Source organism: Amblyomma maculatum, chromosome 11 (assembly GCF_055883805.1).
Source record: "Amblyomma maculatum isolate TAMU_Amacu chromosome 11, ASM5588380v1, whole genome shotgun sequence".
Classification (NCBI taxonomy): domain Eukaryota; kingdom Metazoa; phylum Arthropoda; class Arachnida; order Ixodida; family Ixodidae; genus Amblyomma; species Amblyomma maculatum.
In genome coordinates, this window is record NC_139354.1 from 51,463,934 (window position 1) to 51,536,022 (window position 72,089).

Sequence of the window (72,089 nt, forward strand, 5' to 3'; positions counted from 1 at the left end):
TCGGTGATGGCAGGACCCTAAGAGTAAAGATGATGATGCTGTTCAATGGCTGCGATACTCATTCCTTAATCCCTACTACAATCTAATTATACTCTATACTTAGTGCAGCAAACCGGGAGTATCGCCCTTTTCTGTGTAAGCGTTTGGGATGTAGTGTGGCCGTTAGTAGTTTTGAAAAAACACGGGCCGCTGCTATGTAGTACTTTGGTTTGCTTGCAGATCCGTGCTCTTGCAGCTCCACAACAGCCAGCGGGAATAAGAAAGAAATAACAGGTCTTGCGCCCGTATTGAAAGCATATGTTAACCAAAACATATTTCGGCTAAATACTGCGTGTCTAACAATTATATGGAAACCAGCTTGTTCATTTGCGTGGGCTAAGCGCCTCATGTAATTATCCCCTGAACGCGAACATTGCTCTATCAAGGAAGTAAAGCATTGCACATAGTTTTTAATCGTTTCTTCTTTCACAACAATAGCAATGAGCAGTACGAAAAATTCGTGTGACCAGTGGCTTCATTTGAAAAAGAAATCAACAATTCTTAGATTTCATCCACCATGAGAAAATCGAAATAAAGCAGTGTCATCCCCTTTTTGTAACCTGAGCTTCTCTCAGCCACTCGATCAATTAGAGGCCCCCACAAATGTCCGCTGATAGCGCCGAAATACGACAACCAACCAAAAGTCAGAAGGTCAGTAGACATTACAGGTACATGCAATTTAAAGCCACTACAGATGACTCCGTTTGTACCCTCCGCTAAAATGCCGATCTGGCCAGTTTTCTATACAAGCCTCCCTCTAGTTTTAGCTCTTAGGTTGTGCTGGCAAATAAACTTCGGAGTGAAAAATATATGTGATGCTATCGAGGGCAGTGGCACTGCATTATGGGCTCCTGTGGGGTAGACGCGCATCTTTAGGAATTTTCAACTAGCCAGCGAACTCCAGACGCTTTCTCACGTACCTCACATTTTGATTATGTGTAGACATCCTGCACATTGTCCGATAAATTGCGCTTTTGGTGCCGATTATGATGTCTTAACAGCTATGCCACACGCACGATCGCACCGGACACTTACTAACTGCTCTACAGTGGCTGTTCCGATTTTTAACTTATACATTTTTCCAGTGGGCGTAAAGCAGAAAACAATGGAGGGCGTGCGTCACGCATTGCAAGCCACATCTTAAACAGATATTAGCTAAGTGAAAATGTCTCTCACGGAAGCGTGTACAATGACACAACCGTATCCCGTATCTGCGTGCTATAGCTTCAGCGCTCAATTGCATTCAGGTAAAATGCGCTGAGAAATGATGCGTGTACCTACGTTGCTGTACCACATAAATAGCGCCCACAGACCGTTAACATTTGCTTTTATAGAATAAAATTAAAGGTATCATATTTAAAATTAGAGGTATCATATTTAAAATGACACCATAACATAGGTACGCCTTTGCACTGCATGACAAAGAGTAGTCGGCGATCCCATACTGTATTTTCATAGCTGAGCACGCACGTGATTGTGTATATAAGCGCGCAAAAAGAAGGAGGAGGAGTAACTTTAGCCATTCTGACCCGTTCGCAGTCGCAACGGCACAAAGTTCTAGTTTATATAGTTCGAAATGCGAACCAAACGGTCTCACAATCCTTCCTACAAATACAAATAAAAGTCGATGTCGCTCAATTCTCAAGGTTGCAAAACAAAGTACACGGCCATGTGCAAATTTGTGCTGGTAATTTCAGGATAAAATATTGAGCGCATGTTTTTACACCAGACCTTCTTCTCTGTTCTCTTTCTCGCGCTTTTGATGCTCAGATGCTTTTGGTGTTAACCGGGGGTCTGTATTCACATTTAGTCGTTTACTGGCATCTGTCGCAGAAGAGATTTCTTTGGGAGAGGTTAAAACTGTTTCAAGAAGTGATTTTATGCGAACTTGAAAACAATTTCTACGAATTTGCCTATGCCTTAGGAAATATATGTGCTCCAAGATGTCCTATTTAGCTTGAAATAGTATGTATTTCCGATACATGATTCAAAACTAATACACTGCTGCTTTCGTGTCGTAGCTTAAACAATATGGTCACTAAAAGCAACTTGAAAGAATTTGTGTGAATGATTGGCGCAAATAATATGGCTATGATAACTTTCTGTTTACGATCGCTAACGCTAAAATTAGTTTTCTTTGAAAACAGCAAAACTTCCAGACTGCACATTGATGCATATATTTGACTCCGATAATAAAGTATATGAACTCTTGGTGACAATCTTCGCCAGGCTGAGCCAAACAGCTACAATAAAAACCTCACTACTCAAAGCATCTCCCAGCATCGCCCCCCCCCCCCCCCCCGCCCCTGTAAGCAATTCGAATTTTACTTCGTTTGCGGGGAGGCTCGGAAAAATGCTCCTGAATTATAACCTGAGATTCCTATATAACCTTCCTTCTGGTTGTACATGAGAGGGGCGAGATAGCTGTCTTGGGGGCGGCATATATATTTCTGGGACGAATGTCTCAGCATATGTTTGGCCCGATGCTTTTGTTAGGTATTGTAAGTGACGTCAGAGTAAAAAAAACAAGCACTTGCAAATAACAACTTGCTATTGTAGCCACTGTCTAATACTTCGACTATGGAAACTAGTTAGATCATTGATGAATATCAGGCCAGCTTTTAAGTACTTCAAAGTCTATTTCGGGAGTATATTCCTACTGTATTAAATAAGAATTTTATTGCGGCCTTACAAGCTCTACATTTGTGTTATACTGACATCGATGACGCCAACCGACAGGAAATTAAGGCACAATATTTAATAGGAAGTGTTCAGAACAGCTTCTAAGGAACACCACTCACTACTTCCCCCTTCTCTGGCCGTCTTCCTATTATCAATAAATATGCAATCTAATCCTAATTCTCGCTTTGTTGTAATCTACGAGCAGTTTTAGCAGAGCGTGGCTATCGGCCGGTTGGTGGGACATCGCAAAATTAACACCGCGGAAAAAACAGGACAAAAGCAAGAAGAATCGGGGAGATGTCCTTACAGCAATCCTAATTCTCGCTTTGTTGCAATCTACGAGCAGTCTTAGCAGAGTGTGGCTGTCGGCCAGTTGGTGGGACATCGCAAAATTAAAACCGCGGAAGACAGGACAAAAGCAAGAAGAATCGGGGAGGTGTCTTTACAGCACTCTATTGTCACCTTGCCTCCTTCCTATCGTTTCTGCGGTTTTAATTTTACGAACAGACTATGCTCACCATCTTCATTCACGTACCAAATATTCTACCCCCGGCCACCGCTTCATCACATCTAAATTACCACAGCTCTTGAAGGCTGCTATGGATATCTCGGCCTCCAGTAAATGTAGCTTTCACAACCACCACCGCCGGAGCACTGGTGGCGCAATACTTTAGCTTTTCAATAAAACCAACACAAGTAGAACAAACGGGGCAAATAAATCCCCAACATTATCCGATGATTTAGGCTCCAGGAGCAAAAATGTAATTATTTAAAGTGAGAGTTAACATAGCAGCGAAAAACGTTTTACCGATTTCGGTCTTCTTTCACTCCATCCTTCTACTTTTCTGCATGCGCTCCCAACCTAATTGAAGTATCCCCAGAGAAGGAGCGAAAGTGCGCCTCTTTTTGCTCTCTGTCCGACGTTTTTGGATTGGAAAACATTTATTGTCAGCAATGAGAGGTTTGTGGGCGCTACACTTAGATGGCCTCAAGACCGTTGCTCTCGGAGACCTTTTGAGCCCACTCAGTAGCCCGAACTTGCGTTAACGGGTCTGAGCTGGCCAGTATAGCTTCCCACCGCTCAAAAGAAGGGACTGGTAGTAGGCCCGCTCGTGGCGGCGCTTTTTTGCAGCTCCATAATATGTGATCATATCCTGCTATTTCGCCGCAGTGTTTACAATTTGGATTGTATTGTACTGGATACATGTGTGCTAATTTAGAAGTGCTGAAGGAGGCACGCGTCTGGAGCCGACGCCAGATTACGTCTTGCCTTTTGTCTAGTTTCTTGTCTGGTAGAGGACATATCCGCCTTTCTAGTTTAAAGTGATTAGTGTAGTCATGAAATGAGATTAGTGCATCTCTCGAGAAATTGGGGGAGTCAACCTGGCTCACTGCTCGGCTGACATAACCTCGAGCTATACTGTGAGCCAACTCGTTTCCTTTGTTCCCCGAGTGTGCTGGCACCTATATTAATTCCGCCACTTTTTGGTTCCAGTCTTTATATCTTAAAATTCGCTCTGTCTCTTTGGAGATCATGCTCCTCGCAAAATTGTTTATAGCACATTTGGAGTCGCTAATTATGGTAACCGCTTTGGTGCTGATCATCGCCATGGCGATAGCCGCCTCCTCCGCTGTCCCTGAGTAGTTTGTTTTTATTGAACCTGCCATTAATGTTTTACCCGAGTCGTTCACGCCCACGATAGCAAACGAGTTGCCTCCTTTGTATTCCGCCGCGTCTACATAAACAGTGTATTTAGAGCCTTCTAACTTGGCCTCAAGGGCCTTTGCTCTTGCTTTTCTCCTGCCTTCATGAAAAGCAGGATGCATGTTTTTTGGTAGCGGTTTAATAGCAAGTGCGTTCCTGACTTCAGTCGGCAGTTTTACTTGTGCATTTCTCTCCGGGAGTCTATCCTGTAGTCCTAATTTACCCAGGATTTTCCATCCCGTGGATGTGGTGGCGAGCCTCTTTAGCTGTGTTATTATATGTACCTCGCATAGTTCCATGGTGTTATTGTAGACCCCCAGTTTAAGAAGTATTTCCGTATGGGTGCAGTGGGATAGCCCCAGTGCTGCTTTATATGCCTGCCTTATGATCGTTGCAATTTTGTTCTTTTCTGCCACCCCTAGCTTGAGGTAGGGGATGGTATACACTAATCTGCTTATCACAAAAGCCTAAACAATTCGGCACAAATCTTTCTCTTTGACCCCGCGTCTTTTGTTGGCTATTCGCCTTATCAACCTGGTTGTCATGTTAATTGTTGACTTAAGTCGATTTATTATTTCTGTGTTCTTTCCTTTTTCTTGTATCATCAGTCCTAAGACCCTGATTTTGTCCACTCTTGTTATCGGTGTGCCATTTAATTCCACCAAAATGTCTTCAGCGTTGATATTGCGTTTTTTTTGTTCCTCGGATTACCAGAAGTTCCGATTTGCTTGGTGAGCATTTCAGCCCTGCCCATTCCGCATATTCTTCAAAAATGTCGATTGCTTGTTGAAGATTTTCTTCTATTTCCCCATCGTTGCCTGTGCATGTCCATAACGTGACATCATCAGCATATAGCGTATGTTTCACCCCTTTCACAGTTGTTAGTAATGGTGGGAGGTTCTTTAACGCTAGGTTGAAGAAGAAAGGGGAAAGAACTGAGCCCTGAGGGGTGCCCTTGTCTCCTAGCTTAATTGTTTCAGACCTGATGTCTCCAAGGCTCATTTCTGCTGTCTTTACGGTTGGAAACTCCCTGACGTAATCATAAATCCTCTTGGCAGGGGCCATTTCCTCCAGATTATTTAATATGGCTTCGTGTTTGACATTATCGAAGGCTTTCTGTAGATCAAGGCCAAGTACAGCTTTTGTGCCCGCTTTATTGGGCGCGTCAATTATATCTGCTTTGAGTTGAATCATTACATCCTGCGTGGACAGCTTGCTCCTGAAACGTAGCATTGTTTCGGAAAATACCTCCCTTTCCTCTGCATACGCCTGAAGTCGGTTAATATTACATGTTTCATCAGCTTCCCTAGGCACGATGTTAGCGATATCGGCCTGAGGTTGCCTACTTCAAGTTTCTTGCAAGGCTTCGGAATGAAGACTACTTTAGCATGTTTCCACTCTGAAGGCATTCTACCTCGTTTCCATACCCCATTAAGAAAGTCTGTGAATGCTGTGACTGATACTAAATCTAGGTTTCTCAGCATTTTATTGCTGACCCCATCTGCTCCCGCTGCTGATGTGGTTCTTAGCTGACTCAATGCTCTCCATACCTCCGCTATTGATATGTCTCTATCTAGCTCTGTGTTCTCTGGTCCTCGATATGGTGCAGATGAACCCCCTTGGCACTTATTAAGGTATCTGCTCTTCAATTTCTCTATGAGACCTTCAGCCGTGCCCTGGTATTTAAGAACCAATCTTTTCAGCTGTCCTTGAGCGGCGGTCTTAGTTTGTCCTGGATCTAGCAAGTGGCGAAGAAGTTGCCACGTGGTTTTACACCCACGTTTCCCTTTCAATTCATCGCAAATCTGCCCCCAGTGTTGACTTTGAAGTTCGTTCGCGTATTCTTCTATCTGTCGTTCAAGTGTAGATATTCGCTTCTTTAGCCTTCTATTGCGCCTCTGCTTTTTCCATCTTTTCGTAAGGCTCTCGTGGGCTTCCCACATGTGGCCAACCTCGAATCTGTAATATCATTTCTGACTTAAAACGCCAAATGAATCTTGGCCGGCTTTATGCCTGATCGAAGGCTCGCTCCGCTTGGAAGTTGCCATAGCAACCTGTATCTAACGCTTGCGGCTCCCCTCCCTTCCGTATACAGAGCGCCAAGTATTTTAGCTTTGCACTCGCTATGGTAATTGTTTACTTATTATACAGCTGCCGTTTTATCCAATATATCGCGTGTGCCATGAAATAAGACCTTCCAGTGTAAACTACAAACCCGTAAACGCTTTGTGAATATATGTCTCATTTTGCCACAAAGTTTGATTCTAAATTTATTTTTAGTTGCAATAAGGCTGGTCTCGGTTTGACCTCTGCAGGTGCACATAATATTCATGATAAATGATTGGTGATGATGATAACAATAGACGTTTTAGCTCATGCGTCTCACATGCAGCTAGGGGCTGTACGAGGATCTTATTCTGACAGTTGTAGTTTCTGGCAGTCGCTTGATGATATTTGTTGAATTTTGACTATTTCAGTCGCTCTCATTACCTTAGCTTCAGCACTTTGATACTGGATCGGTTCTGGGTCCTCTTATTTTTCTAATATACATTAACGATCTTCGTCAATTATTAGGCTTTTTGCAGACGACTGCGTCATCTATCACAAAATATCTGCCCAGACTAATTCTATTTATCTTTAAAATGATCTCACAAGCATATTCAACTGGTGTGATAAATGGCTTATGCGACTAAACGTTAATAAATGTAAAAATATGCATGTATCCCGTCGCACTAGCATCACTGATAACAAGCGTTCTCCACGACATTCACCTTGAACCTGTTAACTCTTACAAATACCTAGGTGTTCATATCTCACGTAACTTATCATGGCATAGACACGTCGAACATGTGACCAATAACGCCAACAGGACTCTTGGATACTTGCGGCGAAATTTCTCTACCGCGCCTCTGTCAATAAAACTAACCCCTTACAAAACATTAGTACGACCAAAGTTTGGGATCCTAATATAATCACACCAATAAACACACTAGAATCCATTCAAAATCGTGCGGTACGCTTCATCTTATCTAACTACTCCCGTTACTCTAGCATTACTTTAATGACAAACAATCTTGCCTTACCGGACCTTTCTTCGCGCCGAAAGTGTTTTAGACTGTATTTTCCACCGTATGTATCCTCATAACCATCTGTTAAAAAATCATCTCTTTGGGAGCCCTTCATACGTTTCATCGTGTTGCCATTATACATTTGTAGTTGGTGTTCCATTTTCGAGAACAAAATGTGTTATGATTCTTTTATTCCTAAAACCAGCGTTGACTGGAACGACCTTCCTCTCTCCATCGCTGTCATTACAGATGTTGAAAATTTCATGAAAACTGTATTTTCTTCCTTCATTTAACTTCAGTATTGTATAACTATGCACTGTATAGTTATTTTTTTTTGTATGCCACTCCTTTCTGTAATGCCTTCGTGCCCGGAAAGTATTTGAAATAAATGAATAAATAAATAAATAAATAAATGGTACATTTTTAAGGAATAACAGCGCGGAGATGAAGAAAGGGTGAAGGTACTGTCTCCTTCCTTCTTCCTCGTTCTTCACCTCCGCGCTGTTATTCCTTAAATATCTTATTTGGGCCCCAACAAAGCTATACACATTATATTTATTTAACACTGAAAATTTAAAATGCTGTTCATAGTATTAAAACTTACCACACGAAATACAGCACAGGAACAGAAAAACACCATCAAGCTCATCACAAGAATTATCGCGTGGTGGTAAAAATGCTGTAGGCAGCAAACGAAGAGACAGGTGTAGCACTGTAATGATCTCTATGTTGGATTGACTTGCATCCGTAAACAAAGCTTCACGGAAGCGGTGATAGCAGCAAATGTTCTGGTTCGTCGTCGAACATAGAATCTTCGTTGTATTCGGTAGTGCTCAGTTTAAAGTAGCCGCAGATGCGAAATTATACGGAAACAGTTGTGCTCGTCTGTGACAATTACAGATTAACCAGGGCGATTTTCATGCTACAAAGAAAGGCATAAAGCCGCGTTACGTGATACCGAACATGAATAAACAAAAAAGCAACTTCGGACCGTGCACTAGAGTCACGGTGATATTGCCTAATACACGCGGCTCATGTGAACAACAAAAAATTCGCGCATTTCTGCTTCCAGAAAGAATGTTGCCTCGATGTTCCAAAAAACAAAGGGAAATTTAAACATAAATATCAGTAATTTTAAACACTACAGATCGTTAAACGCGCGTAATGCGGCTTAGGACGTACTACACGCACAATTTCTGGGCTTGCAAGTCAGCTTTGAGAGGCTGTCATATCGTCTCGAATGACTTCCTTGCCAAATTGTCCGGACATCCACTGTCAGGACATCCAACACCTTGCGGCACGCGTTCTGAAGTCCATACGTATTTACCGGCTTCCACGGGCCCTACTACATTCTCAAACTATGCATATTTAGCGTCCCGTTTCATTTCCCCAGGGCCATCATTGCCTCGACACCCGAACTTCCACATTACACTCCTCCCATCAGAACAGGAATGCTTCCAGCTCTCGCTGTACACAACCTCTTATCCCTCCGTGAGTGGCACCACTTCCCGTACAGTCACCCTTGAAGAGGAATTTGGGCTACGGAAAATCCGTGTCGGGATTTCTTTCTCGTCACTGGTCGTGCGGAGAAAGGAATCTCGAGCTTTTTTCGCCTCACTAGTTGCCTCTCAACAAATTAATCGATGATTCCGGCCTCGACGAGTTTTGGAACGCAATCTTAATGTAAGACACACCCACAGGAGGCGGGAAATGATTACAGTAAAGGTAATAGCATTGCGCGGGCTTTGTATCACCCCAACACTTGATGTCGCCTACTGGCTCTGTTGGCGGCTGGTTTAACGTGACTTCATAATAAAACAAACATTAAGAATTGCGACCTAAAAAACAACATAAACTAGATAATATATGCGAGCATATAATTTTACAGAAAAACACCGTCAAGCGCATCCCAATAATTATTATCGCGTGGTGGTAAAAAGTAATGACATTTGTGCACCTATTTATGAACAAACGTTTATCTGCACCAAAAATGTTGTCTCTGTGCTTTTTTATATATAAACCCCCCCCCCCCCCCCCCTATTGGCATAAATAAAAATCATTCTTTAATTCGGCCACCATAGAGGCTGCGTGGAATTCACGATATAAGAATTTTACAGTACAGAATGGTTTTGTTATAATAAACAGGTGTGAAGCTGTGTATTTTTATGCGTTTGCGCTAGAGGCGCTAGCATGCGGCCTTATCACTTCGTTCAGACACGCGTGGCAGTCAGCTGATTGCACCCAAGCTGAGAGGGTTGAAATCTATTTTGGTTTCGGTTGTCCATTTTTGAATTTCATCCTGAATTTTGTTTGCTTCATACTTGGCGCAGTAAACAGTGTAGGAATTTGTTCTTCGCCAATCATCAAACACAATTTGGTCAGTTCATTGTGATAGCGAGTCAAATCATGTATTTATAGTTGATACTATGACCAATCTGACGGTAACGCGGCAACATGGTTCGATGGCATTCCACATGTCGCCAGAGCTGCCTTCTATGCGGTTTCGTTTTGATTCAATCAGATGCAACTTCAGCTTAACGATTATATTTTACGATGGAGCAGCTGGTGACCTCAACCTGCAGGCTAATGATGTCTGAACATCAAAGTCTGAACATCAAAATCGCGTGCCCGGCTATGTTTCCTGGAGTACAAGCACACGCTCACTAAACCATAAGACGAGTGTACGTACAGACATTCAATGCAGGCCTTTCGCAGCAAAATTCAGCACAGGTTGTACAATGAGCGCTGTGGCGCGAGCTTGGACACAAGATGGTCAACCCACAAAGACATCCATGCACGCGGTCTTAGACACTCCCTCGTTGGCTGACTCAAGTTACAGCCAGTGGTTGTTTGATATGCATTCAGCACATTACAAAAAGGATATAGAACATCGAACTTGGGCGACATTACGGGGAATACAGCACTGTTCTAAAAGCGTCCTGTGGGGGCTAAACTCTGAGTTATAACTAAGGCGACGTACCGGGTGCTGCATATTTCGCAAATCAAAATTTATTGGAGACGCGCAGAGAATACGCTATAGTTTCGTCTGTCCAGGGCTGTCCTGCCTGCCGACATCTCTTTCATGTAAGAAATAAAAAAAATTATAGATGGCATTCAAAGAGAAGATGCTCACTCTGGGTTTTAAAGCATCATTAAGCATCCAACCTAGAGATCATCAACATTGTAGTATAAACCCAGTATAAAATCCGCAATTGGACAATGTTTTCATTGTGCGCCAGAAGCCCATATGTTGCCGAAACTTTATGAGTCCGTGGTTTGTTCATCAAGTATTTCATCCCAGAAGAGGCGAGCACCAGGCCGGTGGAAAGTCTGTATCCATTGAAAAAGCAGTAGGCATTCGGTGGTACCAGTGAAATGTATTGGTTCTCGAATGCGAGGCTAAACTCTATCACAAGGCTGCCAATTGAACCGGAAGGCCTTCTAAATATATAAGGTTAAGCGATTCGCGTCACATTAGAAAAAACCCGCTTCAAAGCTTAGGAGCTCGCGCCGCTGTGTACAAATATGGGATGCTTCCAAAAGTGTAGGTTCCCCCTTCGATATTTGTAAGCACTGTGCTCACTATAAACATTTATAAGGCGCTCTCACTTTAATGTATAAGAGCGCCAACTGCTAAGAATAATGTTACATTAAAATATTAACAAAAATACCTTCCGCTACCACGTAAATGGTCTCTTTTTTTGTCGTGAAATGTAAGCGCACTTATTATAGCATTTCAGCTTTAAGGGGTTTTTAAAGGACGCCCTTCTTATAAAACGTTAAGAAACACAAAAGTGCCTTCAATTCCCTCACATTTGTTTTATATTTCACTCCTGTTCTGACTCTCTTCTTTTTATTTACAGATTTCTCCCTCCTTCGTCTACCCTTTGCTTGCATTGGAGACTGGCACACGAAAGCGGATGCATTCATTAGAACAATTAATACTGATACATATTCAAGCCCTTTTATTGAATCACATCGAACTTTAGTGAGCAGGTTTTCATAATTAGAAATTTATTAAAACTTATGACGTGTATATATATATATATATATATATATATATATATATATATATATATATATATATATATATATATATATAGAGAGAGAGAGAGAGAGAGAGAGAGAGTAAGAGAGAATTCCTGGCCAAATATCATAACATACCAAGACCTCAACACAGTTTCAGAAACGAATGACCTGCAAATCCGAGATCGGTTATAGCAGAATGAGTTCACCAAAACAATTAACAATGATAAATTATAGGCGCTATATTTATAACTGTCTCACAAAGTTATAACAAGATTCCGCACAACAGACTAATTAAGAAATTGAGTGAAATAAAAAACCATTTACAAATAAATTACAGGATTGCATCACAATTGCAGAAACGGAAGAACCTACTTACTCTTTTTATTGAATGTCATTCACAAAGACTCATTAGATGCGCTGGCCTCCCAGAATAATGATGTCTTGGTCGTTTTCTACTCATTTTATTTATTAATGTTCTGCTGTGAGGTATTTGTGTTATTACTACGGTTTGTGATGACAATGATGTGTTTTATTTTTAAATGGACAACAATATTCACAGGAGTTCTGTAGATATGCTCTCCTAGTTTTTGCTAAATAATAAGTTTCCAGATTCGACTAGGTTGGAAAAGTCGCTTCGGTTCGTTACACAATAGAAGCATAAATTAATGATTCTATGGGCTATTAATATTATATGCGCTTTCCGTACTAACACACTGGATTTCGCATTCCCGATCACCGTTTATCTTAGATGCAACGAGATTGCGTGATAGGTAGTCATTATCGCAAGTTATTCTTTTTAAGGAAAGCATTAAAACTTTCTGCTCAATTTGTCCACTTACTCGAATATAAATTTGTAATTTTTTTACATTAGTCTATTCATGTTTTTCAAGCCCTTGCACTAAAGATATAATTAACAAGCAGAAATGGAGTCTTAAACATTGGGCCACTTCGTTGACAATTGTTTCCGACGCAGTTTATTGACAGAGGCCTTGAAAAGAATCTAGTCTGCAACTACTAGAAAAAGGAAGCCAGGTGCCACGCCTTAATTATGGTTTCGAACGAGTAATTGCAACTAAATATATGTCTTACGGAATAATTTATTTTTCTTCTCGTTGTACTACTTGACAGCGATATAGTCGCAAAGTTACCCCTTCCACTACACGTGTTAACTTCGAATCTTGTTTTCCAAGAAGTGGTCTTCTAAGGGGTGTTCAAGCAGAATTAAGAACTCATTGTCTGCGTTTTTTTACTACTACTTCTTAATAATTACTGGACCCACTTCAACACCGCTATTAAAGATATGACGCAAAAGTGCAGGCTATCGGCCAACGTATCAAGATAAATAATTATTAAGCTGTTAAGTATTAACGTACCTGTGTTGCCTAGAAGTAACGCGTCGGACTCAAAATTCAACGGTCCTGGCAAGCTCGTCTGAGGTCACTCTGCCATATGAGAGCAGAGACGCGAGTTAGGAGCTGGTGCTAAACATGGCATCATGACACGGCACGTCGAATCAATGCGCGGGCTTTTTAGCTGCCAGCTACATCCTGGAAGCGTCGTTTTCGTGACATTTTTCGCATAGCCAATGCTGACGACTACGCAGTATTTACTCGTGAATGGACCTTTAACGCTGTCGCGTTAAAGCTTTTCTTTACTTACCCACTGCAAACATGGAGCACCATGTATACAATTTTAATCATGTTCTCCACCTGTGTCATTGTAATCTTTAAACATGTACTTTTTCCCAGCTCGCAACAATAATGTGTGCGATTTGCAGTATAGGTAACTAGCAAAAGTTTCTGTAATAAGCGGAAAATTGTTTCGCTGACATCTTAAGGTTGCCATCCATAGGGATGGCCCTCCGGGTCCAGCAACGGATGAACAAAATTTAAATATGTGCCACTAGCTTTGAGACTGACAGTGAGACGCCCCCTGCCATGTTTTGGTGTTTCACGGTATTTCAAAGACTAACTTTTTTCAGTTCACATTGTTCTTGAATATGGTGTAGTCTCCAACATTTTGCAGATCAGTTTGACCCTCCAAGAACATATCCTGCCATCTAGTCATGGCAGAGTATAGTCTGCACTGTGATTTTTTCGAACTTTATGTCACGAGTGTTCGCTCTGTAGAATATTAGTAACAGCATATGGCTGCTTCTTGGCTGCAAATCGTCATATGCTGCTTATAAGAGTAATAAATTTCTCTCGTGAAAGGGAGGCAGATTTACTAAATGTTTAGCCAACGTCTGCGTGAATACCTTTAAGAGTGCGCCTTATGAGCAAGCGAAAGCCCTGCAGTAGGAAGAAAAAAATCGGGGGTGCACTTTATTTCTTTATTTCTTTATTTATTTATTTATACCCGAAAGGCCCTCCGGGGAGGGTATTACATAGGGGGAACACACAAAGCACTTTGATAACACTTAGTTCAAAAAAATGACGAGAGAAACAAAATACAAACACCATTTAAGAAGTACAGTAGAATGACAATAGATCGCAAATGGGAAAGAGTAAAAATTCAAACAGTTGGGAATAATGATGCAAAGACAAAAAAAAAAAAACACCATACACAGCAGATTCAGAATAAAAAAAAACATCTGAAAGAAGGTACTGGAGTTCGAGGGAGCATAAAAGAAGGAATATTTACTCTATGTAATATAAAACAGAGGTGCACAGGGATGTCACATTCTTATGTGAGTATGTAACATTTTGTGAAATTTGTCTGGATGAATCTCGGTGGAAATACTTTATGGTAGGTTATTCCAGTCACTTATGGTTTTAGATATGAATAATTGTGCGTAAAAAGATAAATGGCACACCGGGCTATTGACTTTGTAGTAATGATCACAGCGAGAGAAAATATGAGGCCAGGGGGCTGAAATAAGTCGTCATGCAAAACGTCGTGGTGATAGAGCTTATGAAACAGAGATAAGCGAGCGTGTTTTCGTCGTCGTGATAGCGGATCTATTTTGGCTCGATTTTTTAAAGATGTAACACTGGTGTACGCGGAATAGTCCCAACAAATGAATCGAACTGCACTGCTTTACAGGGATGCAATGTTTTGAATGTTGTAATCCTGGCTCGGGTCTCAGAGTGCACATGCATATTCAATTTTAGGGCTGATTAAGGTGGTGTATGAGAGTTGTTTCAGTGTGAGGGTGCTTGCTTTAGTCTGTTTCATGATTTCGAGTGAGCAATTAGCATGATGCCATGTTAGATCCGTTTGAAAATTTACTCCTACGCATTTGTTTATTGTAGTAGGCTCGAAAATATTGTTATCTATAATTTATGATGTTGGAATGCTGGAGGAGGAACGTGTGAATGGCATGCACTTAGATTTGGTAAGATTTGGGGTCATTTGTCAGACTGCAATGCTTGTCGGTCAGTTTCAGTAGTAATTTTGAGGTAAATAATGCAGTCATCGGCAAACAGTTTTACACGGAACGAGATGCAGTTAGACAACTCATTGATATATATTAAAAAAGCAATGAACCAAGCAAGCTTCCTTCTGGAATGCCGGACGGGACTGGAATAAAAGAGGAATTACAGTGGTTTATATTTGTGAGTGGGTTCGGAATGACAAAAAATATTTTATCTATAAAATAACTTGTGTGTCAATGTTAAGATGTTTTATTTTAGTTGTAGCATGTGGCGAGAAACGCGAGCAAAAGCTTTAGAAAAATCCAGGAATGTAGCATCCACCGGGTTACCTACGTCAATTCAGGATAGCAAGTCATTAGTACATCCCGCTAATAGTACATCGCATGAATATCCCTTGCGAAAGCCGTGCTGGTATTTGAAAATTATGTTATTTTCTTTTAGGTATGGTATGATTTGCGAATGTATGATGTGCCCCATTAGTTTGCTGACGGTACTAGTTAATGGAATGAGTCGGTAGTTAAGAAGAGATGTGCGATCGCCAGCTCCAAAAATTGGTATGACCTTGGCAGTGCGTTAATCATTAGGAATCTGACGGGATGACAATAAATCGGAAAAAAAGTGCGCGTAGGATTCCAGGAATACTTCGTCATGTGCTTTTTAATACATTTTTAAAGACAAAGTCGTCGGATGCAGACGGCAATTTGCGATTACTAAGAAGTGACATGATACCGGACTCGCTGATAGTGATTTGTTGCATGATCATATTGAAAGTGTACCTATGTTTGGGCATGAAGAAACGTCCTCGAGGGTGAATACAGACAAAAAAGCGCTGTTCAGTATCTGTGCGCACTCTGACTCGGGAACAGTGGCCCCTGTGTTATCAGTAAGCGTAACTTCAGGATGCTTTTTCAATTTCAAGAATTTTCGCCCCACGATATACACAGATACACAAGAAAGCAGGAACCACGTACACAGGACAAGCGCGCGTTCCTGCTTTCTTGTGTGTTTATATCGTAGCGCGAAAATTATTGAAATGGTAAACCAACTAGCCCGCATTGCTGCTTTGCTTTCAGGATGATGCTGGGGTTTATTACTTGCCGACATTTTCGAGGGCTGTTAGTCCGCATAGATGGTAAATTATGGTTATAAAAGTGGCAACGAGGAGATTTAAGTAAAGCCTGCTATTCTTTGACGCACTGTTTGTATTTAAGCCACGATAATGTCTGATTGTTCTTGACGGTTTGCTTGTATAACTGCTTTTTTGTTGTTCAAGCGTTGAAGTTGCTTGTTAAACCATGGTGAAGAACGCTGATTGTACTGGTTGGTGTATAATTATCGACAAGGGCGGCGAATGCACCTTTTGAATGTAGTCCAGTTTTGAATACGGCATGACAAGCTAGTAAGAAACGCTTCAGCAAAGAAAGATCATTCAGCATTCATTCCAACAAAGTTAGCGTTGCTATAGGATTTACCTTTTTTATTAGTTGCCTTACTATCTCTCTCTGAACAAACAATGTTTTCAGTAATGACGTCATAATCGGAGGGCCGATCAATATAGTTGATGTTGGGGAAAATGTCAGGAATATTAGTAAGGATTAGATCGAGTATGCTGAAGTAAGCTTATGTGCAATGAAGCAAAAATATTGCGAGTTCTGCAACCGCGCTTGCAGTATTCGTTCGACACTGCGCTAGCGAAATTGGGTCGCACTCGGTCAGATGGATAGTCCGTATGGCTCGTTTACCTAGCCTAAATGAAGGAGTGGCACAATTGGAACTTTACGAAGCCAACGATATTTCCTCCCTAATGCGAAAGTGTACAGTGGTGCGAATTTGAATTAGCCTATGGTGGGCACTGCACAGTGCGCGAGTGTGGTGCAGCTTAACGTGAGTCATGATCATCTGCGGGTATACTGTATTGCGTGAAAGCGCTGAATGCGACTTCCTGTGGTGTGGAGAACCTGGAGCACATAACATTTGTTGCCAAAAGCATGTTGCGGGCCCAGGCTCGACCAAAGATTGATAGCCGACGGAATACATAAGTATGATCATAACGCAGAAAGACAAACTCTCTGTTGAATTGTATTTATTTGACGTAAATACATGCTGTGGAAAGCCTAAAAATTTGGAAATATTATTTGACCATCAAAATTTGAACCTATCTGACGTAACAACTTGTTTAGGCCCATTTTTGCAGTTAGGCTGTGCTTATTGAGCCTGTGTGTGAGGCTTTTAGACGCCCGATTCGTTTCTTTCGCAATTGATAATAATCTGATTATTTGATCGTTCTTGCTAGTTCAATCTTGTGTTCTTGCAACGCCTTAGTGCTTTATATATTATCTGCATTATAGGCGCGGGCACCATCACTGGAGAAAATGGCGCCAGCTCCGGCCTAGTTGAGCGAGCAAGTTGGATCATATGACTGCTCTTACTTCTGCTGTAGCAGACGCTCTATTGAATTTGTGCGTTTTAAAAGCTAATAATTGCGTTCATTTCTGTAGATAGCTGGATAGTGAGTGCTAACGGTGCACGTTTTGACTTTGAATTGTTGCTTACGTTGCTAAAGTGGATTAGGCTGTTGCTACGTTCGGTTATTGCTCTGCACCCGGACGTAAGCGATGAAACCCGGCGCAATCTCTCATTGCTAACCCAAAAAAAGCTCACAGAACCTACCTTAATCAAGATTTGAATGGGAAAAGAAGAGAGTGGTTTTTCTCATGTGTGCAACAGACGTTTCAGCGGGAAAGATTTCGTCCATGGAGTAGGCGCTAACCAGTTCGATGAGCGGCAGAAACAAAGTCGCACGCTTTCCAATTACCACTTATAACTTCTGAAGCTAACGAGCACATATTTCTGGCAGGATGAAGAAGGATCTGCCTCCTTCACAGAGCACTATTCTCCCAGAGCAAGGAAATATTGACGCAAAAGCAAGATCTAAAATTCTTCTCAATGAAGGCACTCACAAGGAAGTTTGACTGAAGTGAGCTACAAGATTCTGCCGTCATGGGAAGCAGTATACGTTATGAGTTTTCGCAGCGAGCATCTGTGTTACTGTTGTAATTTAGTATGGCAGAGTACCTGAATAAACGACAGATAGAGCATCACATCAATGTTATGAGGTGTTGAGGTATGCGTCAACAAAACTACTTTGCGTGCAGAAAACAATTTCCGGCCGGACCAAGAGTGCCAATGGCGGTAGTCATTGCGCAAGAATTGACTTCGTGGAACGTGCTTCTTCACACTTGGTACAAAAATTATTTCACGGCTCCCAGTAGACCAATTTTGGTCTCTACAACTTTCAAGTGAGCGGGCGAACGGTGCCGCTTCCGCCAGCGCTATTCGAAGGCTCTCAGCATCTATCAGGTACCTGACAGCTCCACTGATATTTGTAGAGCGATGTTCTTACCTACATTCATTTACTGCTTACCTGCGACTGGTTGTGTGGAAGCTTGAAGTTTTTTTTTTCCAGAACAGCACCAGCAATGCTGCAGCGGTGTACGTCGTCGTCGCAGGAATTACACCCGCCTACTTCGATAATTCGATTTTGGTGAAATGATGTCTTGCCGAATAAATGGGTCTAGTACCTCCAAATAATCTTATTCCAGTCAAGACCGAGGTTTATTAAGAAAAGAATAAATGAACGTTATATTGAGGCGCAAATAAACTGCCAAGGAAAGCATCCTGCAGCTTCAATTCCACGGGCGTTATCTCACATAGTTTATCACTCGGGCGCACATGACATTTGGCGCCATAGTATGTCTTCGCGCTGAATACACTCATTGCGGAAATAATGACGTGTAATAAATACCACCCACGATAATAAATGCAGTAATAGTAAGTGGACTCAAGCTAAGGCGAGGGAAGCTCTTCTGGTTGTATCGGCGCGGGTTCGAAACGCTGTAGAAGCAATAATTTTTTTTACACTTCATGCGGACATGCTGTGCCTAGTCAACGCCACGCATGTGCAAAATCAATATTTTTGCATTAAAGTGGAAATTATGTGGTTTCGCACACCTCCTTCTTCACCCAAAACGAAAGCAGGTTCCCGAAAAAGATGCAATAAGTCGTTGGTAATTTGAACTGCTCTTTATTTCCTTTTTTAGTCAACCGTCCCAAAGCGAGCGGGTGCTATTACTTGTACATACAGCTGTTTACATTAAGGTCGATGCTGTCTCCACTACATTGCTTTTCATAATATCTTGCGCAGTCCAGGGGAACAATGCCTGTAAACTCTGATGCTTGCATCAGAAGCTCACAACCTGTGAAAAATAAAAATGTATTTATTACCTTGTTGTTCACATTTAAATTTACAACCATTTAAACAATAGTTGACTATCTAGCTTTTAAAAATGCCAGAGCAGTACACCAAAAGAAAGATTCAAATTTTAGCTTGTAAGGTTTGAGATTCTAGAGAATTTGACATTGTCCCGGTTACAAATATGTCTTTGTTGCTTTTAAAAAGCCGACTACGTGCGGATCACACTAACGGTAGTGCACAGAACGATCTTGTATTTTTTGCTTGCTCATTCTGGGTGTCCCAAAACGTGGATTATCAATTTCTTTGTAGCTTGAGATGAGCTGAAATTATTATGAAACAATTGCACGCGAGCAATGAAGTTTCCGCCTTGTGCAAGACATTTCTAGTATCTGTTATCCGGTTTATTTCGATGTTTCTGTGCCGACGGTAAATTGAGCGTTGCCCAATAGAACGGGAATTCGCACTTCGGCGACCAGTGAGCCCTCTTCCTGCTGTCGTCGACCAAGAATTGTGCAGTTCTTTTCCGGGCGCCAGTCAGTACATTAAATAGTTTATTTCAGTGGCAGAGCGGTTGCACAGCTGCATGCAGCCAATGCGATAGTGCCACATATCACAGTTGCGGCTGTCGCGGCAACTTTGGTACGCATGGCCAATTGTCGGCAGCGCGTGCGGACTGAATAGTCACTTGTCGCTATACCTCTCAAATCTTTTGTCATGTACAGCATTCACAACACCACGTGACCAAATTTTGGAATCCTTGATCTCCATTTATTTACAATTATTAAAAGCGTGAGCCAGGAAACACTATACGCATTGAAGTATATATGATATACTTTTATTCAGTGATATACATCTAGGGGCACAGTGTAAGGTACTTGTTTAAATTTTTGTTTGAAGCTAGTTTTCTCACTACAGTCGGTGATCAACTAGACTTGCTTCTTTTTTTCCAATTTTTAAATGAAAACAAAATTGTGCCCAGCAGTTTTTACAAAGGCTGTGCGCGCTAGTTTCCTAAGTTGTTCTACATTCAAAAGTAGCAATTCATTAGGCACTAAGTAAATAATAATATGTGCAGATACCATAATGTACTGAAAAACTGAGTAACATAAAGCGTTTTACGTTTTTCGAACTTCGCAACCCATAGCAAGAATCTAGTCCGAGTTCATTTTTAATGAAGCCGCGGCACGTATTCGTGCATTATTTTCCGTGTTATAAATAGCTGAAAACAACTTTTCTACGAAGGACAGTCGACTTCGCAAGGCTCAGCAACTCCCTCTCATTCAAGAATAACGGTGATGAAAACTAATATATTGTGCCGACTTCCATTTGAGACCTTACAAACTCTGTCTGATCGTTTTCCATTAACAACCAGCAACGCCACTTTGCGCTTTGGATAAAATACTTTTATTTCGCGACCATTAGTATAAGGGTGGAGTTGCAACCTTTCAGCCTATAGCTCAGCAGCAGCAGAGTTCCTAAAGTTTCCGCGATGCCTAGGCCACCACCAAAGCTTTACCTTCGTTTCCATGCGCTGTCATCAGCGCCGTCACAGAGCTAGGGTAGGCACAGTAGACTTAGCGGCACACAAAACAGAGATATGGAAGATTGGGGGACATTTCATGATATGAGTGAAGACACTACCAAGCCAACCAACATCATCTCTTTTTGACGAACGTTGAAAGTATTCGGTGCGTATTGAATGTTGCTAAGAGGAGCAGAAAAATAATACCGGCCAGACCGAAGTCTCCGGTAGTAACCCCGAAATCAAGCTTTACGCAGAAATACACTTTCGCAGTCAAGCTTAGCCAACCAGAGAAAACGTACATTCTTCATGGGGGAAAATTTCAACTTATTCAAACAATTCACCTCTTCCCTGAACAAAGACGTCCAAATAGTCAGTAAAATGGAAGGCAGTTACAATGAGGCCTTTAGGATGCTCGTCGCGAACCGTCGCGAAGAATACCCTAAGGAGTCTCAAAATAATAATCTCGTTTCGCGGCTTCGTAGTGATGCGGAAACAAGGCTTCACTCCGCCGTATGCCTGCTTTATACAAGACCTTATTTGCAGCTTGCATCTTTTACTGGACTGCGCAATGGGGCACCACTACTTGTGCACATGAAGCCATGATTCCGCCGTGAAGAAATCTACCGCCAGTTGTCTTTCATTACAAGTCTTCCCGCCAATTTCTTTCACGTTCTGCGTAATTAAATTTTTAAAATTTATTTTGCCCGGATTCTACACTAAGTCGTCGTCATCATGTAAACCAGAAAACTTTCTTGCGGCGAGATCTCAAATTTCTCGACCTTCCCTCTGACTGGTAATTCGTGACCTGGCTTTTTACTTCTATTTTATTACGTTGCCTACTTAAATCAAGACAGTTTTGAAACCTAACTTTCCTGTGGTCACTTCAACGCGCCTTTCCGCTGACCTCCGCAATCTACGCACTCCATGGATTAGACCACATTAGGAAATACCCTCAAAATGACCCTCCTATTTCTACATACGGCTCTCTCGTTTGCTGAAGAGAGTATTCATATTCAGGCTCAGAGATTCGTACCGGGAACACTTTTCATGCAGCGCGTGAAGTTCTACCTCTATGCCGTCACCCTGAACACCGGAAGTATGTCTGAAGGATTAACCACTATCGATTAACCACTATCGTCATCGATATAATGGCCAAATATATCGCTTTTAATCACTCCACCTGAGACCACAACTTCCTCTTGAGGGCTTATTTTCACAGATGTTCTGCAGAGGCCAAAGGGGATTCTCTCCATAGTTCAATTCGAACGGCATTACAGCATTTTGGACACAATTCGGCGCTACACTTAATTTAAATTTATCAGTTTTACGGAACCTTTTGCGCCACAAAATACGTCAGCGTGGACCGCTCCTGGTTGCCGTGATCAAACTTCGGCATATGGCAAAATGTATAGACCAGTGCCAGCATCGCTCTCATTTTCTGAAAGAAATGCCTGCTGTAAAGTATCTCACTGAGCCATTGACGCCGTCCTCTGATCCCCTCTGACGAGGCTCAAAATCATCTATGCAAATCACTTCAAATCCTAAAGCTAATCATCCACACTTTCATCTGTATAGAGGGTGGCAGGATGGCGTTTTTGGCATCGGGGCTATTTGTGCAGAATACGGCAATATCGTAAGGTCGTAGTGATTGTCCTCTCTCAGCAGCAACCAATATATCACCTGATTTATTGTTCCGTCCGTCTTGTGAGCATTTCTCCCCCCAGGGTAATTGCAGGACTCTGTGAGCAAAGATGGTGATGCTTTTCAATCGCTGCGAGACTGATTCCTTATTCCCTACTAAAATCTCAGTTCAGTCGTTCAGTCGTGTCCGACTCTTCGTGACCCTATGGACCATTTCACGCCACGCTTTCCGGTCTCTCACTATCTTCCTAACATCACATAACTTCATCTGCAGTGCCTCGAGGATGCCATCTAACCATCGCGTTCGCTGCCTACCCCTTCTCCGGCGACCGTCAACCTTTCCCAACATCAAATCTTTCTCCAGCGACTCCTCTCTTCTCATCAGATGACCAAAGTAGCTGAGTTTTAGCTTTAGAATTTGACCCTCCAATGAGCAGTCAGGGTTTATGGTCGACAATATCGACTGATTTGATCTTCTGGCAGTCCAAGGAACTCTCAAGAGTCTTCGCCAGCACCACAATTCAAAAGCGTCAATTCTTCAGCCTTTTTCACAGTCCAACTCTCGCATCCATACATCACAACTGGAAATACCATAGCACGAGTTATACGGATCTTGGTTGGGAGACTATTGTCTCTGCTCTTTACTAGGCGGTCAAGGCTAACCATTGCTCTCTTTCCCAGAAGCAGGCGTCTCCTAATTTCATGGCTGCAGTCTCCTTCCGAGGTAATCTTGGAGCCCAAGAAGAGAAAATCTGTCACAGCTTCCACTTCTTGTCCCTTGATGCTCCAGGACTTGATAGGGCAAGACGTCATGATCTTTGTCTTTTTAATGTTCAGTTTAAGCCCAAACTTCTCACTCTCTTCTTGTACGCGCATCAGAAGTCTCTTGAGTTCCGATTCACTTTCTGCAATAAAAGTGGTATCATCCGCATATCTAAGGTTGTTGATACGTTTTCCAGCAATCTTCACTCCAGCTGAAGACTCGTCCAGACCGGCCTTCCTCATGATGCACTCTGCATATAGGTTAAATAGGCAGGGCGACAGTATGCAGCCTTGCCTCACTCCTTTCTCAATCGGAAACCAATCAGTAAGACCATGCCCAGTTTTGACTGTGGCCTCTTGCCCTTCATACAGGTTCCTGAGGAGACAGATGAGAATCTAATTATACTCTATTCTGTGTGCCGCAAACCGGGAGTATCGCCCTTTTCTGTGTAGACATTTGAGATGCAGTGCGGCCGTTAGTAGTGTAGAAAAAAGACGGACCGCTGTTACTGTATAGTACTTTGGGTTGTTGGCAGATTCGTGCTCGTGCAGCTCCGCAATAGCCACCGGGAATAAGAAAGAAATGGCTGTACCTGCGCCCGGTATGGAAGCATATGTTAACCAAAAAATCTTCAGGCTAAGTAATGCATGTGTAACTGTTCTAGGCAAACCAGCTTGTTCATTTGCATGAGCTAAACGCCCCATGTAAATACCTCCTGAACGCGAAAAAAGCTATATGACGGAAGTAAAGCATTGCACAAAGTTTTTCAATTTTCTTCAATCATAACAATAGTAATGAGCAGTGCGAAAAAGTCGTGTGACCAGTGGCTTCATTCGGAAAACAAATCAACTATTCTTAGCTTTCAGCCGGCATGAGAAAATCAAAATAAAGCAGTGCCATTCCCCTTTCTGTAACATGATCTTCTCACAGCCACTCGATCAATTAAAGACCCCCACAACTTCAAATGTCCGCTAATAGTCAGCAGGTCAGTAGACATTACAGCTACATGCAAGTTAAAGCCACTACAGATGCCTCCGTTTGTGCCTTCCGCTAAAATGTCGATCTGGCCAGTTTTCTATACATGTCTCTCTTTATTTTCAGCTTTTAGGTTGTGCTGGCAAATAAACATCGGAGTGCAAAATTATCATCATCATTATCATCATCATCATCATCACCATCACCCTGACTATACCCAATGCAGAGCGAAGACCTCTCCCATATTTCTCCACTTTACCCGGTTCTGTTCTAGCTGCATCCATTTGCCCCCGCGAAATTCTTAACCTCATCCGCCCACCTAACTTTCTGCCGCCTCCTGCTACGCTTTCCTTCTCTTGGAATCCAGTTTGTTACCCTAAGCGACCATCTGTTATTCTCTCTTCGCACTACATGTCCTGCCCATGCCCATTTCTTCTTCCTAATGTCCACTATAATGTCGGTAACTTGAGTTATTTCACTGACCCACTCTGCACGCTTCCTATCTCTTAATGTTACCCCTACCATTTTTCGTTCCATGGCCCTTTGGGTTGTCCTCAGCCTAAGTAGAACTCGCTTGGTTAACCTCCACGTTTCAGCCCCGTAGGTGAGTACAGGTAAGATGCAACTGTTGTATACTTTCATCTTGAGCGATACCGGTAAGCTGCTAGTAATATTCTGCGAGCGCTTGCCATATGCGCTCCATCCCAATCTTATTCTTCTTGTTATTTCCTTTTCATGGTCCGGATCTGCGGTTACTACCTGTCCTAAGTAGACATAATCGCCTACTACTTCCAGTACTTCGCTACCTAATGTAAACTGCTGTTTCTTCCCGAGGCTGTTGAACATACCTTAGTCTTGTGCATATTGATTTTCAAGCCTACCCTTCTACGTTTCCTGTCTAGGTCATCAATCATTATTTGCAGTTCATCCCCCGAGTTGCTTAGTAATGCATTGTTATCAGCAAATCGCAGATTACTGAGGTATTCTCCGTCTACCCTTATCCCTAACTGCTCCCATTCCAAGTCTCTGAATACCTCCTCTAAGCAAGCTGTCAATAGTACTGGGGAGATTGTCTCTCCTTGCCTAACACCTTTCTTTATGGGAATTTTGTTACTTTCTTTATGCAGAACTATGGTTGCTGTGCAGTCACTATATATATATATCTTCTAGCACTTTCACGTATGGCTCGTCTACCCCCTGATTTCGCAATGCCTGCATCACCGTCGATGTTTCAACTGAGTCAAATGCTTTTTCGTAATCAATGAATGCTATGTATAAGGGATGGTTATATTCTGAGCTTTTTTCTGTCACCTGGTTGATGGTATGGATATGATCAATAGTAGAGTACCGTTCCCGAAACCCTGCTTGATCCTTTGCTTGATTGCAGTCTAAGGTTTTCCTGATTCTATTAGCGATTACCTTAGTAAATACCTTATACGTAACAGACAGTAAGCTGATTGGTCTGTAATTTGTAAGGTCCTTAGAGTCCCCTTTCTTATGAATGAGGATAATGTTTGCATTCTTCCATGGTTCTGGTACCGTCGATGACATCAGGCACTGCGTATACAGAGTGGCCTGTTTTTCTAGCACGATATCCCCCCGTCCTTTAGCAAATCTGTAGTTATCTGATCTTCTCCAGCTGATTTCCCCCTTTTCATAGTTTCTAATGCTTTCTTGACCTCGTCCTTCGTAACTGGTGGGACGTCTGACTGTTTTTCCCTGCCGCCAATCGGGAAAGTGCGATGCAGTGACCACAGGATGGTGAGGTCCCGAATTAGCTTAAATCTGAAGAAGGAACGCTACAGATTAGTATGAAAGAAACCCATCAACGCATTAGCAGTGAGGGGGAGGGCAGAAGAATTCAGTGTCTCGCTACAGAATAGATGTTCAGCTCTCATTGAAGATGGCGACATTACCCTAGAGGCAATGAACAACAATTTCAGAGATGTTATCTCTAAGTGTGCGGTAGAAGTAGGCGGTAGAATAGTTAGAGAGCATACCGGTAAGCTGTCTAAGGAGACGAAATATTTGATTAAGAAACGCCAGAGTATGAAAGCTTCCAATCGAATAGACCAGATTGAATTAGCCGAGATATCCAAGCTAATCAACAAGCGCAAGGTGGCTGATATAAGGAAGTGTAACATGGAGAAAATTGAGCATGCTGTGAAGAACGGGGGAAGCCTTAAAGCGGTAAAGAAAAAGTTGGGCATAGGCAAAAACCAGATGTATGAGATAAGGGACAAGGCAGGCAACGTCATCACGAATATGGACAAGATAGTCAAAGTAGCCGAGGAGTTCTATACAGATCTCTACAGCAGCCAAAGGACCGTAACGAGATTGGCGGCAGGGAGTGAAAAATATATGTGATGTTATCGAGGGCAGTGCATTATGTACTCCTGTGAGGTAGACGCATATGTTTGAGAATCCTCAACTAGCGAGCAAATTCCAGACGCTTTCTCATGTACCTCAGAGTTAATTCATGTGTAAATATCCTACACATTGTCCGATAATTAGCGCTTTTGTTGCTGACTATGCTTTTTTAACAGCTATGCTACAAGCCTGATCGCGCCGGGCACTTACTAACTGCTCTACAGTGGCTGTTCCGATTTTTAACTTATACAGTTTTCCCGTGCGCGTAAAGCAGAAAACAATGAGGGGCACGCGTCACGCATTGAAAGCCAAATCTTAAACAGAGATTAGGTAAGTGAAAATTTCTCTCACGGAAGCGTGTACAATAACACAACCGTATCTCGTATCAGTGTGCTATAACTTCAGCGCTCAAATTCATTAAGGTAAAATGCACTAAGAAATGTTGTGTACACCTGCGTTGCTGGATCACATACATGACGCCCACGGACCGTTAACATTTGCTTTTATTGAATAAATTAGGAGTAATGGCACACTGCTATTATTGCAATATTTATAACTATTCCATAATATAGGTACACGTTTACATTGCATGACAAACAGTAGTCGGCGATCCCATATTATATTATGATAGCTGAGCACACACGCGACTGTGTATATGATCGCGCAAAAAAAAGAAAGAGGAGTAACTTTAGACATTTTGGCACTTTCGCGGTCGCAACGTCCCAAAGTCCAAGTTTGGACAGTTCGAAGGGCGAAGGAAACGGTTCCACCATCCTTCCAACAAATACAAATAAAAGTCGATGTCGCTCAATTCTCAAGGATGCTTAACGAAGTAGACGGCCATAGGCAAATATGTGCGGGTAATGTCAGGACAAAATATTAAGCGCATGTTTTTACACCAGATCTTCCTCTCTGTCCTCTTTCTCGCGCTTCCCATGCTCAAATTACCTGCATATTTAGCTGCGTCAACCGGGGGTCTGTATTCACATTTAGTCGGTTTCTGGCATCTGTCCCAGAAGAGATTTCTTTGGGAGAGGTTAAAACTGTTTCAATATACGACGTTTTGCGAAATTGAAAACAATTTCTGCTGATTTGCCTATGCCTTAGGAAGCATTTGTGCTTCGAAATGTCATATTGAAATTTCAATGGCACATATTTCCGGTCTAATCTATGATTCAAAACAAACAGACCGCTGCTTTAGTGTTGTGGGTTAAAAAATATGGTCATTAAAAGCAGCTTGAAAAAATTTGCTTGAATGGTTGGTTTAAATAACATGGCAACAGTAAATTTCGGTTGAGGATCGCTAGCGCTAAAATTAGTTTTCTTTGAAATCAACAAAAATTCCAGACAGTACAGTTATGCCTATATTTGAGTGAGATAATAAAGTATATGAAATCGGGGTGACAGTCTTCGCCAGCCTGAACCAAAAAGCTACATTAAAAACCTCAATACTCAAAGCATATACCCCCCCCCCCCCCCTTCTGTAGGCGATCCGAATTTTCATTTCGTTTGCGGGAAGTCTCGGCAGACTGTTTCTAAAATATAATCTGAGATTCGTATATATTCTTTCTTCTGGTCGTACATAAGAGGAGCGAGGTAGCTCCCTTGAGGGCGGCATATATATTTCTGTAACGGATTGCTGAGCATTTTTTTCGGCACGATGCTTTTGTTAAGTGTTGCAATTGACGTCAGAGTAACAAAACAAGCATTTGCACATAGCAACTTTCTATTTTAACCACTGTCTAATATCTCAACTTTGGAAACTAGTTAGATCATAGATGGTAATATATCAGGCCAGCGTTTAAGTACTTCACAGTCAATTTCGGGAGTATATTCGCACTGTAATAAATGAGAACTTTATTGCGGAAATACAAGCTCTACATTTGCTTTATACTGACATCGATGATGCCAACCAACAGGAAAGACACATTATTTATTGGAAAGCGTTCAGAACAACCTTTAAGGAACTCCGCACAATACTTCCCTGTTCCATGGCCGTCTTGCTATTATCAATAAATATGCATTCTAATCCTAATTCTCGCTTTGTTGCAATCTACGAGCAGTCATAGCAGAGCGTGGCTGTCAGCCGGTTGGTGGCACATCGCAAAATTAACACCGCGGAAAAGACAGGGCAAAAGCAAGAACAATCCACGAGGTGTCTTTACAGCACTGTATTGTCACCTTCCCTCTTTCTTATCGTTTGCGCGGTTTTAATATTACGAACAGACTATGCTCACCATCTTCATTCACATCCCAAATATTGTACCCCCGGCCACCGCCTCATGGTATCTAAAATACCACAGCTCTTGAAGGCTCCTGTGGATATCTCGGCCTTCAGAAAATGTAGCTTTCACTACCACCACAGCCGGGGCACTGGTGGCGCCATACCTTAGCTTTTCAATGAAACCAACACAAGTAGAACAAATGGCGCAAATAAATCCCCAACATTATCCGATGATCTAATCTCCAGAAGCAAAAAAGGTAATCATCTAAAGAGAGAGTTAACATATCAACAAAAAACATTTTACCGATTTTGGTCTTCTTTCACTGCATCGTTCCACGTTTCTGCATGCGCTCCCAACCTAATTGACGTATCCCCCATAGGAGGAAGGATAGTGCGACTCGTTTTGCTCTTTGTCCGACTTAAAACGCCAAATGAATCTTGGCCGGCTTTCTGCCTGATCGGAGGCTCACACCTCTTGGAAATAGCCATAGCAACCTATATCTAATGCTTGCGGCTTTCCTCTCTTTTGTATGCAGAGCGCCAAGTATTTTAACTCTGCACTAGCTATGACAATTGTTTACTTATTGCACAGCTGCCATTTTATTCAATATATCACTTCTGCCATGAAATAACACTTTTCATTGTAAAATACAAATACGACAATTTCTTGTGCATATGTCGCATTTTGCTACAAACGTTTATTCTAAATTTATTTTTAGTTGCAATAAGGCTGGTCTCGATTTGACCTCTGCAGGTGCACATAATAATCATGATATTTAATAATTGGTGATGGTAATAACAATAGATGTTTCAACACATGCGTCTCACATACAGCTACGTGCTGTACGAGGATCCTATTCTTACAGTTGTGGTTTCTGGCAGTCGCTTGATGATGTTCGTTGAATAAGGTGACATGGAGTCCATCCATGAAATAAACATTGCCCATTTCCGTCGCTCTCATTACCATAGATTCAGCCTTTGCCTGAATTTAAATAAATTACACACATAAAATGTTTCGCCGATGGGGAAGCGTCATTAAAAACACTGAAGAATATAGAAATCTTAGATCAGCTATAAAGCACACATTCAGGGCGCACGTCGTCAAACAAGTAACTATAGTCATGTGTTTAACGTTAATCTTTTTTATATTTTCAGGTAGCAATACTTGTTATGCAATGCCGGAAGTGTTTGTCATTTTTAGATACAGCAAAGGAAAAATACAAAACAGGACAAGACTCTGAGTGAGATATAAAAGATAACCTTCCCTTGCTGCTCATACACGAAGGAAAAATATATTGAAAGGAGAGCTACAGACTTAGCACAAAAACGACATCTCTCTCGACCAAAGCTGTAAAAAATTAACAATTAAAAATGCTAGAGTGGTATAGGTCGCGAAGTGAGTGACGGTAACTGAAGATCAGAGAAATTTAATTTAGAACAAGCGTGGAAGATGGTACGATGAGGTGAACGTTGAAACAATGACAAGAGCTTGAATTGCTGCTATTGCCAACTTTCATGAACTCGACGCCGCGATTAGGGAAACCTGAAACTAGGCTTGGAAGGATATTCAGCTTACAAAAACGTTTGCTTGATTCATTTCGAATCCTTCGTCGCCGAATTCACGCGTTCTCAAGCTATATGTCTATAAAAATGCAACGATTTGCACCCCATCAGCGTCACGCTGCGGCAGCGTCATACAGCCGCGAGATATATCTGGGCTAGCGCGCTGAAGTCGTGTGTTGATACCGCTAGCCTATACGTAGAGTACGTCTTTGTCCCTGGAGCATCGTTGAAACAAAAGTTCAGAAGCAGAATTATTTTATGCATTCATTAAAACGGACATAGATGGCGGTATGATTCTATTTCTTTGCCTTTAGGAGTATCAAAAAAAAAAGAACTTTTGTGTGGAGAAACTGCACAGTTTCAAGAGAGAATGAGCGTCAATGAATCAAAAGCAGCCAGAATTTTAAGACACTATATTAAGAAACTGGTGGCAACCAAAAGCTTTTAAGCTCCAACACGTTTATCACTGTTCTATGAGAGAAATGAGCTAACTCCAGTTTATCATTTAAACGCCCATTTAAAGGCAGCTCTGAAGGATGTCCTCAAACTAGAACTGTATTTTTTACGGGCCAGAAGCGAGGAATTAGCAAAATAAAAGGAAATAAAAATAATAACGCAACATTATTGAAGGTAAACTATGACATCCTATTTCCAGATTAAACCCCGCATTCTTTGCTGACAAAGGAAAACATATCATGCTAGATTTTTGTCGGGAGGACGCCACTTCAGTATGGATCGCTGAAAGCCATTGAAAAGGTACGACAGTTAATAAATACCCTCGTCGCCTATTAATAAAGGATAAATTTACACTTGGAGATGGAAGAGAGGGTACGTCATCCGGACGCTTCCTCACGAAAACGGATAATTTTCGTCAGACTTTCATGCAGACTATGGCGCCAATGCCGTTTTTCATTTCCACAAACTAGCGCGCCGTCTGAGGAAGACGCACTTGTGGTTTGTATAAAAATAACCTGATGTTAAACCGACTCTTGAAGTTGGCCAATGCTTTCAGAAAAAGGACTCTAACACCATTTGGCTAATGGTCTAAATCTCGTAACCCCTTGGGTGGGCTGTTTGATGCTGCTGGTTTCGGCAACTGTTATTTACATTGTCGATTCACCAGTAAACGTAAGCAGTATTCCACTTACCATTATCTCCGTCGCTGTTTTGTACGAAAATGACGAAACATGATTTCTTGTCATCCATGGCCTTAAGCGTGAGTTCCACATTCAGTCCAGCTATAAAGTACAAAATATGCGTTCAGCCATCAACCTTATTGTTAAACTTTCCACAACGTTTTTCCAAAATATTCGATATTTAGTAAACGTCTAACGTTCATTATGGCTACTTGTACCACCGCATATACGACAAGCGGAATCACTATCATTAGCCAAAAATTTTATTTAGTTCACACTTTCATATCCAAACTCAAAAAATTGCCTTCGCAGATTTGTCGAGTATTATTTATTACTATTTGCCTGAACCTTTCCTGGCCATTTATGGGCAGATTCAGGCTTTTTCACTGACATTGCGTTATTTCTTGAATCAGCTATTGCATATGACCCCATATGACCCTTGGGTTTCAGAGTCGTGGTGTTTCGCTGCGCTCCGTAGTCCCTGAAGACTCGGTAGTTTATTTAGGTCTTTCTGAAACTGCAGTGGCGAAAATATATTTTTCTTTGAGCCGTCGAATAAAGATTACATGTTCTAACTTTAGACCGCAAGTATCTGTTTTGCGAACACATCGCTAAATGGCAAAAAATAACATCAATGCCTATACCGCTTCCAAATACCACATCGTTATGAGGAAACGGGGATCAATCAGCCAAGCATGGTATTTCAGACATCTGAAAGCTTGTGGCAACAAATCTATTACTGAACGTTGGAAAAAGGCCTTTGTCCTGGGAACGCCTGTCCCTGAGATTGAAATAAAAATTTCAGTCTTCGAGTTGGCACGTATGCTTTGAAGGAAGAGCTTCATAATTGACTACGCAAAAAAAAAACAAATATCATGGAAGATTCTGCTTTAGGACATCGGCGTAATAATAGCGGCGTGGTAGGTACCTTGGTTAACTTGAGAAACATGTTCAGCCCTGCCAACACGATCTAATATAAATAACGCAAAAAGAAAAAGCAACTGAAACGGAAGGAAAATAAAGGTTGTGGCTGCTTTTTTTTAGTTTACTGACATATATAAACGTATCTGAAATATGGGAAACTTGCACTGCTATTGATTTCCGCAACCACTAAACATAAAACTTTCTAATCATAAGGGAAGGCGTGAACTTGAATTTGCGAAAATAAAGGCCAAGTTGTATTCATGGCAAAGTCCCTAAATGAAAGAATTTGTCACGTTTATTATTAGCAAAATGTAACCTAGCATTCACTCCTTTGAGTTTCTTAACATTTAGTGAAATATTATTGAACATAATCATCAGCCGCACTATACCCACTGTAGGTCGAATGCCTCTCCTATATTCCTCAATTAACCCGGTCCTGAGTTAGGTGCATCAACTTTTTTTTACCCTCAGCGGCCATATGTCATCCTCTCTTTACAATGCACACCCTCTTCATGTCAGTGTCTTCTGATTTCCACTAGAATGCCAGTAACTTGAGTTATTTCTCTGACTCACTATGCGCGCTAGAACTGCTGACTGCTTTTGTGACTGACAATTTCATTATTGTCCTTACTACTTTGGTTACTGTAAAGAAATGTATAGAACAACACGGCTATTTTTCTATTTTGTCCATATTCGTATGTTAAGCAAATGTGACCGTAGCAGCCCTAGAGGCAGCTGTATGAAGACAACGCATATAGATAATACGTGTGGCTCTTCCTTCACATCAAAAATACTGCTTTTAATCACAGGAACCGTCTAATGTGCAACCTGTCTAGGAGCAGTGTCCGCGTAATATACGAAACTTTTCCAGTAACCTTTTCCGGTTCTTTTTGTATTTGGCATACACTGCATAATTTTACTGTTTAGAAAGTTTAGTTTTATAAAAATAAGAAAGAGTTTTTTATTTATGTGCACTTTAGATCGGTATCAGATCACATATCCTCTATATTAAAGAATTCAATGACTTAAACATATTGGATTGAATTTACCAAATCAAATGTTGCTTTTTTGGGGCGCAATATGTTGCAAAGCTAACCAGGTGAACATCCCAAGTGTGCCTAATTTACAACTTTTTCCATGTTGCCCGTGGGGATTCAAATAACGAAAGGAAAATAATATATTGTGCATGATTAAGCTCGTTATAGTTGCATTTACCATATTCTATATTAAACAAATGGCGCCCCTACGCATGATATGGCACTCGAAATCATTCAAATTTTCTTTACTTGCGAAATACGCACATATTATATAAATAGTTCATAGCAGTTCACACTTCAGAATGCATTTAGTGTCGACGTTTTTTACGTAGTCTAAACTTTATGAATATTGCGTTACATTGTTTTCGATTGCCATTTCAGGGAAAGAGAACTACAAAACAAACAAAACCTTAAGATAGGGGCAGAAAAGACGTTCCCAAAAAGAGAAGAAAGAAAGCGTCAATGAGTAGGAGGATTGTTGCTTCGTAGACAAAGGAAGACCCTCGAGCGGAAAATATACAACTTAACACGAACAAGCACTCAAGCAGATGGGCTGACTGGTTAATGCGAGATCAGGGCAGGGTTTTACTGAGTCTGGCGTATGCGGCCGAGAATCAACAACTATGGAAGCTTTCTAAGGGAAGATTTGCTCACAGAAATAAACAGAGAGGATAGCAAGTGTCCAGTGTTGAGAGCGACCGGCTTCTGCTGAAACTTCTGGAGATAAAACTAAGGAAGCAGTAGGAAGAATTTTATTACGTGGTTGCTAGTAATACCAACTGTTTCGGTCTTTGCCTTCAAACCTGTTCGAAAATATTTAAGCTAAAATATTAATGTGTTTGCAGGAACTAGCTCTCCGCCATTGCAGACGAATATGCACCAAACGTACTTTGAATGTTCAACTAATATTCAAAAATACAATACCCATTTAAGTACCATCGTGGTGAAGTTAGTCCGAATAGGGAGTTTAAAGCCGTGAAAAGTTACATACCGCAGCACTTATTGAGGTGAAGACAATCTCGTTTTATAAAGCCCTGAGTGTCGACGAAATGCATGTATTTTTCGTACAATACCGAAAGTGAACGCAATAAACGCGCAGAAAGATTGCTACGGACTCGACGGCTGGCGACTGCGTGTGCACTAAGCAAGACGGTCAGATTGTGTTTTATTTGGCCCTGTGCTGAGGCTGGACGGTCGAATTTACCTTGCACATATATATATATATATATATATATATATATATATAATATATAAAAGCGACACGTACGGTAGCTCAGGACGAACTACGTCCGCCTTCATGGATGAGCGTAGCTATGGTGAACTCTCAAAGTTTGATTACAGGCTACATTGATACTCGAGAAAAGCATGTGATATAACTCCTGTTGCAAAAGCTAATGTTTAGGATAATCGGAGATAAGTTTAGAACACCTTTGATTTGAATACCATCAACGGTGTGTTGGTTTTCTTCTACTTTGTAATCAGTTCATTATATTCTACGATAAAAGGGGTATGCTACTAATTAGTTTCGAAAGCAAAAATAAATACCATTTTCTATAGATTCCTTGAACCCCTCACTGTTGGTTTGTTTCAAATATCTATCCTAAGTGCCCTCATTGGCAGTCTTGCAGCTATAGGTAGCATTAGGGGTTTTCGCACAGTTTTGTCCGCGGATTGTAATCCACCTGCGCGGTTTTGCATTTTCTTCTGTTTTGTATCTTTAAATATCGTTCCATTAAACCAGCTAAACCACACATTTGTGACAAGCCTTACACTTTAAAAATGCATTAACCCCTTTAGCTCTCGTTGGCACAGTAATTTTAGCTTTTTTTGCAAATTCTAACTGCCCTCATCTGCCCTCATTTTTCTGCAGTTTTTGCTGCGATTGCTAAGGGTATAAATTGTCTACTCCTGGTTACTCAAGGGAAAGTTGACTTCCTTATGGATTCGTATCAATTATTAGGTTTTTGTTTAGACAGCAAGTGCATCTTCATTAGGAATGAATGCTAAGACATTATCTGTTGCTTTACAGGCAAGAGGTGGAGAAGAAGGAAGTAAGATGGGGAAGTAAGAATTATGAAATGAGGATGATGATGCACGAATTTAGAGGGGTTTTCATCAAAGATATGGACAATAAGTATTCGCTATCGTATTCGGGCCATGACACCTTGAGCGAGTAGTTACTATCGGACATAATGTTTTTTTGTGTGTTTTGAATAAGTAATTTAGGAATTGGGAGATCGGTAGGACAGAAAACATAAAGTGGTGTCGTGGCGGCCAGTGGAGCAGTAACATCAAAAACAAAGCTGGATTCTCACCAATAACCTTCGCGGGTGCAATGGAAGCCACTCTATCAGACATTAACTTTCTCATTGTGAAATTGGCGCACACTGTTCTGGCAAAGGTTCTTCAAAAATGGGATGCAGGGGAGAGGTTCTAAAGGGAGTGTACGCGATAATTATTTACTAATGGTATTTGGAGAGGATTCTTTGATGGGTCTTTGCGTGGAATTTCATGCTCGCCAATTAAAACATACACAAAGCCCTGCTGTATGAACTCAAATCTTTATGAGATTGAAACCATGATGTGGATTTTAAACAAGAGTTATTATCATCCTACTCTCACTCCCTGTCAACGCCACAGTGATTATTTTCGCACAATATTCTGGCTACTACTGTGGCAATAGTAGTAGTGAGAAAGTATGATGCCCCTTTTTTCCCATGGATAACTACTGAACTCTTAAACTCACTGCGGAAAAGAAGAAAACAAGTGTAAGAAAACTAAATGCTAACCATGTAATCTTCGTCTTAAATTGTGATTCACCAGGTATTTGAGTATACCATCATCTCTTCTAAAAGAAGCTAAACAAAGCTATTATAAAAATGAATTATCCAGAAAGGCTAATAATTCTAAACAAAATTGGCAGCTCCGCAGTCATCCAGTGTTGTTAATTCTATCTTCCAATATGGTGTTCGTTTAACTAATCCTGAAGTAATAGCGAACACATTTTGCAAATATTTTTCCTACTCATATAATTATTCTTCCTTTTCGTCATGCACGTTTTCTCCTGAGCGCTGCCTCCATTCCTTCTTTCTTACCCCCCCTTGCCTTGAAGAAATGCTATCCGTAATTAATAACTGAAAGATGAGCGGTCCCGGCGTTGACAACATCCATGGAAAACACGTGAACGTTTTCCGATCAGTGCTGGCACCAGTTCTCAGCCATATCTGCAATCTTGTTTTTAATGCGGTAGTTATCCCCAGCAGCTCAAGATAGCAAAAATAATACCAGTGTTCAAAAATGGCCATCCCGCTCCGCCAAATAATTACCGACCGATTGCCATTCTTTCTTTTTTTGACAAAATTATTGAAACATAATTGAAATAAGCCTGTCCGAATATATAGAAAAGTATAACATACTGACAGATACTCACGCGGACTATCTACAGATACTGCTATAGCTTCTCTCGTAGATTACGTCAGGCTTGCTATCGGGAAAGGAAAATTTTCAGGCGCAGTTTTCATTGATTCCAGCAAAACATTTGATTCCATCGATCACTCCATCTTGTTTTAGAAACTATAGTCGTAGGGCATAGCAGGACCTCCACTAATGCAATTGACGAGCTTTTATCGTGACCGAAAGCACATAGTTTGTATTATAACCACGCATGTAACGAAGCTCTCGCTAACAAAGGGGTTCCACAGAGTTCTAGTCTAGGCCCTGTATTGTTTATACTCTATATCACTGATCTGCCATCCTGTTGTAGGCATTGTAATAGTATACTATACGCAGATGACTCTACCACGATGACATCGGACTATGATATTTACCAGCTCATATCTATCCCTCAAAATAACATTAATTCTCTTGAGCATTGGTGCCACAATAACTGCTTGTTTGTGAATGTTACTAAGCCTTGCTTTCAGATTTTCCACCCCCCTCAGAAGCCATATATTTTAGTTTCACTGCTATCGCGTCGCAAGAACAATTTTCGTTTCTAGTTGTTGTTATTGACCCTCACCTAAAATTTTACTATCATATAGCGGAAACTTGCAAGAAAACTGCATAAGGGTTACGCGCATTAATCAATGCCCGATCCTATTTCCCAAAACAAACGTTATTTCACTTTACAGCGTATTCGTCCACAACCACTTAAACTACGGCATTTCATCATAGGGAAATGCCCATAATGTTCATCTTTGGCCAATAATAATACTGCAAAAGTAAGTCATACTCCTCATAACCTCCTCCCCTCGAATGTTACCCTTGCATATTTTGTTCATGGATTTAAAGCTGCTACCCCTTTCGGCTCTTTATCTTTATCATATCGGTATTCTATTCTTTAAGATTCTTCACCATCAGCTCCAGCTTAGTCTCTTTCCTCCCGACACGATCAAAAACAACCGCTTTACGCGGTTCACTCTACGTAATAATTTTCTACTACCTAAGGTCAGTACTAGGTACGGGAAACAATGACTTCGATTTTCGTTCATATCATTTTGTCATTCTTAGAATTTCGGCATTAGGCAATCTGATACACTTTCTTTGTTCAAGTTCAAATTAAACATTCTTTTTCCTAATTTGTGATTTCTATGTTATTTATATTTTTTGTATTCTGTTTCTGTGTCTAAATCTGTCGGCAACGTACATTTCACTATGTATTTAATTATTTATTTTCATTTTTGCGTCATAGCACAATTTTCATACAATAATATTATTCTTTAGGTTGCCTATCAAAATATATTATTACCATGGGAGGTCCCACCTGCGGTCTTGTACCATGGGACCTCTCGCTGTATATTCTTGTATACTGTTATTTGATTTGAAGATAAACTTTCAACGTCAGCTTCAACTGTATATTATTGTAAATTTTGTTTGGTCATTTGTACCTAAATCGTTAAACTGCCATTAAAAGTTTAGATGGGTGGTAGCTACCATTGTTCTATAATTTTACGGGCTATATATAATATTCTCTTCATTATGTGAGGCTCTTTTCCAAAGGTCAAAGGTGATTTGAATGGTTTTCACAATTGGTTGCTCTTGAAGGCTCTCCTGATACTTTATGGCAGTCTGTTAATTCCTCCTTTGTTATAAAATAAGCAATAACTAATATGGTTTGCATTTTCAGCGTAGAGCATCACCTCACTGGTCAACTTCTTGGTAAACTATCAGAATGGGGCAGTATATTTTTGAGCTCCATGACTACTCAGCAGGAAATGAACATTTGCAGCTGTTTGATTGGCAACAATTAAAACAAATGGATTCTTGTTCTTAACTGAGGTTCTTTTAGAGACTGGCAATTATTATACCCTCTTGTAATAAAATTAGGACGTCCATAAAAACAATTGCTGCGAGTATGTGTGCTTGAATGAAATATTGTTTTGCTTTTTTTATTGAGACGTTATGAAATGGGTCTATTCAGAAATTTATCACGAAGCTTTTGATTCACCATACCTGGCGAGAACATAAGAGTTTGGAGATTGAATCAAAATATGTTCACAAATTCTCCGCAAAAACTATTCGCACAGACGCCGCTACCTGTTCAAGAGCAAACCTTGCACTACGACAGTAATATGTGCAAAGCAACACTTACAGCTCAAACCTGTTCTACCAAAATATCTCATCCAGTAAAGCACCAAAGACATTATCTGTGCTCGACCAAATTGATCCTCAGAGACCGACAAACTAGAGCCTGGGCTGAGGCTCGGAATATGCCCCAGCCTATATGAAAATTCTACATTCGAAGCGAAAGTGACAACTTCCGATTGAATTTGCAATCTTGCAATCAACTCCTCGACAGCTACAGTTGACAAAACTGATGAATATGAATGAGGCAAAAAGAAGGCCACCTGTCTACTTCACGATTACGGTCAGGTCTCTACAGTTAAATCAAATATTCCACAGCTCACCATGCCCGCTTCCATCATGGCTGAGCCGCATTGGAATATAAAGCCCCCTTCACCATAAAATATCAGCTAGGCGCCTTGTTGCTGTAACAGATTTAGGGCCGCGTTTGCTCAGTTTAGATTTTTCGCCTGATGTTTTACTATTCTAAACACCATACCTGCTGCTCCTCTACGAAGTTCTGAAAAGGTCTAGGAGTTTTCTATTAAGTGTTCCTTCGGTGTGCTTGCTGCAAAACAAAATTTTCAACCTTTGCCGATCAAGAACGTGGTACATGGACAAAGTGCACCATCCGCCTTGTTTGGATCGCTGCTGCTTAATACAGTGCTTCACTGACGGTAGGACAAATCTTAATTTACGCGCACGTAACGAGGGAAGTGACACTAGCCTTCTTTGCTCTAATCACGCGAAGGATGCGCGGTTTTCGCAACATGTTCAGTATTTGATGAAACGCCCAGGACAGTTTCATCATATTTTACGAATCCGACCGAGTGCTCATGTGATTAATAACATCAACAAAAAAATGTCTAGTTACAAGCTGTCCCAGTTGCTGAATTGGTAATAATATTACATCCTCGGAGCCAGGCACTTCTGGATTCTCGCTTCAGTGGTACTTAGCTTCTACAGGGAGGGCTCGGTTATCAGCAGTGGCAGGCGAAGCATTGCCTCAGATTTCGGCTGTTCCTTCTTCAGAAAGAACTGGCCTAGACGGCTTTAAAGTACTTTTCTTCGCTAGGTCTTTATAATTAGGAGTCAACGTTCTAGGTTTTTTGACCGACCAACACAATTAAATGGTTGTGGCACATTCACAGGCGATTCCACTGATGGAGTAGAATTTGGCAAGAATGCAAGGAGACAGCGGCTTGGATGACGGTACGCAATATTCTACCATTGTAAACGAGGGGCAGTAACATCGCTTGGCCACACCGGCCGAGACTAAGAGCCTGAAACCAAGATAGGGCTCATAAAAGCTCCACATATGTTCATACAAAAATTCAGAGTGCACTTCAACCCCGTTTTACTCTACTGGTGATAATTTACCCTCCTGATTAACGTAGTCGGCAAATAGACTTTCTTGAGGCGATATTCCTATTCGCTTTTTTGGGCCTTTATTATCTCAAAGATACTGACTATCATGAAGTTCTTAACTGCAAGTCTGTGTGAAAGACGACGATACGTAAATTGAAAACCCCGCTTTAACGAAGTGGTACGAACGTTTCCCAACTACCGAAAGGCGAAGGGTTAGAATCTAGATACAAAATTTCGGGTTCGATTGGGATCGCTCAGCAATTACGTTGTGCGGCTCTTTCATGGCGACGTTCCATTCAATCAGTCTCGATGCGTATTACCTAACTATAATTTCGAATAAATATTTTGTGTTTTGGTTTACAATAGCGAAAAAGGCTACGAGCTATTGTTTGCGCAGGGGTGTAATTAAAGCCATTATTTTAACACTAAACTTCTTTCGTTCTTTCGGTAACCTTTCTTAGAGCTGCCAAGGATGTCGCCATAAGGCATGACTGAAGGTACGTAGAAGCTGCCAAATTAGTCCGAATATTGTATTAACGCTTCGTTCACCTCTTTGCCAATTACACCATATTCTCACAATAATCTTGCACTGCTACTAGTGGCAAATTGATGTAATAATATGAAAACGCGCGCCATCATTTTTGCTATGCGTCACTATCTTTAGAACTTATCTAGTTCTTCTTGAAGGCTGTGATTATTATACTAGATGTTTCACCACACCCAGCTACCAATGATTTCATTTTTCTTATTGGGGCAATATTGATATGTTTTGCTTGGATAAAGCAAACTTCCATATGAGCCCACGGATTTACTACAAGTTACGATATATAATTTACATCAGCTGTCAAAGTGTTTCCTGTACAACATGCCAATAATAATTTATATAGTAAGGTGGTAAATATTTTTTTCACTTACTTTTTCGGGAAGTGTATTTGGATTTATAGATGCCGTGAGATGGGAAAAGAGTTACAAGGACATCTTCTTCATCGCTGAAAAAATAGTATCGTTAGCGCTCATTGATCAATACACAGAGAACATCAAAATACAAATATTTTCCTTCTGAAAAACTATTATTTACGAATGAAAAACATTTTTGAATTTAAACATATATGGACATAAATCAACAATCGTGTGGGCTTTTTATTTACAGGCTATAGAAATACGTACCTCCGGAGCAGGTACCACGCAAATCGCAATTTTCGTTTAAATTCTTGGTGGCAATAATCAGCAGGTCTTAAATGGTTTTTGCTGTGACAGACCACAAAGTTCATATTCTGAATGCATCAGGTACTTAATCACCAAGTATGAAATAACTTAAGTGTACTTTGGCGTCACCTGCTTCCTCCTTTGTGCCTATCACTCGTTTTGAAGATATACACACAAAATTAGGCTTTATTCCTAACGTATGTTCCAGAGACATCTCCACTTAAAAGCACCCTTTTACTCACTAGATACCGATGGGATCTCGTGCACGCAGCCTGTACTTATACTCTGTTTTGCTGTACGTTCCAACTTTCGTCGCTGAGAGGCATCGTAATTGTGTACTTGTGTGATGCCTCCTCTTCAAGACGATAATAGGGCCATTTACTTTTGCAAGCTGAAAAAAGAAAAAAAACAAGAATGGTACCAACCTTAGCATCACCGTTCCCACCGTGTCAATGGTGCTTTCAAATGCACCTATCTTTGATTGATGTTCAAGTCCTCGCGAATTTATTTCCTCTTGCAGCTACAAGACGCTCATTTAGGTGTGTGCAATGAGACTCAAAGGAAATAGCTATGCAGAGAAGCTTGGGAATAAAAATCTTCTTTGAAATTGTCACAATGAATTCTATGTACGCAAAGCACGTAAAATAATGAGATTTCCCTAACAACGTCAATACGCAGCCCCGCGCTGCGATGCACATGAACTAGAGGAGGACGAGGTTGAAGCGCGTGGACTGGGACGAAGACAATCTTTACTCTGCCTGTGTCTTGCATTTATGCATTCCCGTCATACGTTGTAAATAATAAACCGACCCCGTAACAATATATTCGCTGTAAAACCACAATTGGGCCCATTATGAGAACAATTAAGCGAAAAACATTCAGACAAGATGAATGAAGTAGTTGCGGCAAACACCAAATAGCGCCACCAATTTACAGCATCGTATATCATCAAATTTTCAACTATATAAAATGGAACAATGTGAATTAAGAATAGTTTGTGAATCCCTCAATGTATCGAGAATGTTTTCATAGGTCGCACAAACCACATTGGACATTATTATAGCGAAATTGATTATTCCAGGTAAAGTTTTTGAATTCCTGTAGGCATTCGGTTCCGCTTCATGCCTCCTCAAAGAAAAATATCCTTTTTTTAGGCGGTGAGACATCATTTGAGTGAGGTTGCAAATATTCCGTGGTTTTCATTCCCTATTAATTGAGCAATGAAAAGAGCTACCCTAGCTCCTTCCTTCTCTATCAGCTGGCAGGAACTGGCAGCTCTATCCAACTCGGTAGTGCAAGTTGCTCTCGTACCGTGACGAAATCCGTCGATATATCACATGTCCGGCGGCCGCCGCCGCGAAAGAGAACGTAGCCCCGGCACATTGTTGCGGGGCCTGCCTATCATCTTCCGCCCCTCAACTATTGATTACCACTTGCCAGAGGAACCTTAGGAACGTTTTGAGGCTGTGATATCTTCAGCAGGGGACAGTGCGTACAACTCCTGCCAACGACCATCTACCATAGGCATGCTTATAGTTTTCCGAGTGCGTCTTTTTCAACAGAGGGGCAAGAGTCCTGTGTAGGTGACCTACTGTATACTTGGAAATCAAACTAGCGCACTTCAAAACAGAGACACAGGAAGAGAACGACAACACAGCTCTGGACAAGCCAGATGCAAGCTCGTTATATTTCCTTGATAGGAAGCTTTAAATTGTTGCTTCTGGGTGTTTTGTATTACTGAAATGAGGTTGCCAATGTTCTCGCACACAAAATCTGAGAAAAATGAAATCATTAATATTATATGCGGCACTGGCATCAATCCGTCGAAATCACCTATGCCGTTGCAGTTTCTTGTGTAATAGTGGTCCCCACGTTCTCGTAATTAAATATTTTAAACCGTGTTACAAATCAATACTTTTGTTTTTCATAAATTATCTCGCCCACAAGTATCATCGGCAGCGTGGAAACTAAGCCCACTGGAGTTAGAGACTAAATAATTAGCAGTGCAAGGTTCGTTACTGCCAAAATGAAAAAGAAATTATACGCTTTTTGATTCCTAGTAAAGAAAAAGAAATGGAATTCGCTATGTGCTGATAAAAATACATCATCCTCGGAAACTATTATTAGGATGTTGCAATTTAGCTTGCCCAATTCGAGCAAGTGGAGAAACTTAGATGGGGAGCTTTTAAAGTTTGACAAAAAGAGCTTGCGATTCTAACATATATTAAGTGTACTTTCAGCAGGAACAGTATACATAAGCAAACAATGTAATAAATGAAAATTAATTTCTTTATTCTGTAAAATAAAGTTCATCAGTATCAGCACAAAATATTAGTGTATTTTTCTACATGAAATAATAGAGGAGACTTTCGTTCCAAGAAGGATTTCGCACTGTGGGCAGTTTATTTACCACCAACTTTGCAATGGCATAAAGAGACAGGGATGAGCAAATAGGAAGTCTGCTGTAATTCGCACAAACGTGAACCAAAAAGGCTCATGAAAATTAGGAAATCTTGCCGCTACTATTCACATGGTTACCGGAATATTACCGAAAATATTTATCCATAAAAAATTGAGGGTCTCTTAGATATCTCTCAAGAGGAGACTGGCGAAAGCCAGCCCTTCCTCTCCTATCATTTGTCTCTCATCTTGTGCCTCTTATCGGCGTTTGTTGCAGTGCTACATATAAATAAAGTGGTTTAGGGTAAAAGAAAAGCGCAGTATATTTCACACTTTCTCCGGCAAGTCTCACTACACCACAGCTTCTGCCGTGTGGCGTTTTAAGGCGTGCATTTAAGCTTTGCATTGCAGATGGCAGGAACGCTAAACAACTCATCTCGCGGAATCTCGCGTAATATATTAGATGTCACGCAATAATCTCACGCACAACTTTTGCTTAGGGTTTTTCGTTTCATATTCCTAGAAAGGCTTACGAATTATAATATTTCAACCATAATATGTTTATAAAACAGCATGCTACATGCTACCTAAAAATTGTATTCATTCATAATGCGCTAAAAACTAAGGGATTTCCAACCTTTTAATTTCGAAACGTATTTGCATTGTCTGAAACATAAGCTTGACAGTGTTCTGCCATATTACTCTTGTTCATCCCAGAAGGTATATAATTGGTTGCGTTTGCCTTAGTATACAACCCGTTCTGTGATCAGCAGTGTAAAAAAATAAGCAAAGAATCGTTTCAAAGTTCCGGACGAGCATATTTGAAATGAATAGCGATGTGGCCAGTAAAACAACTTCAACTCAAAAGGCAACCCTCTAAACAAACGTTCTCCCCATGCCTAATAACGTACCGAATTCTGCAGGCGGTGTTGACGTCACCTTTGTGCACAATCCCATATTTTTACGCGAACGCACGATCGTCCACCGTAGGGTCGTGACTCACCCTGTGACGGAACTCAGCGATGGAACGAGCGTAAATGCTCGCATGCGCGTATTGAAGCGTCTCGTGTAACTTTCTTCTCGGAGATTTTTTTATATGAAACCGATCCAAAATCAGTATTTTTTTTTGTCTATAATTGCTTTTTCTTCCGATTTTGTGCATGCTGCTCAGTAAAGTTCAACAGAGGAAACATTATGCTGCTTTTTTTTCCGTAGAAGTCGAAGGCATGAATTGATGCGCGAAATAATCCAATCTTCTCAAAAAGTAATTTCTGTTGAGATGTTGACAAGATTTCTGCTTTGTGATCTTCAAGATAGAAGATTCTATCTTCTATCTTTTTATACGCACGTGTACATTATTTTGCCTATACCGAATTCTATACAGCTGAACTGACAGATTCGGCATTATCTAACTTCACGACAAAGCTATAAAAATGAAAATAATGAAGAGAATAACGGTGCTGAAAAGAAGGGTGAATGCAGGCTGGGTTACGGGAACTCCTAACAGGGGAGAGCTGCACCGGGCGGCTCATCGCACGCATGCACGTATTCTCGTACAGTTCGCAGCTGGGCTCCTTTATGCGGCTGTTATCGACTTGGCGGCCAGCTCTTGCGCCTGCGGGTCAAAAACCTACATTCGTGTGCTTCATGTTTCCAGGTTTACGCGGCTGATAGAAACTACTTTAGTATCAGCATTTATCAACGTGTGGATACTGTTACATTTCAGTTCTATTTGCTTTAGTCTTTGGAAAACCTAATAATGGATTCATCGCAAACGATGCTCCGCTGGAAGTAGTTGCTCTAGGCAGCTATACACGCAAATTGCTAATTTTTGTGCGTCTTATAGGTCCTTCGTTTAAGATGTCCTATTGCAAAACTTCCAAACGTTTTGACACAGCTTATGGAGTTTAGAGGAAATACAGGAATGAAAATGCAACATAAGATAACTTTTTCACCTCCGCCGAAAGGCAAGACGCCCGTGTGCTGTGAGATGTTAGTTCTCATAAAAGAACACCAGGCGGTCGAAATTTAGGAAGCGCTCTACTACGGCGTCTCTAAAAGCCTGAGTCACTTTTGAATGTTAAACATTACAAAGCAAATCAAACCAAGTTAACGCGGTTTTAAAATATCACCAGAAACGACCTGCAATTATAACACAAATGGCTGGAAAAATGTTGGCGTTTGCCTTGTGTGGAGAGCCTATTTTTTGTGTTCCAAGGCATTTAATAAATTCGGTACGTTACATTACATATTCTTTTCACAATCATGCACAGTGTCCATTACAACAGACGACCATGGCATAGATCAATATTTTCTTGGTCATTCTTTTCAGTGTAATATAATCACAATGTGGTCCATTTGTGCAAACAAATCTCTTGCAGAGGCGGTAGGCTTCGCTGTATAATGCCACTAAGTTATCCAAAACTTCCTTATAGCAACCATAGGCTTCACTCCACATCATGGTAGGAGAGCAGGAATAGGTATGTATCCCTTACCTCTAGCATGTCTAAATCACGGGTCTTTTTGCGAAGTTCCGACGAGACAGCAGCAGCAGCAACCGCTAGCATGCTGATGAAGAGAGTAAGAATAAACTTCATGGTTTTGGACCCGTTGAAGCACCACTACAATCTGTATCCACAATACGCAGAGTGCCTTTTATATTCAAAAAAAGAATTGAAATTGACCGCGTATATGCTTTATCTCCTTAGGGGGCCTCTCGAATTTGCGTCAAACTATAATAATATGCACATTACGTGGCGCCCAGTTACGGAGAGATTGTTTTTCAGTAGAGGAAAGAGCGACGCTTGACTGAATAGCACAACCGACATTGCAAAACCTCTTTTACAAGTATTTTATTTTTTAAACCATTGTGCGTGCTTCCCACTCAATTTTGCAATTCATAGTCTTCCATAATATTAGAATGTAACGGTACTTTTTATGACATTACATTAGGCGCATGAAATATCTGCTGATCTGAAGCACTGTAACCTTAAACAAGAACTTCTTGTTGCTACGATGCCCAACATGTGCCGTTGGACTCAACACTATCTACAACTGGAAGTTTGGTACCTCTGCTCACACCTTTGCTTTGTTGTCTCTGCTAGCAATAGGTGCGAAAGCATCCAACCTTCTAAAGTATTCAGGTGTTATTTTTAAAATAAAAAATGAACAATTTTCGAACATAAAAGGAAATCTCCGCCAGCTTTTTATTAAAGTATCAACAACACCTATTGCTTTAATTATTCCAGAGGTACTTATTTGCCAAACCGTACCAATAAAAAATATGATTCCAACTACACTAATAAATTTCACGACAGCATAAATGCACCAGAATGTGTATACGTATAGAGGGTGTGCACAAAAATATTACTTTCTGCATAGTTTCGTTTCAAACTATTGCCCCACGATCTGGGTGCAAGCCACAGTTCGCCTAAACATTTTGCTGGTTTATTCACTGGAAGCAAAAATCACTCAACTTGAATCGCGAAAAAGATAATCCTCGCGTCTTTAAGAAAGCCGCAAACTCAAGTAAACAACTGCGAGTTCACAATGATTACTGCTGTGCGACAAGCGCCATATAATGGTTTGCACGTAACATTTCGAACTTTCGCACGGCTTCCAGGGCCTTTTCTAGGCCCTTTTTTGAGGGTCTGTGCACCTCCTGAGCTACTTCCTTCGCTCAGGGTCATCCTTGCTACCACCGCGGGTGAACTGCGGGAGTCGGGCCCGGTTTCTAATCGATTTTTTTCCACCGCCGATGTTGGTTCGCGGCCAACACTAGCGGTCATTTCCTGCGCCCGTCACCACTGGGCCGGGATCTCGGATCCGACCTAAAAAACGCAAGTAAGCGTTACTCATGCGAACTCTCGGGTGGTTTCCTGCGGCCTGCTGCCAGTTTTTCGCTGGATTTGGAAGCTCCGGAATCTTGGAGCCGCGGGGGCGCGGCGGCCTTGCTTAGGCCTATCGAGTCATGATGAGTGTTTGAGCTAAAGGGTTTGGGGTGCGACCTGATACCGGTGAACACCTCCGGCAATGCACTCCCTCGCCAGAGCAGCAATTGGCCACCCTGCTACAGTAATTGGCCACGACCGCCCATGATTACTTCTACAAAACCACGGCCCTCAGTCACCAACAGCGGTCAGACCTGCGACACAGCGGTGGGTGCTAATAATATCTGGCTCCGCTGGACAGACTGCCATTTGAAAACTGACCCTGGCAACGTTTAACACTAGAAAACTATCCAGTGAAGATAGTTCAGCAGTGCTGTTAGAGGAACTAGAGGGTGTGAAATGGTATGTCATAGGGCTTAGTGAGGTCAGAAGGCCAAATGAGGTATATACTGTACTGAAGGACGGGCATGTACTGTGTTATCGAGGTTTACCGGAGAAGCGAGAAATAGGGGTAGGTTTCTTTGTCAATAAGTATATAGCTCGTAATATAGACCAATTCTATAGCATTATTGAGAGGGTGACAGGCCTCGTATTTGAGCTTAATAAGCGGTATAAACTGAAGGTTGTACGCGCCTACGCGCATACATGTAGTTATGATGACCAGGCAGTCGAAAACTTCTATGAAGATGTAGAATCGGCAATGCGGGAAGGAAAGATGCAGTATACTATACTAATGGGTGATTTCAATGCCAAGGTAGGGAAAAAGCTGCCAGAAGATCAGGCACTTATCAGGCAGATCAGTGACTTATCTCTCTGAGGAAGAAGAAGTGTCTTCCTGTTAAGGTGGCTTCAGCGCTCCTCTGAAAATTCTTGTCGTCCTTGTAAGCACCTGTCCTGTCTCCAGAGAAGTGGATCTTCTATTTCCGAGGAAGCTCCAGACGTCCTCTCCGCGTCAGGTTGCGAGACCTCCGGCGCATGCTACTCATGCATGATTGCAGCTCAGGTCGGCACGGAGGCTAGGCCTAGTGCTGCCGCTGCCACGCTGGCAGAGGTAGCTTCGCCGGAGTTGCTCGCTGCAACTCCTGCCCTGCCGTCGACACCTCAACCTGACCATCGGCCTCAGGTCCAGCTTGGTGCTCCCGGTTCTTCAGCACCAGCGCCCATTCAGCCTTCCCAAAATGGACAACAGCCCGTAAGTGTACTGTTCTCTGGGCGGAGCACGGCTATGGCCACTCAGCTAACACGACGAGATGCACATCCAACAGTGCGACCTGAGGAGACAAGCTCTCCAATGGACCTATCGGCTCCACCATCCGTATCAACGAGCACCCGTGCCCCTCACAAGCGTCCTTCGGAAGATAATCAACCGAATTCGTCCTCGGCAAGTGGTGGCTATCAAGGAAAGCGCTCCTGTTTAACTATCGAAAACCAGGTTGCACCTACACCGGGATCGTCATCTTATAAGGTGGCGATTAAATCTCTAGCCAACAAAAGCCTCACCGATATACCAAACAGGATCATCCAGGCCAACTTGGACGCGTGTCTCGGAACCAGAGGTTTTCGGGTCTTCACGGCAAGGAAGAAGTCAAACACTATAGCTGCGTGGCTCCCGACACTTACTGCGATGGAACGTGCCCAAGCGCTTAGTTATATTTCAGTCACAAGTGAGATCTCAGTGCCTGTGCAAGTGTATCTAGTTGAAGGCTCCAACTTGCAGCATTGCGTCGTTTACAACATCGACATAAACGAAGATCAAACCACCCTTCAACGTGAGCTGTACTGCCCAACGCACCGAGTCATACAGGCCCGATACATAGGAAAGGGGCGTTCCTGCATGATCACCTTGCAAGGCCCTCCGACACTCCCAGCCTGTCTGTACTACTACGGCTGCATATTAAGGCCACGGCCATATAAACCGAGTGTGGTTTACTGTTATAACTGTTTTCGGGCAGGGCACATGCGCAAATCTTGCCCCTTTGCTACTGCCGATGAAGGTGCGTCTGAAGGAAAAGTTAAGTACCGATGCGGCCTTTGCAAATCGGACAACCACGAGATAACATCTCCAAGTAGTCCGACAAAGCAAAAGGCAACGCAGAAGGCTCGTCTTCGGAACACTAAGCGTTGGCCAATAGAGGACATGACACCGGTGCAGACATCCAATCGCTTTGCAGCTCTTCAGTATGATGATGACGAGTGGCCAAAGCTTCCTGAGCCCGCTTCGAATGCACCTCCAGCTAAGACAAAGTCTAATGATACGGTGCTCAAGAAACGCCGTCGACAACAGCCAATAGAGCAGCGTACTGATCTACCAGACGACGATATGGCTGTAGTGGATGAGCAAATGAATCGTCTCTTAGCAGAAGTCTCTAAGCTCCGACAACACCGCGAAATGCTTGCTCGACGTCGGCGAGCTGCAGAAGTAACCGCCAAATCTAGTAATTGCCCAACACGACCGCCTTCATCCCGCGCAACAGGACCATTTGCTGCCTCTTCCCAGAGTACCACAACGAACAATGATAACTCTGCAACATCGCTGCTCCGCTATATGGTCAACCAGTTGTCCAACCTGACATCCGTGATACTACAGCGCTTGGACTAGCACACAAAAATGGCGAAACCCGGTCGTCCTGGTGCACTACAGTGGAACTGTAGAGGCATTTTCACGAAGGTGGCCGAGCTCAAGACCCGACTGCGATTCAACAAGCTTCGGGTGTGGGCTATGTTACTTCAGGAAACGAACGCCTTGCCATCTATTCCTGGCTTCAGCGGCTACGTGTCTCCTTCAATGACCGACCGTCGCGTGCAGACTGCTTCTCCCCCGGGAAAGGCGGTGATATATGTTGAAACGCGTATTCCTCACGTACGCCTTTCTCTCGAAAACTGGTGCACATCATACCAAGAGGTAGTAGCAGTTGCTGCGAAATTTCTGAAAGGAACCGTTGTTCTTGTTTCTTATTACGTTCGACCAGCTGGAGGCGCCTCTTCCCGTATTAATCTTGGCTGGTTATTAAGTGTTCATCGGCAATACCCCGGGTGTCCAGTTTTAGTCGGAGGCGACTTTAACGCCCCTCACACAGATTGGGGGTATCCGACTGCATGCCCTCGTGGTAGGCGTGTGCGGGACGCCTTCACTGATTCTCTGTTTGTTCTGCTTAATCACCCTGGGACAGCAACACGGCCTGTGCGTCACATACGTAGTGCTGCCTATGCTCCAGACTTGACGTGGTGGTTGGGCGCAGGAACTCCCTCATGGCACATGGAGCCGGACTGCTGTGGAAGTGATCACCACCCTATCCTCATCGGTCTCCATCCCTCCCGTCTCCGCCCTTTACGCCGCAAATGTTCTGTGATAAACTGGGACAGCTTTCGCTCATGTCTCGACAGTATGTCTTCAGATTCGCCGTCACTCATTGTTGACCGTATACAGAGAGCACTAAACAGCGCTACGACTACTACCTGGATTGATGTAGGTCGACCGGCACCAGATCTCGGCCTGCTAAACTTGTGGGCAGCCCGCCGTCAAGCTGAGCTGACTGCTACGCGAGACCCTACTTCGGGGCAGGCACGTACACGACTGAATTATCTTACCGCGAAGGCTCGGAGATATGAACGCGATCTCTCGCGACGCCAGTGGCATGCATGGTGTGAAAACATTTCTGATAAATCATCAAATGCCTCACTCTGGCGAACGTTTCGTGCAATGGAACACGGTCCTCGTTCTACTGACGCAGCAGCAACAGCATGCTTTGCGGCTAATCTGTCGCCGGGCGATTTCGCCAAAGAAGCTGCTCGAAAATTTTTCCCAAAATACGATATACTGCCTCCTTCAGCTGTAAACCTTAATTTGGCAGGTATCCCTGCAGACGCATGGAAACTACCATCTGCTGCCGACGCTGATGGAATTGCTAGCCCCTTTTCAATGTGCGAGCTGCTGGCTGCAATTGACGATGCGAAACGGAAAACAGCGCCCGGCCTGGACCAAATTCACTTTGAGGTTTACAAGAACCTGAGTACTGCTGCACTTCCTCAACTACTAGACACCATAAACAAAGTGTGGCTTGTAGGTGTCGTACCCCAGAGCTGGAAAACCGCTGTCGTGATCCCTATTCCCAAACCTAGGAAGCCTTCAACGGACCTCGCCAACTTACGACCAATCTCCTTAACATCAACGCTTTGCAAGCTCGCAGAGAAAATGCTAGCCATACGACTTTCTTGGTGGCTTGAACAGCGCGGTTTTTATCACCCTGTTCAAATTGGGTTTCGTCCATACATAGGTACAGAGGACGGGTTGACTGTCTTGGCATCAGCAGTTCTATCATCTACCCGCAGCCGCAATGTACGTACCATATTAGCAATGGATGTTGAAAAGGCATATGACAACATCAGTCATGCTGCAATCCTGAATGCCATTGACATGCTTCATCTCCCTCCGAGAGCACGCACTTTTGTCGCATCATTTTTGGACGGAAGAAAATTTGCAATACGCCTCAGCGATGACACTGTTGGTTCATTCGTTTCACTACGTGGCGTGCCCCAGGGATCAGTATTGTCTCCGACGTTGTTCAATATTACTTTCATCCCATTGGCGTGGCGCTTACATGATATTCCTGAGATGAAGTTTTTGCAGTACGCAGATATCACGGTATGGAGCATTGCCATGATCTTCTCACTCAAGAGGCCGCCCTTCAGTCAGCATTAGACGTAACCTCTGATTACGCATCCTCCATTGGCCTTCAACTTTCTGTGTGTAAAACTTCATACACGTCAGTCGCCAACCGCTGGGGACGCCGGAAACTTGCCTCAAATCCAATTCGTCTCTCTCTATCAGGCACCCCAATACAAGAAAGTTCGAGCCTGAAAATTTTGGGCTTAACAATTCACCAATCAGGATCAGCGACTGCTTGGCTCTCTCAGGCAAAAAAGCAAGCACTTGAAACTATAAGTTTAATAAGGAGAATTGCACCTAAAACGGGTGGCGCTGGCTCGTCTTTTGCACGCCAGTTAGTGAGGGCGGTTCTGCAGCCCCGTATTGTTTTAAGGCCCAGTTCCAGCATCTTACAAAGGCACAATGGGATCGCCTTGAAACCGTAATCGAGAAGCTATGAGGACCATAACATGCCTCCCACGAATCACACCGGTCGTAGCGTTACAGGAGATTGCGCAGCTCAACACCATCGATGAACTGGTGCAGCAGCGTCGTGATGCTCGCCGACTCAAGGCCACTTTGTCCCATTCCACGCAAGCACTGAGGGCGTATGCAACGTCACACATTATTCTTCAGCCACCTGCGCCAGTTCTCCCTCCCTGGAAATTTATACAGTTAGGAGACAACAAGCCAACTGACATCCGCAGACCGACGTCTGCCAACTCTGCATCGTTGCTACGCCAGAAATTTGAAGAGCAAGATACTAACCTGCCTCAAGATTCCATAGTAGTGTACGTAGATGGAAGCCTGCAAGGCTGTGAAGCCAAAACGGCAATCTACTGTCCACGGAGACCTAGCCTGAATCAGACAACTACGTTTCAGCTTTCGGAACCACTTACATCTTTCTGCGCTGAGCTTGTGGCCGTTCAGGAGGCACTCTGCTCCGTGACTTCTATAACCATGCTCCCTACAGCCCACGTTGTCATCCGCACTGACGCAGTTCAAGCAGTACGTCTGCTCCGACATGTCAGCCGCTGCCCTAAAATTTGCCAGGGCATCCACCAGCTTGCTGCGCGCATCCCACAATCAATAGGCATTGAGTGGGTCCCACGGGATCTGCTGCCTTCCCAAAGTCAAGCTGATTTTGCAACCCGCCTCGTGAACCAAGACGCATCAATCCCACGGCTTCTCGAAGTCGACGACGCTATCCTCCTTTTGTCAAGAAAGGAGCACCTCCGGCGCCGCACACGTGCACTTATCCCTCCGTGTGCGATATCCCTTCCCCGCGGTCTCACCCGTGCAGAGGAGGTTGCGCTTAGGAGGATCCGGGTCGGTGTTGCCCTTACACCAGCTGTAACTAGGACGTGGTCATACTTCCAACACTTATATCCTCGCCCAGGATGCCCGATCTGTAACAACAAAGATGTCGAGGCCGACATCCACCGTATGGTGTGGGACTGCCCAGCACTCAAGCCAACACGAATCCGGCACCTGAGCATAGCTGGCCTTTCAGCAACCAATCCTGCCTCATACGTCACTTGGACACAGGGACCTTATCATCGCTCACTTCTGGACTTCATACAATCAGCCAACCTTTTTCCATTCATTTAATCATTTATTCATCCTTCATCTCATAACCTACTGATGCCCTGAGGCAATAAATATCGACTAAAAAAAAAGATCAGGCAGTGGGTGATTATGGAAATGGTCCTAGAAACAGCAGGGGGGAGTTATTAGTTGAGTTTGCAGAGCGCATAAACCCTAGAATCATGAACACCTTCTTCAGCAAACGGAAGAACCGGAAGTGGACATGGAAAAGCCCTAACGGGGAGAATAAAAATGAAATTGACTTCATAATGTGTTCTAATGCAGCCATTGTGCAGAACGTAGATGCAATCGAGGAGGTGCGATGCAGGGACCACAGGATGGTAAGGTCTCGAATTAGTCTAAATCTGAAAAGGGAACAAAACAGGTTAGTGAGAAGTTCATCAACGAATTAGCGGTGAGGGGGAGGGCAGAAGAGTTCAGGATCTCGCTACATAATAGATATTCAGTTCTAACCAAGGACGACGACATTAGCCTAGAAGCAATGAACGATAAATTGTAGAAGTAGGCGGTAGGATAGTCGGAGAGGATACTTGTAATAGGGCCAAGGAGACAAAACATTTTATTAAAACCGCCAAAGTAATAAAGTTTTCAATCCAACAGACCAGATAGTATTGGCAGAGATACTGAATGTAATCAATAAGCGCAAAGTAGCCGATATAAGGAAGTTTTACATGGCGAAAAGTGAGGATGCTGCAAAGGACGGGGCAAGCATTGAAGCGATGAAGAAGAAATTAGGCATAGGCAAAACTCAGATGTATGCGCTAAGGGACAAGGCGGGAATTGTCATCACGAATATGGACAAGTAGCCGCGGAGATCTATACTGATCTCTACAGTAGCCAACAATGTCAAGACAATAATGAGATTGGCGTAGGGAAATGCCATCAACCGTTCCGCCAGTGCCGAAGGACGAAGTTAAGAAAGCATTAGAAACAATGAAAAGGGGGAAAGCAGCTGGAGGGGATTAGGTAACTATAGATGTATTGAAGAACAGGGGGATATCGTGTTGGAAAAACTGTCCACCCTGTATACGCAACGTCTGGTGTCATCGACAATACCGGAACCATGGAAGAGCACGAACATTATCTTAATTCATAAGAAAGGGGACGCTAAGGACTTGAAAAATTAGACATATTAGCTTACAGTCTGTTACATATATGGTGTTTACCAAGGTAATCGCTAAAAGAATCAGGGCAACTTTAGACAGAAACCAAGCAAAATATCAAGTAGGTTTTCGGAAACGGTACTCTACTATCGATCACATCCATACCATCAACCAGGTCGTAAAAAAATGCTCGGAATATAACCAGCGCTTATACATAGCAGTCATTGATTACGAAAAAGCATTTGTCTCAGTAGAAACCTCGGCGGTCATACAGGCATTGTGAAATCAGGGTGTAGACGAGCCGTACGCGAAAGTGCTGGAATATATATATAGAGGGTGCACAGCAACAATACTTTTGCACAAATAAAGTAAAAAAATTCTCATAAAGAAAGGTGTTAGGCAAGGAGTCACGACATCCCCAGTACTATTCACAGCTTGTTTAGAGGAAGTATTCAGAGACTTGGAATGGGAGCAGTTAGGGATAAGGGTAGATGGAGGATACCTTAGTAATCTGCGATTTGCTTATGACATTGCCTTGCTAAGCAACTCGGGGGATCAACTGCAAATAATGATTGATGACCTAGACAGGAAACGTAGAAACGTAGGCTTGAAAATCAATATGCAGAAGACTAAGGTAATGTTCAACAGCCTCGGGAAGAAACAGCAGTTTACATTAGGTCGCGAATTACTGGCAGTAGTAGGAGATTATGTCTACTTAGGACAGGTAGTAACCGCAGATCCGGACCATGAAAAGGAAATAACAAGAAGAATAAGACTGGGATGGAGCGCATTTGGCAAGCACTCGCAGATTATGACTAGCAGCTTACCTGTATCCCTTAAGAGGAAAGTATACAACAGTTGTATCTTACCTGTACTTACCTATGTGGCTGAAACTTGGAAGGTAACAAACAGGGTTCGACTTAGGTTGAGGACAACGCAGAGGGCTTGGGAAATAAAATGGTAGGGATAACGTTAAGAGATAGGAAACGTGCAGAATGGGCGAGATAAATAACTTAATTCACTGACATTCTAATTTAAATCAAGAAGAAAAAATGGGCAAGGGCAGGACATGTAGCGCAACGAAAGGATAACTGATGGTCGCTTCGGGTAACAAACTGGATTCCAAGGGAAGGAAAGCGTAGCAGGGGGCAGCAAAAAATTACGTGGACGGACGAGATTAAGAAGCTCGCAGGGGTCAAGTTTATGCAGCTCGCACAGGACCGGGTTAATAGGAATATGGGAGTGGCCTTAGTCCTGCAGTGGGTATAGTCATGCAGAGTATGATGATGATGATGATGATGATGATGATGATTTTGAACTGAAGAGGTCCAATTGACTTTTATAAGCACCATATTCCGAACGAAGGTCACAACACTAGTCGTATTTAAGAATAACTTAGTATCTCCAGTTATTTACGTGTTATCTAAAGCTTGCAGCGAAACAATTCACGGAGGTCCAACGAAGTAGTACATTAGTTTTGGAGAAACGTGGATTAATCATCTGAACACGTCAGTTAGAGCAGTAAATATTTACAAATTATGATATTACTAGTCATTACGATTACGCCACATACGTCACCTAACATGGACATGTACAAAATACGTTATAAAGTTAATTACGTGAAAAGTTACCAAAGAAAGAAAACGTGTTCGGCATCCAGTTTCCTCCATTATTTTGATTTTACTTTCTGGCTGACTCAAATTTGACAATATTTGTCCCTTCAGCATAACCTGATTACTTCTGTCGAGTCTAAATTGCTTCAAAACATAAACTAGTCATCTTGATTCAAAGACTAACGACTAATGAATGCTTTTACCGGAGGATAAAATCATTGTATTCTGTATGCGGCTTTTATAATAATTGGTATAAATTTTCTCTTTCACTTTCTTTGGTGATGGGAGTGGTAACTTCCCAAACTATTGCTCAGAAAAGTATGAGGCGTATGGGCAAATATACATGTACATACATGATATGACTGTAACATAATTGTAAAATAAACTTACGGCGTTTATGATACTGTGGCGATGACGGCTGTTTAGCATTATTTTTTTTGTGAGAAAAGCAAGGACGAAGGGTGGCTCCTATAGGAGTCAAAACTAGCGTCAAAACTGAAAGCATAAGAGATTTTTTGATGCTGATCGCTGTGAACCTATAATGTAACCGAGCTGATAGTTGATTAAAAAGTAGTTGTAAACCAATAACAAGCAGCTGTCTAACCGAACCCAGATGTCATGGCCGAGGATCAAACCTCCAGCATGTCGTTTTACATTAACTGTCGAATGAAGTATCACCAAAAATGCGCATTACTTCACATTGATTAGAAACTTGACATTCCTCTATGCATTATTTTGTGTCAGCGATTTTTTGGTATTATTAAAGGCGATAAGGATAAAGGTCCCTATACCGAAAATTCTGCGTTGGTGTCGGCGTCGGCGGCCGGACGTCAGCGCTCGCGTTGTCAGAGAAAAATCAGGACCATGGCTATGGCAGGCGGTAGGTGGTAGCTGGCATGGTCGAGGACTAATGGACATAGAGTGGCCTGACATTACGTTTGGCAGGAGCTGCCACCTCAGGCCGCTTCTTCCACACAGGAGAGTGATATCAGAATCAGTCTGCAAGGGACCTTGCATTCATGCTATCCCTAGGCCACGCAGGCATGGTGATACAGCTTGTTTAGAGCGCGGCCTAATTTACTTATTTATATACACTGCTAATCCCATTTGGGATTCTCTGAAGCACATATTATAGGTCATATAATAACGGACTACAATTGGAAACATTGGACATGAGCTAATGGTCTATTAGTAGAAGAACAATGAACACATCTACAAGCTAGTATGCAGTAAAGTATAGTACAATGCAATGACAACGAAGATAGAACGTGAAGAAATACAATATGGATAAGGCGCCATAAGGCGTGGTCAAAATATGGTCTGTAATGTTGCTTAATAAAATGTACCGAGTGTCTGTATGCATTAAAGATTACTTAGTGAGTTGAACATTGTATTGATGGTTGATAATGTATCGTGAAATCGGTACAACTGCAGGCCTGTGTGACAAGTGCAATCAAGAGCATAATAGTGAAACAGAAGCAAAAATGAACAAGTGTCTAATGAGAAGATATGCTACCAAGTGCGGTTACAAATTTTTTTCAGTGAGGAACTATTAGCAATAGATGAACGCAGACTGTTCCATTCTCTTGTCGTTAATAGAAAAAAAAGAATATTATTTAAAACAGTCAGTAAAAAAACTGTATTCACTTAGTATATGAGTGTGTTTATGACGAGTTTCTCTTCTTTCGGACATAGCTATGTACTTAGAAGCGCCCAGTGTTGAATGACTATGTGGGCGGATATCCTATCCGTTGTACACATCACGGCGAAGCCTAATTGTGTACTATAATTTATTATTTTACTTTGTGAGGTAGGTCTTGTAGGATTCAGGATGCTGCGATTATGCAGTCTCTGAACGCATAGGTTCGTTGAAAAGATAACGAATACTGGCTCACTAAGCAAGAACTGCACGTATGCCGTTTTGTTCAACCTGAAAAACAAAGGCCGCATGGCACTTTCCTGTAAAATCCCACAGGTCTTGAAAGAAACCTTCAGTTGCTGCTGTCAACTGAGATTTTTTTGTGCTCATCGAATCATGGGATCCGCCAGATTTGAAAGCTGATTATATAATACATCTGTACTAAAACGATGTCCCATTGTTTCATAAAGCGAGCACGTACAACAACAACCATGGGTACACATGGGTATAGGGACGATAAAAGAAAAAGTTCAGTAACCATCTCGGAACTCACTCATTTGGCGCCGGCCGCGTACCGAAAAATAAGAGATGGCTCCGGTGCCCGTTATATAGAACTCTGTGGCTTTGGCGTCGGCCGGGTGTTAGCGAGCACGCTCGTGCAGAATTCATGAAATAAATGCAGCTGCGGTCTTCTTAACAGCGATCTCCACAAGTGATGACCCGGTAACCCCAAAGTCAACCTCGGAGGCGCTCCATAGTCTCAGGCTAACGTGCGTCGTTGTTTGCTCATTGTTTCCGACGTTCTTATCTGGAGGCGTCGGAGAGCAGTTTGATCACGGAGGCTGCTATGTATTTCGGTGGCATCGCCATCTAGGTATTCAAATATGCCAACCTGTTTGAAATCCTCAAAACGGGAATGATTAATTGTAGTCAACTGCCCTGCTTCGCGTTTTAGTCCATATGACGAGTTGCGCGCTGCTCTTCTGAAGCACGTCGGCACAACATACTGCCTGTTGCTTCTGTATGACATGGCGGATACGCCTATTCAGTCACCAGTGGCTGATTTGGCACCAGCGTTGTTTTCATCTGCATTTGCATCGCCAGTCTGTATCATGTCTCAGCTAACATCGGCCAGTTTGCTGCCGCTGTTGACCAGCATCTGCAGTACGGCTGTTGCAACCTCAAACAGTACTTCACTAACGCAGCACACCTTCTTCAACGGGGTACGCCTCCAGGAACTGTCTGTCGGACGCAGAGCCGCACATCCGCTTGCATATTTAACCAATTCTGTGAGGTGAATTGCCATTGCTGTCTGGTATGCCAGAAAAAGCAGTGAGGGACGTGCCCCGCATAACTCAGCCAGCTGCGCAAACATATTATTATTTCAAATCATTTATGGGTAGCCGGTTTACAATTATACTTCCTACCGCCACCCCATGTCAACCCTGCTAACCAGTTCTCTCCTCTTTGGGGTGATGCTGCCAGACGAGCTCTCTCCATACGAGTGCCCCATTCCTTCATAAAGGACTGTACAGCTTCGCTTCGCGCCCAAATTCACCAGCCTGATGCCTGCAATTGCCAGTAAACGCTCCTCTCCCTCCTGCCCTCGGGAATGCATGTATACCAGGTCACTGTAATGCCAACAAGACACCTCAGCCTGAAATGGTTGCCACATAAATGGGCCACCTGACAACTTGCCAAGTGACAGTACCACTGCGAGAGGCAAGCGTCGCCGAAAGCAGCGCTGCTTTGAAAGCACTGACGCGTCATATCTCGTCACATCACGGCATGTGATGTGGCAAAAGGCTGGACAATTTAACCTCGAGGTGACTGTCACTATAGACAACCTGGTGGTCCTCCTCGACGCAACTTTGATAACAGTCTCGGAGCGACTCATTCACATCATAGCTAAGACTACATACGCTGTAACTTTAGATGAACAATGCTAGAGCTGCCCCTCTAAATTTATGCACATCGGTGTCGTCGGCAGTAACACAGCTTCTTTGAGTAGTAGTGACTTCGATTATGCCGTTCTTGTGGGCTGCCCACTGAAGCACTCAGCACTGTTTCGACACTTTAGCACAGCCCGTACGTCATCATCTTATTTAGGCGATTTATATCACGTCTGCGGCAATATCAGCGTTAAAATATATTATGTAACTACCTAGCTTACTGCCGACGTTCGTCACAGTACATCGACCCTCTCAAAACGTGCTCGACATGGGCTTGTGGGAAGCGGCGAATAATCTATCAGCCGAAGAAATCTGAAGTGTTCTACCGGGAGATCAATACGGAAACTGCATCCACAAGCCATACTTCAAATTCGACAACACCTCCTCCTGCATATAATCAATAAGGATATTCACCCTGCGTTATCAAAAGAACTCAAAAATGCATAAAATTTCCTCAATCGATATATTAGCTATTTCGAATCATCCGCATGTGTCATCCGCATGTGTCAGTACATTTATCAAGCATTGTACTCACACAGATGGCACTGCTCGGCCATTTTATTTCCCGTTGATCTCGTTTTCAACTTAATTGCATTCCGCCTTCATAAATCGAGAATAAAGAGCACGTGATACTGATATCTTTTTCCTGGTGTTCGTTTACTCTTTTCAAACGTAAGGATGCGAGAAACGAGACAATTGATTTGATATAGAGCGATCGAAGCCCCTGGGTTCTTTGAATGTCCATATTTTTCGACTTTTGAAAAATTGGAAGACAGGGTCTGATCTCGGGCGCCACAAAATAACCAGAAGGAAATGAATGGAACAGCGGTTCTTCTATCACTGCGCAAAGTATAATCTGCGATGTGATACAATCTCAGGTATAATGACCAGATGCAGCTTTTACAGGCCTCAACCACAGCATTTTGTTTGCTCACGCTTGCTGCGCCTGCTACAATAATGCGGCGAAATCTCAGGTACCTCCTATTTGCTCTGCAACAACTTCTGCGTCTACAACACTCCTTCCAAAAGGATGTGCGCGTTCATTCCATGTTTGAAATATTCAGGTATTGCCTTACCTGGCGCTGCTGAATTGAGCATGCCAGTGAGAGGAGGCAGCTAGAGGTGGTGCATGTTTCTTAGAAAAGCCTGCCCGCATAATGAAAATGGATGGACGAATCGGCGCTCAATCGTCGCTCAATAGACATAACTCTCGTTCGGCAAGCTGGGCCACTCGCGTGCACTATGCAATGTGTGCTTTGCTTACTAGTGAAGTGAATGGCAGTTTACAACATCTTTAAAGTGTAAAATTGATACTACGCATGAAAGGAATCATTGCTGTTGAGTTGCAACAATTTTTTTACAGGCAAAATGCTTGTTCACATCAAATTTCGAAGCTTAATGAATTCTTCTACCCTCTCTTTTTGTTTAAGGACTAGCGACAACACAAAAAAGAGGTAACCAAACCATATCTCCGCCTGCAAGCAAACAGAATTATATTTTAACTGCATAGGATTCCAGCCAACCACAGAGAGTTTTCAGAACTAAAACGCATGTAGAGTCTTTGTTATATGTCCTAGCAGCGGCATACAACAACTAGAAAGACAGGGCACTGTCGCATTCGCGCTTATGGCGAAAATTAGGCAACGTCATGTTTTTAACTTTCACCTCTCTCCTTCATCGTGGCTGGTTGGAGGTGTGTTGCCTGTGCGAGGTGTGCCTCCCAAATTATCAAAGGGAAATTTCAATAACGTTGAAGCCTGTATAGGCTACCTCTCGATACGAACTGCTTTCGTGAATACAGGTGTACTCAATGGGCGTCTGCAGCGATCGACGTTCGCTTGATTCCTCATTAGCGTGCTCGCACGCTTACCCGCCCCAAGGTAAAGCAAGCCTCATTTGCCATCTGTGCCGCCTGGAAGCTAGAACCAACGGATTTCTACGAAATTTGTGCTGCTCAATAACAAGCTGAACCTCAGAGGCCCTAGTAATCTTCAGCTGCAATAATATTCAAACACCTAGTATGGTGCATTTTTATATAGCACTTATGGATTCAACAGTTTCTCACAGTAATAAAAAAATTCGAGGCAGCACTTTGGACCACTAAACAGCGATGAGGCAAAAGCCTCTACCGATCTGTGGTCCGAAGCCCTTCACTATGGTAACTGTTTCTCTTTGTCTTCACTCCCACCTTCGCAACGACGTGATAGCGTAAGCTCCCAGCCAACATATAAGGACGCGCTTTAACCGAGCCTCATGAACGTGCCTGCATGAACTAGGGATAACATGAATGGAACTGTTTTGGCAGGCTAATTCTGATATCACACTCCCATATGAAAGGAGTGGCACCAGTTGCAACTCCTCAAACGTAATTTCAGGAAGCCCTACGTCCAGTTAGTAGTCGGCCACATCACATGTCAGCGGCCGCCACCCAAGTAACGAGAAAATCACGGACGGACGACCATGATCCGCAAAATGAGCCATTAAAGGCTATTGCCCTATTATAAAGTCTAAACAAGAAGAGCTTTCGTCGCCTATACATAACATGTCCAGATCGCAATTTGATGTCCTGGGCGGGAATCCCACTCCGAACAAAATGAGCTCTTTTCTTTTCATTGAAGCTTGTCTTGGTTTTGGTAAGAGGAGTCAGCGTGATCGTTCAAGCATATGTAAACTTTACTTTCAGCGATTCTTATTTGATTAAAACTTCGCTTACATTCAGATTAGCCGCTCTCTTCAATGAAATTGATTTTTCTGAGTCACGGTATTCCGCAGTACAATGATGAAAAAAGGTAATCTCAATCAAAGAAGAGGGAAAAATGTTTTAACAATTTTGCCTCTTCAATATTCCAGCGTAGCTGTAAGATCGAAATATTTACTCGCACGGTTTTCTTCGTGTCGCATTAAAGCAATCGACTGCAAATTTGCTGCCGTTGGTAGGCAGTCGCAGTCTTAGCAGCCACGTGACATTCATGGCCAGCCGTGTAACTATAGGTTTTCGGCATGGACTATCAGTCTTCTGCTGTGCCTTGGAATTCACAAAGTGAGCGCTTACGGCTATGTGTGTCCTACTTCTTCAACGCTCCACTGCTCGGCTTAACTAGCAGTGAAGTTGAAGGCATTGAAATGCATTATGATGTTGAAACGCACGTGGCCGACCCGATGCAGGCGTGACAAAAACGTAGGAGAAGTAATTTGTTCCTGTGCACCAGAGAGTATGCTTACGACAGTGAAACGGAGAAAATCAGTGAGCTAGCCTCCCAGCACACAGACAACCTTGAATTGAAATGTGCGAATACGCTATTTATTGCTACCACCACAACCTTCGTCTTAGGGCTGTCATTTGCTTGCGTGAATATGTGCTACTGGTGGGGCATCGAGGACGGCATGGAAGCCGTTGCTACCTGGTGGCAACATCTCACAATGGAGCGTTTTTCTTACAGGCAGCGGCTCTCATTCAAATGCCCCTCAAAGCGCATATTGGCATGAAGTGCACTTTGCAAGGTGTTATTAGATAGGCATTTTAAAATCTTGCGTGTTTCAAACGCAAGGATTCGGTGATATGTCATAGAACATTGTGAAAAAAGTGGAAACAATAATTTTAAATCTTTTTGGCGGCGCCTACCGTTTGTATGCCGATGCCGGCGCTCTACTAGTGTTTAGAGATCGGAGAACTCGTCTCGTGAAATGTTGTTATTTACCCAGATGGTTAGACGTCTGCTCTATGGTGGCAAGAAGTCTGTGCCCGGATGACTGCAAGTTGGTTCTAGAAATTCGGTTCTCGTTATTCTTAAGGTAGCCACAGCGGCTGCAAAAGGATTTCATGCCTAAAAGCTAGCACAAAGGAGTAAAATTATTTAACACATTTTAATTCGAACATAAAGTGCACACTTGCACACTTGGAGCCTAACAGCTCTCTCTTTCAGATGCAAGTTTTGCACTTAAACATATAGTTTATATGGCGTTGAACGCGTTTTAAAAATTCATATTCATATATTAGTTGATTGCTGATACTAAGTCCTTGCTTATCCCTTCGCTTTGGCTGAGTGGTTAAGTCCCTCAACTAACGGGAGACCCAGTTCAATTCCGACAGGCGCATTCGCGTTTCAAGAGAGGCGAAAACACGACTCTCGGGTATTTGCCATAAGGGTGCAGATTATAGTTCCGCAGATGCTCTAAATGCTTGAAGCGCATGAGTATTTGGCTCTTGAGAACTGAGCTCAATTTATGAAGCTGAATCACTGAAAACCACCTATCAGATTCGGCAGCTGTAGCAACAGTAATATAAAAATTAATCAGGTAGGATTGCTAAATTTGCACACTTTGCCACCACCAAAGTAAAACTAAATAACGAATTGTTGCATATTGAGCTGTACTGTATAAGTAACATCATCATCATCACCACCATCATTATCATTATCCTCAGCCTGACTATACCCACTGTTGGGCGAAGGACTTTCCCATATTCTTCCAATTAACTCGGTCCTGTGCGAGCTGCATCTACTTGACCCCTGCGAACTTAATCTTATCCGCCCACCTAATTTCTGCCGCCCTCTGCTACGCTTTCCTTCCCTTAAGTAACATACCGCTTCAATAGTACGTACTGGGCGATTACGTTTGTTATCTATTGTTTTAAGACATAATTTCACAGAATTTATGCCCGATAAGTAGTGATGTGGTCTGTAAATGAGCGATAATGGTTTAGAGTGGAAAGATAGTTGGGCGGTTTCATTCTGTATAGTTACTACAGTTGCATAGATTAGCAACGTCACCACCTACATCGTCGTCTAGCGTACGTTTTCTACTCACAAACACTGTAAACGCGTAAACTGTGTAAGGCTAGAATATTAGCCCGCCACGCAGGAAGACCAAACCACCATTGCCTTTGAATCACAACGAAAAAAAAAACAGATATTGTGATGCTTTAGCCGAGCAAAGTGGGGAGAGCTATTGCATTAACAGTGGTGTCTCAAAAAATAGCGAGAATGGCGAAATTTTTTCAAGATTCTGAAGGATGAGCTGAATGAGCTATGATGGACGGAGCAAAAAAAATTAAATTTATGGCGGGAAAATCGACGTTTATCTAAAATTCTAGTTCAAGAAATAACGCCAAAACGGTTTCTCCAAGCATTGTGAAACATTCATAATATATAACTTTTAAAAGAAAGAAAATGCATGAGATTAACACACACCCAGCCAAGTCACAAATTAGTTATGATTTAATATACAACGAAATAGCTATTGAGCTAGAAGTAATTATTATGTATATAAATGATCTCTTCTCATATTTTCCCGGCCACTTTCAAACAATCTGTATGTAATTCGTAAATTTGTAATTTGCAGTACAGATCTTAAGCCACGAAGAAGTAGATGTGGAAACCTTAGTATGATGAGATATTTCACACCTTATTAAGCACAATGTTCTAACGTCCAAGCAGTTAGAGTGAATGCGCAATGTTCCAAGAAGTTTTCATGAATGCGCAAAACCTGCAGGTGCGCGCGGCAAATATGTTACGAAGTTTCACTGTGCATTTTTTTCCCCATATCGCGGTCTGTAAACTGCTTCACTGCTTAAGAATGCTTACGTAACCAATTTGCTATTGTCAAAGCGATTGCCCCGAAACAAGAATATATATCCACAAAAATATTAGCTGCCACGCGCAGAAATTTTGACGTCATATTTTTTAATGACATCATATTTTACCATCGACAATACTTTACAGCCCGGTGATTCATTACTTTTATCGAGAGTTTGCAGAAAGCTGTTAACGTAAGCGACTACTCAACAGTGATTGCTCCATTGAGGTTCTGTACATCCTTCGGCCAGCTGTTGCCCAAAGCCCAACTTTCAAACTACGCATGCCTTGGAAGCCAGTACTCCAAAGCGTGTGATTCATATGGGTTTTGTGCTTGAAAATGTTTTTCGGAATGACCATCATTTGTTTCCTTTTTAGGCATTATTCGGTAGAGTGAAGGAAGACCATAGAATATGCACAAAAGCAAACAATTCAGAGGTGCCTTTATAAATACTGCCCGTAAATAAAAGAATAAATACTTTTCGAACTTCTTATATTCCGCGTAAAATTTGAGCACGTACTCCAAGAGCCGGCATTGCAGCCTAACCCTGATGAATAAGCTACTTCGCAAATTTAAACTTCTTTGCAGCTCTATATGTTATAGAGCATATCCTCCCCACAAATTTCTTAAAATCAGTTTTCCATTGCTTGATTCCGGTGACAAATCCTTGATGCTCGGAGAAATGGAGAGATATTCCTGCAGTAATATCGGATTCTGAATGAAGAGGCTTGGACAAGGGTTTCGCGTTATCAAAATAAAAGTTCCCATTGCTGCCACCGGTACGGTTATATGTACGCTTAGTGTGGCGCCCACGGAGTGTACGATGTCTTTTCTGAAAGCGGTAGGCGACACGTGGACACCAACTACCGCGAGGCAGTTTCAATCTATGGGAGTACAGAGTTTACTGAGTCCACCGAAGGTACAAAGCTCTTTAATGGATACTGCTAAGAATCTGTTACGCAAGTACGCGTGCATGCATCCGCTGCTTCTTCTATGATAACGTCGAGCATCCCAGCTCCAACTGGTAGACTGGTAGACTATAGGTCCGAATAATCAAAGGCTCATACTTTCAGTGAGGATGTCCTGTGAACGGTGCTATCTACTTCAGCGAAATGATAAATGCGCATTAAATTTTAAATGGTTACTTAGACAAGTATACAAATTTTACCTAGGATGTGCACCATGCTCTTAAAACATCCTCTCTCAAGGTAAGGAGCCCCTGAATGTTTGCCCAAAATGAGGGGTGCCCAAATGGTAATAAACGATCTCTGCGCTTCTTCATCATGTGGTTGGAGACGTCATTGTTCCTATAACCATGGAAGGTTAGCCGAAACATTTGTTTCGACGTGTTCCCTAACTATACCTAAGCTTCCGCTAGCCAGACTGTATCAGCTGTTAATTGTTCCTGCCACTAACCTACGTTGTTTGGGGCTATCATGTTCAGTGGTCACTGAGGTTCGCTAGGATGCAGTGCACCACGCTCTTCGGGAAGTGATTGCTCCGTGGTACAGCATAAAGTAGCATGGGGTTGAGCAAACTCTTTTGCCGCATATTCAACTTCGCCACCTTCAATATGGCGTCTATGCCTAGAGCATTGTATATCGGGCACAGCTAAGCTTCGCAATAAATGTAGTATGCGAAAGCATCAAGCTCCCTACGCTAATTCATTTCTATAGTAATTCTCTTTCTCCTTTTTCCCATTTCCTCATTCAGGACTTTTACCCCCAAATTATTATCATTAAAAAGACCCTCTCTCATCTATGCTCTATTTCTCCAATACGTATTTGGGGCCACACTGAAATTGATAGTAATGAATAAGCCGGCCAAGAAGCCTGTAGCGTCGGCTCAATATGACCGCTTACACGCCTACACCCTTACATGACCTTGTGTGCGTTCAAGCTTACATCGTTCTTTCCCAATATCATAGACGACCCATTTACGCGAAAATAATGGCAACACAGAATAATTTATTTAGATATCTAAAGTAACTCAATTTTTCAGAAAATTCCGCAGCCCGTAAGGCATGCGAAGACGTTCATCACTACTTCGAGACTGCGCCTTTACTGCTCCTTTTGTTTTTGTCTGAAATCCCTTTGCTCATCAGATATTACTTCTCATTAATTGACTCTTAGAAATCATGCTATTTGTACTATATTATTTTAAATGATGCAACACAAAAGAACTACTATACCTGGGTATTGTCATTAAAAGTATTTCAAGAATTTCAACTATTTTTCAGAATTTTATTCGCTCCCATTCTATCTAACATGCAGCCGGTTTTATTTCTGTACCTCTCTCTCTCACTTTTGCAAATATGCTTTTTTCCTAACCTCTTTCCGTTAATATTCGTTTTCGGAATATGCGCTTGATAACTGTGTTTATTAAAATTCATTTGATTTCCAATGATATACTAATTTTCTCCCCGTGATTCCCGAGTCTTTCTTTCAGGTAACTTTTATCTTCTTTATTCTCGCTTTGGAAACAGGCTACGGAAGTTTGACACTAAAACTGGCAATGCACAGCTTCATCATCATCATCATCATCTTTATTTACGCTGTGAGGTACATGTACATGGATTATTAGTATTACAGAAGGAGGTCCCGAAGTATAAACTGTCCGGGGGACCTCCTGTAGCTTATGAGTTTATTCTGTAGTCTGGGTTCCTGAGGGGCTTCATATCAAAAAAGGGCATACATTTCATTTGTGCCGCTATTTTTACTGACATCCACTTTGGAATGGCGCTTTGGGAGAGCAATAACTTCTCTAGTGGAACTAACAAATTAATACCGAGTATTGTGAAGAAGCTTATCAAATAATAGTTTATACTTTTCACCGGGATTTTGTATATTTTGAGCGAAGTCTCTAAGTTGTTTCCTAATAAATTGCATTCTAGGTGAAAAGTTCTCTTCTATCCAGACGCAAGGCGAATCAAGATATTTAAGTTTGGAAGCATTTTTGGGAATGTTGTCCTTGTCCTTGAAATTTAAAAAGTTCACAATTATAGGGCGGATGCTGCCATGCATTAGCTGTCATATTCTGTGTGCACGTTCTAATTCGCCAACTGAGACTCCCACGTTCCTGGTCACAAACGTAGAAACAACTTCCTCGGTATCTCTCCATGTTTCTGTCATTTCCTCTATAATGTCTTTGAAGTGGTTTCCCGCATTCGTGGCCAACAAAAACATTTTAGAATGCAATGGAGGGTCCTCGCGGACCTCAGGTGTCCAGAAGTGGGATCATGATTCTAAATAGCACGCCGTCAATGGACCGTCATCAGCCCAATATTGGGGGAAACCGGCCCCAATATTGGGGCCAATAATGCTGTTTCATCGCGGCGCTACTTGTGCCAAGATTTAATCCAATCTACAGACTAGCTTCCCTACAGTGGCCGCAAATGGCAGAATAAGTTATTCCTCCTTAATCCTAGGTCCAAACTCCTTAATTTGTCGACAGCACATGCATGCCCCAACTGTGCCGCTTTCAGAGTCGCAGTGATAAGATTTTGAAGCAAGTTTCATAGAACAAGCAGCAGTATTCGTGCAAGCCTGCTAATCTTTCTACTATATGATCTGTTCGCGAGGGCACTGACCTATGGCAGCTATGCCGTTTTTGCTGTGATTGATGATTGAACAGTTGCTTAAGGGGGGCGCATCGGTTGACCGCCATATAGCTTGTCTCCAGAGATCGGTTCCTCGGTTTGTGTCATGTATCTTATGATATAGAAAATACTCTTTTTTACACAGGGTAAGTGGCTGCACTGAGCAAGGTGGGCCATTTTCATCATTTTGTTTACACAGATGCAAAAAAAAAAACAGTTCTTGCAGCCGTACACAATCCATTCTTCTGGAGGACATTTTCTAATATTTAGCTTGTTTAGTATGTTTCCTCGTAAATGTGAATGCACTACGTGTGTACTCCGTCAGGGCCGGAGAACAGCAGGAAACGTGTCGGCCTTGAAAAAAAATAATTCTAGTTTGCATTATTGTTTTTAGGCTGTGTCCTCGTTTCCTTGGTGTTTACATGTGCTGCTTGTAAAATCGATAATGCATAACATTAGTTAGCAAATGAGCGCGGTATATAAAAGTACGACAGAACACGCCTACGTCATGTGTATATGGAACGTATACGCCGTGACTGTGTATATTATGCCGAGTGCATTAGCCGCGAAGGTTACTCGTTTCGACGTTTGGCGAATATAACTTCACTGAAATATTTCTAGGCTCTAAATAATAAATTACAATTAAATATTGAGCTCTACGCTACATCAATGCATGCCTCGTTGGATAGATTAAATCATATACAGCGAAAGTGGACTAATTTCACTTCTTAATTCGCTAACGTAAAATAATTATCTTTCACTCCTGACTATTTTACGCTACATAAACCTTTATATTGGAGAGCTTTTATCCATTATAACTACATTCGACAAACTGATATTTTAATTTTTATTATTATTTTAGACAAAATTGATTCCTATTGTTATATCATCAAATCAAGTATTTGGCAAAACAACAAAAAGCCAGTATAATTGCACTATAGTAATAGACGTATTAGTGAATAACATATAACAATTAATTATAGCAGTGCCAGGACATGGGACGGGATAGACCTAAAAAAGACGGGCAGCAGCGACAGCTGCAGGTGAATGGGTGGATGGATGCGCCTCAGCAACCTATCCTTGATTAGGCGGCCACAAACTCGAGAAGTGAGGCGGCTGATCTTAATGGCTAAGAAGCAAAACAAGCTGATGCGCCAACTCTTCTCGAAAAAAGAATTTGCTGCAGCAACGAGGAGCAGTCGACTACATGCCTCAGCCCACAAGCCAGTCTACCTGATATTGTCGCTGGCAGCGAGTGGCTACTAGGCGGATGCCAGAACTGACTCAAGTGTTAATAACGAACGTGAAAAATAGAGAAATGTTCTTGTTCACAGCCAATTACACCGAGAAATCCCAAGTCACTTTTGTATTTGAGACGTGCCAGTGTTTCTTCTCGGTATTGTTTGCTCTGAATATAGTCCATTCCTGGGTTGGCTGAGATACAGTGTACGAAAAATGTGAAGGTGCACCTCGCCTCACATTTATTTTAAATATATTGCAGAAGATATTATAGGCTGCATGTCGACACATAGTGCCGCCATTGAATTTTGTCTCTAAAATTTTGTCGCAAATATGGTAAACATCTCTGCCGTGATGATGCAGGTGATAATATAATTCTACAAAAATAGATGTATTCCCTTGAAGGTATTAGCTGTTAGGTGATGGAGGAACATTAAAGGCCGGTTTGTAGCTTCACGTCATGAGATGACGTGGCATAACTAGCGCAGCCAATTCTTACAGACGCTTTGGGAGCTTTGATGAAGGGAATTTATTCGATGTCCCCGTCTACCTTGGATCAGAACTTGCAAGAATCCCTAACAGGGAAGTGCGTTCATATCATTCAGTTGGGAACCAGTTACGTCCATCTTCTAGTGGTTCATACTGCGTCAGTTGGTAGGCATCATAAGTAGTCGGCGTAATGGATTCAAAGCTAACCGAAACGATAACCACGTATATGTAAATTATTTAGGAAAAGATGCTCATATTCTCCCCTCATATCTGACTTCGGCGTGGAAAACAATTCAAGGAAACGCGCGGCGATGGCGCCCCAACAGGCTCCGTTCCACCCCCATCACTTGGAAGTGCTCAGTGAGTGGTTGCACACAGGAAGCCTCCATGACGTCAAATGAACGTGTCGCTGCTAATCATTTGAGAGCTGTCCCAGGAGCACAGTTTAAGAATAATTAGAAAATTTTAGGCCCTTTCCACACCTTTATAATTGAACTCGAATGCTCCCAAAGTAAACGTGCGCGGATTTCGTTTACTAAAATATTGGATAAAGTATTATTTCGGGGTACTTTAAGAGCACCCCTTGAATGCCTTTTGTTAATTCCTAAAATGCAAGCCAAATAAATTTTTGTGTATATTTTTTCATCAAGCTTGAACTAGCAACAAATATTACCTACGTTCACCCTACTGAATACGGTCAACGATGCTGTATAATATATTTCAATTTCGCACCCATTCCAGCCTTGTGACTTTCGTACACTATGACCTGTAACAAAGAAGCAGGTGTGATACCGGCTTCGCGCACAGTCAAAACATCCACGAAGCAACTTACAAAAGATGTTCCTTCCTGAAGGTTAAACCCCAAGGCTAACATCCTTTGCGTTCGTTGC

General features: G+C 42.3%; 1 protein-coding gene across 1 annotated transcript; it reads right to left on the minus strand.

Moving 5' to 3' along the window:
• Positions 1–18,968: 18,968 nt before the first annotated feature.
• LOC146173790 (uncharacterized) lies at positions 18,969–46,468 on the minus strand. Its single transcript, XM_084584061.1, has 5 exons — positions 46,345–46,468; positions 41,692–41,840; positions 41,159–41,232; positions 31,365–31,454; positions 18,969–19,156 (listed from the first exon to the last, which is right to left on the minus strand). The coding sequence occupies exons 1-5, from the start codon at positions 46,444–46,446 to the stop codon at positions 19,029–19,031; spliced, it is 543 nt and encodes a 180-aa protein (XP_084440187.1). The 5' UTR covers positions 46,447–46,468; the 3' UTR covers positions 18,969–19,028.
• Positions 46,469–72,089: the final 25,621 nt, after the last annotated feature.

Excerpts from the sequence above, each read along its gene's own strand:
- LOC146173790 (XM_084584061.1), bottom strand. The coding sequence starts at position 46,446 with ATGAAGTTTATTCTTACTCTCTTCATCAGCATGCTAGCGGTTGCTGCT. Across the intron at positions 41,233-41,691 it reads CGAGATCCCATCGGTATCTA|CGATGAAGAAGATGTCCTTG; the intron begins GTGAGTAAAAGG and ends CTATTTTTTCAG. Across the intron at positions 19,157-31,364 it reads AAACAGCGACGGAGATAATG|GTTGTGAGCTTCTGATGCAA; the intron begins GTAAGTGGAATA and ends TATTTTTCACAG.